At 42.1% G+C, this 72,089-nt stretch overlaps 1 long non-coding RNA gene across 1 annotated transcript; it reads right to left on the bottom strand.

Moving 5' to 3' along the window:
• Nucleotides 1-27,236: 27,236 nt before the first annotated feature.
• On the bottom strand, nucleotides 27,237-38,745 carry LOC107130580 (uncharacterized). Its single transcript, XR_001492870.3, has 3 exons — nucleotides 38,577-38,745; nucleotides 28,791-28,915; nucleotides 27,237-28,572 (listed from the first exon to the last, which is right to left on the bottom strand). It is a non-coding gene; the product is annotated as an uncharacterized lncRNA (long non-coding RNA).
• Between the last annotated feature and the right edge of the window lie 33,344 nt (nucleotides 38,746-72,089).

Raw genomic sequence — 72,089 nt, 5'->3', positions numbered from 1 at the left:
TTGTAGGGACATGGATGCAGCTGGAAACCATCATTCTTAGCAAACTATCACAAGAACAGAAAACCAAACACTGCATGTTCTCACTCATAGGTGGGAACTGAACAATGAGATCACTTGGACTCAGGAAGGGGAACATCACACACCATGGCCTATCATGGGGAGGGGGGAGGGGGGAGGGATTGCACTGGCATTTATACCTGATGTAAATGACGAGGTGATGGGTGCAGCACACCAACATGGCACAAGTATACATATGTAACAAACCTGCACGTTATGCACATGTACCCTACAACTTAAAGTATAATAATAATAAATAAATTAAAAAAAAATAAAGATACATCTCTTATTCAAAACCAGGAATTGACAAACTTCAGCCTGTGCCCGCCATGGGCCAAGTATGGCCATCCCATTCGTTCACGTATTTTCTGTGGCAGCTTTCTGTGGTATAATAACAGAATTGAGTGGTGATGACAGAGACTATATGATTTGCAAGTCTGGAAAAAAAATGTTTATTATCTAGCCCTTACAGAAAAAGTATGCTGACCTCTGTTCTAAATCTTCATCCATAAATCACTACAGCTTACATGGATCCATAGATTATTTTTTTAACTTCTTCTTTTGAAACAACTTCAAACACAATGTGTGTGTGTGTGTGTGTGTGTGTGTGTGTTTGTGCGTATGTGTATGTATAGTACTAACAATTCCCATATATTCTGCACCCGGAAACCCCTTTCGTGTTTTTTCAATTGACCCAATAACGTCCTTTATAGCAAAGGATCCAGTCTCCGGTAATGAGGTCTGCCATGTCTCTCTAGAATCCTTCAATCTGGAACAATCTATCAGTCCCTCCTTGACTTTCAAGACCCTGACTTTTATTTTTAACTTTTTATTTTTATGGCTTGACAGGGAGTTGCAAGAAGAGTCCAGAGAGGTCCCATGCACCCTTTACCCAGTTACCCTAATAATCCTGTATTAGGATTTTCCAGAGAAACTGAACCAATAGGGTATATGTGTGTGTGTGTGTGTGTGTGTGTGTGTGTGTGTGTGTGTGTGTGTATGTGTGTGTATGTATATATATAGAGAGAGATTTATTATAAGGAATTGGCTCACACGATTATGGAGACTGGCGAGTTCAAAATCTACAATGTAAGCTGGAGACCCAGGAGAGCCAATGTTGCAGATGAAATCCGAAGGCAGTGTACTGGAGAATTCCATCTTACTTGGGGAGGCTGGTCTTTTGGTTCTGTTCAGGCTTTCAACTGATTGGATGAGAACCACCCACATTATGGAGAGCAATCTGTTTACTGGAAATTTACCCATTTAAATGTTAATCTTATCCCTAAACCCTCTCCAAGCTGACACATAAATCCACTATCACACCCTTTATGATAACCACTTACATCAGTACAGTATAATATCAACCAGGAAATTGATGTTGGATCCGTGGTTTTTATCGCCCATTTTAAAATTAAGATTTCTTTATATAGATAGGACTCTACCAAAAAACATTTGCCCAGGGTAGCCCTGCTTGTGGTTTCCAACCTTTGATCCAGGGAATTGTAGAGGTTTGATAAAAGCAATTCCCAGCTGCTCCTGAAGTATAGGAGAAGTCAGGGGGTGGTTTCCGGGCCCCCTCCCTCCTCTTGACAGAGCTGTTGCTCTTTTGTCTTTGTGGCTGATTGAGTTTCACTTGGAGGAAAGGTCTCATTGCTAAAACAGTTTGGATTTCTGTGGCTCCTGGCCATTTTTAGGGCACCCCTGATATATGCTTCTTGCCAAAATTTTGTCTAGACCTGCTTCTTGTCCTCCCCACTGTCTCCAAGCATGTCCTTCAGCCTCTTGACTTCGATGCCTGCCCCTGACCTCCCACCAGGTTTGATCTTTCTCACACATGCTTTTGACATCTCAGGCCTTGGCTACCTTCACATTCCCCCATCTCCTTCCTCCTCTGACCTCCAGGTTCCCTAATATCTCAGGTAAGATCTTGCTTTCCTTCCCTCGCCATAGAGAGCCCCATTTCCTACTTTTGCTACTGGTCACCCTACTTGAGAAATGGGCAGTAGGTGAAATGCCCTTTCTCCTTCTTCTTCTTTTTTTTTTTTTTTCTTTTAGACAAAGTCTCCCTCTTTTGCCCAGCCTGGAGTGCAGTGGAGCTATCTCGGCTCACTGCAACTTCCGCCTCCTGATTCTCCTGCCTCAGCCTCCAGAGTAGCTGGGATTATAGGCATGCGCCACCACACCTGGTTAGTTTTGGTATTTTTAATAGAGACGGGGTTTTGTCATGTTGACCAGGCTGGTCTCCAACTCCTAACCTCAGGTGATCCACCCATCCCGGCCTCCTAAAGTGCTGGATTATAGGCATGAACCACCATGCCCGGCCTGCCCTTTCTTCTTTATCAAAATTTACTTCTTCATAAAAATTTACTTCTTCATAAAAATTATCTCTAAAACACATCAGATATGATTATATGTCATAAGACCACAACCATAGTGGGATATTTGAATAAACTGTTTTCAGTCTTTGATCAAGTAGATTAAATGACAAATAAGATTATAGCAGATTTCAGTGATTTATAAATAATTTTGATTTTTTGATAGAGATTAAATTTTTAAAATCATACTCTTGCTAAATATATTGTTTTATTTGTTTTTATCATCTACAATGCCAAAATTTGCTAACTTCTAGCTTTTACAGCTGACATTCAGTTTTTAATTAGAATATTGGGTACCTTAAAACTTGAAAATAACTTTACATTTCTAATTATTTAAGGTTAACACCAAAATAAAAACCGTTACCTCCCTAAACAACTTGAGGCTTATTGTTTCCTTTTCCTTTCTCTCTTTCTGCTTTTTGTTTCTTTATTTGTTTTATTTCATCAAGTTTATAACCACACCTAAAGCAAATTATTTGGACCATTCTACTTAGTTTCAATGTTTATCACCAGGCTTTTCGAGGTCCCCCATCTTCCCACAACTCTTCTATTCTTGATTCCAGTGTTCTAGAGAATGTTTTAAGAAGTTTTTCAGAAAGAGAACTCAAGTATACTTTCTAAACTTAGAATGTTTAAAAACTGATTTTCTGTTGTCATTATGTATAAAATAATTGGGTCACATCCTTTTCCCATAATGCCGGGCTATTTTTTCCTTTCTATTTAGAGATTGTTATCTAGTCTATCATTTAAAACACTGATTGATTTTCTACACTGTTGAATCCAATGTGGAACATAATTTAGCTGTTATGTTTCTTCATGAAATTTCTACTTATTTTGCCTAAAATTGGCAAAGTCCTCTCACATTTTTATTGCACACATGAAACATATTTTCTATACATTCTTCTGTTCCCTACAGTGAATAAGACAGATTCTTTTCTGAGAACTGAGCACTTTGCTCTCCTAAGCTGCAGAATATTCTTGAAGGTTTTATATTTACTCAATGATTCTAACAAATGTATTGAACAGTACATGTCAGGCACTGTTCTAGGCACTTAGGGACATAGTGGTTAATAAAAAAAAAGACAAAAATCTTTGCCTTTCATAGAATGTACACCCCAATCTCCCAATGAAGATTGACATTAAACAAAATTAAATAAAGTACACAGAATGATAAATAGTGATGAATGCTAAGGAGAAACATAAGGCAGAAAGAGCAGTAGGTTAAGTGTTGGGGGGGTTAACATTTTAGGTAGAGTGGCCAGAGAAGCAGATGAGATTGAATAAAGATATGAAAGAAGTGAGGGAAGAATTCATCAGCTATTTGGGGAAGGAGATCTGAAAGAGAGGCAGCAGTTGATAGTGCAAAACCCCTGAGGCAGGAACCCGCCCGGCGTGTTCTAAGAACAGCAAGGATACAGTGGGCTAGAGAAGAGCAAGCAAAGGAGAGAGTAGTCGGAAATGAGGTGAGTGACACACCAGGGGCAGATCCTGTAAGATCTTGAATTCCATGTGAAGACGTCAGGTAGAGTAGTGCGAAAGTTGGAGGAGAGATATGACATCGTATTTTGATAATTCACTTTGGCTAGTGTGTTGAGTTGAGTGGGGAAGGGCAGAAGCTGAGAAACCCGTTGGGATGCTATCGTAATAATCTGGGAGACATTTGGTGGCTTGGACAGAGGATTAGCAGTAGGGGCTGTGAGAAATGGTCAGACTTTAGCTATATTTTGAAGACAAAAAAGGATTCTGAGAGATTGAATTGGTGTGTGACATAAAGAGTGAGTTAATGCTGAATCCAGGGTTTTTGGACTGAGCATCTGAAAGGGTGGAGTTCCATTAACTGGGATGGAGGACAGGTGCCGCAGGCTTGGTGGGCAGGAATCTGGAACTCCAGTTTGGTCATGTTGAGTTTGAGATTCCCATTGGACCCCTAGGTGGGATGATGAGTAGGCAATTTGATATATGAACCTGGAATTTGAGTGAAAGGCTTGGGCTGAGATGACATTTGGGAATCATCAGCTGATGGATGGTAGCTAAAGCCAAGGGAGCAAATGAGATCAGCAAGTGAGAGTGGGGCATCCCCGTGTAGATGGGCCATGGAGAAGAGAGTGACAAGCAAAGGAGACTGAGAAGGAGTGGCAGAGAGACAGGCAGAAAACCAGGCAACTGTGGTATCGCAGAGGCCAAGGAAGAAAGAATTTACATGAGGAGGGTGATCAGCTGTACTAGTGCTGCAGATTGGGTCAAATAATGAACAACCAAGAACTCACCACTGGATTTAGCAACTTGGAGGTCACTGAGGTCTCAGAGGAGAGCAACTCTGAGGAGTGATGGGAGCAGAAGTCTGATTGGTGTGAGTTTGGGAGAGGACTGGAGGGAACTGGAGACACAGATGGGCCTACTCTCTGAAGGTCTTTCGCTATAAAAGGAAAAAGATAAAAGGGTGGCACTGAGAGTAGAAGCTAGTGCAAGAGAGGGTTTTCTTAGTGGAAGAAATAACTTGTGTTTGTATCCTCTATTAGTTTTCGATGGCTGGGTAACAAATCACTCAAACTTACTGGCTTAGAACAATATGAGCGTACCATTATTATTATTATTTAACTTTTATTTTTATTTTTTATTATACTTTAAGTTCTAGGGTACATGTGTACAACATGCAGGTTTGCTACATAGGTATACATGTGCCATGTTGGTTTGCTGCACCCATTAACTTGTCTTTTACATTAGGTATTTCTCTTAATGCTATCTCTCCCCCAGACCCCACCCCCTGACAGACCCTGGTGTGTGATGTTCCCCACCCTGTGTCCATGTGTTCTTATTGTTCAACTCCCACCTATAAGTGAGAACATGCTTTGTTTGGTTTTCCGTCCTTGTGATAGTCTGCTTAGAATGATAGTTTCCAGCTTCATCCATGTTCCTGCAAAGGACATTAACTCATCCTTTTTTATGGCTGTGTAGTATTCCATGGAGTATATTATTTTATGGCTTCTTTGGGTCAGTGGTCCAGGGATGGCGAAACTGGATGCCTCTGGTCGAAGGTTTCTCATGAGGCTGCAATCAAGGTGTTGACTGGGCTGAGTCCCTTTCTGGAGCAGGGGGTCTTCTTCCAGGCTCACATGGTTGTTGGCTGAGCTCAGTTCCTTGCAGCTGTAGGAATGAAGTCCCTGTTTCCTTGATGACTGTCAACGTGGGGCCACTCTCAGCTCTGAGCTGCCACTCATAATTTTCAGGCCCTGATAGCACCTGGCAGCTCATGCCAAGGTCCCCTGGAGACTTCTTGGCTCAGTCAAGGCCTTAGCCCTCTTCTGAAGGGCTTTCTTTTGATTAGACCAGACCCACCACCCAGGGTAATCTCCCGTTTGAGGAACTTGAAGACAACTGAAGAGGGAACTTGAAGACAACTGAATCACATCTGTGAGATGCTCTCACCTTTGCCATATAAGAAAATATAGTCCAGGGAATTTCACTACAGCCCTTTTGTCATATTTTCTGGGCTAGAATCAAGTCATAGATTCTGCCTGCACTCAAGGGGCAGGAGCTGCACAAGTAGGTGACTCACTGGGGGTCACCCTTGGGGGTGTCCAACAAATGTGCCTGTAGTAAGAGATCAGTAGAGAGGAAAAAATGTGATGATACAGGGCAGAAGAGGGCAGAATGCTGGGGCATGTCCTTCAGTGGGTGAGAGGGGACAGAAGTGAGTGCACACACAGGTGGAGACATGGAGCTGTGTTCGAAGGACAGCCGGGCAGTGCACAACAATGGGAATCAAAGCAGGGAGATTGAATGTCTACAGCTGTGTGTGTGATAGTGGAGCTTGGGGAATGCCTCTCTTCTTGCTATTTCAGTGTCCTCTGTGAGATAAGGTGGGAGGGTGATAAGGGGCTGAGAGTGAGGATGGAAAGAAGGCTACAGGTTTACTTTAACATATTCTAGTATTTCTTTCTTTCTTTCTTTTTTTTTAATTTGAGATGGAGTCTCGCTCTGTTGCTCAGGCTGGAGTGCAATGGTAAGATCTCGGCTCACTGCAACCTCTGCCTTCCGGGTTCAAGTGATTCTCCTGTCTCAGCCTCCTGAGTAGCTGGGATTACAGGCACCTGCCATCATGCCCGGCTAATTTTTGCATTTTTGTGGAGACAGGGTTTCACTATATTGGCCAGCCTGGTTTTGAACTCCTGATCTCAGGTGATCCACCCACCTCGGCCTCCCAAAGTGCTGGGATTCAGGCATGAGTAACCATGTCTGGCCTAATATATGCTCATATTTCTTATCATATAGCTGATCTGTCTATATTTATTATAATGTGTTTTGGCATCCTTTTTATTTGTTGTCTAATCTTTATGGAGAGAGAAAAGGGAATGTAAAGACTTGGTGTCAGGGATACATTTGAGATGAATGGACAGACTGGAGCTGTCACAGGGTGCTTAGATGCCAGGCTGAATCACTTCACATAAGGACTAGATGAGCCATTCAGGTCTTGACCCAAGGGAAAATCAAAATCTCAACCAAAATGCACATAGAGACGGAAGCTACTGGCTCAGGATTGAGGAGGGGTGGGGCTGGCCGTCTAATCACCACGGCTGGTGGCACTCATGCGTTGAGGACACACTTAACAAGTGATTCAGAATCTGGAGCTGCAAGGCTAATAGATATTGCATATTCAATATTTTCATTTATGGCTCATAAATGCAGGGCTTGTCCTGACTTAAAAACTACACAGAATACCTGTATCACAATGCATTTTCCCTACAAAATTTCCCAGGTACTTAGTTTTATGGAGTATTGCCATTTGGCATATCTTTACCCCCTTTCCAAGCACTCCTGGGGATAGCTAAACTGCTGGAAGAGAAATCTCACCACATAGCTATATTTAGAATTTAAATGAACATAAAACAGTCTGTAGTAGGAATATCAAGCATTCCATGTAGAGTCTGTACAGAGAAACAGAATATGCAGACAGTTCCAAGTTTAGAAATCCATTCATCTCACCTAAAGTCATTGATAATCTCTCTACAGCATCCCCAGGGTGGCACATGAAACCTTGGGAGAGGCTTGTTTCTCTGGCTAGGCTGCTCACCTTCCTGGTTTTTCTAGAATTCCTTGCTTCCATTGACTTTCATCCCTTCTGTTTCTAGATTTATTCTAGGCACATCCTCACTGCACCTTCCCCAGCCCCAATCATGGAGGTAGCAGGAGCACCCTCTCCGAACTACATCTCTTCCCTCTGCAGGGGCCCTGGCCTGGCCTACCCCTGCTGAGCAGTGTTCACTTTCCATCATTAGTAAATCCACAGGTTATGCAGCCCATGGGTCTACAGTCAGTGTGTTCTGTACTGGAGCCTGAGACATTGCTGCGCTCATTTTGTGATGGGAAAGAAGGGTATAACTTGTTTTTCTGGTAGCTGCTGTTCTGTTCCTCTCTTTCTCTATAGCTTTCTGCTGCTTAATAGCTGGAAAGGAGGATATTGAATATTCCCAGTACCGATAAATGATGAGTGTTTGAGATGATGGAAATGCTAAACTACCCTCATCTGATCACTATACATTATATGTATAGAAATATTACTGTGTACTCCATAAATATGTACAATTTTTATGTATCAATTCGAAAATAAAACTTAATAAACGTGATTTTTGGATCCTATTATAGGCTAGGAAGGCCCATTGCTAGGGAGGTTTTGTGTTACCCCATGTAAGTAGAGTGTCCCTCTGGGCTGGCCAAGCTGGAGGACACCCTGTGTGACACTGTACACACAGCTGGCAGGTCACAAAGTTCTGACAGCAGTTTCCAATAAGGATCTGCTCCCCTAACTCTAAATCCATGGGGCTGGGACTGAAACCACCCCCGAAGGATTGACAAGAATTGCATGCCAGGTTCTGGACAGAAACACAGTTATAATTAAGCATTCATCAGGTTGCATTTTGATCCACTTCCTTGTTGCTAAAAGTCACTAGATATTGACCATGTGCATCCCCATTGTTCCTACAGACAGGATCTCTGGCATTAGAATCATAAGCTTTTTGTTTAAAGATACCTTACAATGTTTCTTATACCTGAATTTCAGCAACCAGTTTGGAGACCCCCACAGAGGAATGGGACATGCATGATAATGCAGCTTCTTCACCATCCCATGACTTCACTCTGTACTTAGACCAATCAACAATCTCCAAACCTTGGCTCACTCCAAAACCCTGAGAGGGCCTAACTCCAAGTTCCTCCAGTCTGCTTGTTTGGTGATGCTATAGTTAAACCTCCTTCTCTGCTGAAACTCATGGCCTCGGCCTATTGACTTGTTATGTGCATTGGGCAATGAACCTACTACGGTTACAGGGACTGCTCTAAAGGTATCACGGTAGAATTTCCCCAAAGCAAACTGACCTTCTTTAGTCAGCTGAGGGTTATGTGAGTGGCCCTATTGGTTTTGCAGAGGCTGGTAGGCCTCTATCACCCTCTGAGTTGTAGGGTCTTTGGTAATTTGATCTATTCCTTGCCTGGCAAAGGAGGTTTGATTTACATAAGGAGCTCCAGGGTCCAGGGGGAGGAAAAATATTGGTCTCTGCTAATCCCTTCTCCCTGGGATTTGGATGAATAGAGCACTTCAGGGTGTGTTAAAGGGTGCAGGAAGGGCCACAAATGCCTTGAAAATGAAACAAATTTAAGGCAAAGGGGTGCGGAGTCTGGTGACCTAGGACCACCATGGGAAGGAAGGATGTTTTGAGGCAGCAGGTGGCCGATGGCAGGAGTCTCTCTTGGACACAACTTACCCACATAATGATTGATTTATTCAATAAATATTTATGGGCTATACCATACACTGGTCTGGGCTTTGGGTATACATTGATGGATAAAACCCGTATGGTCTCTATCTTTGTAGCGTTGACAACATGGTTGTGTTCAGAGAACAGTTGCTGAGCGTAAATGCTGGGTCTGGGATGCCCACTGTGAAAGGAGAATAAATCTTGGGATCCCTAAATCACTAAGCCAAAGGGAACAGTCAAGTTGGGAACAGCATCAGGCAAATGTGCCTCCCATTTTATTCCTAAACGAGATAGCTACAAAGATTAAAAAAGGCTACATACCTCCCTCACAATTTGCCCACTAGGAAATTCCTCGTGAGCCTCCAAATCTTTACCCTAAAAATGTTCTGTTGAATTTTACCCTGACAATGTAAATTGATAGCTTATCCTCACAGGTGTGGGATAAAGGACAGAACCCTAAGTCATCCCTCTGCTCACCTGAGACAAATGCATATCTGATTGCTTCCTCCGATGCAAAAACGCAGATTCACTGAGCCAGACTAAGTCATAAGTAACTATTCCTCTGCCCCCGCAACATGTAAATTGTGTATCCAGTGAAAAGCAGATCAGTGACTCAGAAGAATGCAACTGTTTGTCTCTTATCTACCCATACTTTAAAAAAAATTTCATCCTGTATGCCCAATACCACTCTTTCCCCTTTAAATATTGAAGTTCTCAAAATCACCTTTGGAGAAAAACAGAGACCTGCCTCCTGGGCATGTATACTTAACCTGGGCTAAAGAAACTTTCTAAGTTGATTGAGACCCATCTCAGATACTTTTGATTTATACTGCCTAGGGCTCCCCTGCCACCCTAGAGGGGTCGAGATTCTCACATCAATGGTCACACATTTTGTATGCTGTGCTGTACTAGTCTTGAAGGAACTGGAAGGGGATAACCATAAGCAATCAAGGAGGATAAGGCATGAGATGTGGGTCGTTGTTCTGAGGGTAGTAAGATAAGCAGAGTGTGAGTAAGATAAGATAACAGGTTGCTGGGCTGGGGGATGGAGACTGGCTTGAAGAGGTGGCAGGGTGGATGTGGGGAGCCCCTAGGAGACTATGCAGCGGCCCAGGCCACTGGTCTTTATGTTGTGTGATTATGAACTCCAACAATGGAAGGACATTGAGCTGGTGCTTCCAAAGTGTATATTTTACAACTGATTTCCAAAAAGTATACTAATCTATTATAAGCCTTATTTTATATATATGTAAAAAATATACAATAGAAGTGTATATTTAGCCTGGGTAGAGTGTCTCATGCCTATAATTCCAATGCTTTGGGAGGCTCTAGTAGGAGGATTACTTGAGGCCAGGAGTTCAAGAACAGTCTGGGAAAGATAGTAACAGCCCTTCTCTACAAGAAATGAAAAAAATAGCTGGGAGTAGTGGCACATACCTGTAGTCCTAGCTACTTGGGAGACTAAACTGTCAGGATTGCTCGAGCCCAGGAGTTTAAGGCTTAAAGCTGCAGTGTGCTATGATCACACCATTGCATTCAAGCCTGGGGAAAGAAAAGTTATCTATATATCTATTACACATATAAAATATACATAAAGAATATAAAATCAACAATATTGATTTAAGATAAAATATTACTTAAAATATTTTTGTTTTATCTTATTTGTTAATGCCTCAAAAATGTGATTGAATATGCTTCACAATGTTTATTGTATCTAGGTATATGACTTTGTGACTAAACAATTCAAGCATCAATTTTTAAGTACAGTTTATTTCAAGATTTAGTTTTCTTAGCTGTCCATTGCTGGAAATTGCAAAGATATGCAGATACAAAGGCAAGAAACACTTCATTGGTTACATTTACTAAACCATGTTGAAAAGAAAGCCTTGTTTCTCTTCTTTTTTTTTTTTTTTTAGACAAAGTCTTGCTTTGTCGCCTAGGCTGGAGTGCCGTGGTGCAATCTTGGCTCACTGCAACCTCCGCCTCCTGGTTTCAAGCAATTCTCCTGCCTCAGCCTCCCGAGTAGCTGGGATTATAGGCATGTACCACCATGCCTGGCTAATTTTTGTATTTTTAGTGGAGACAGGGTTTCACCATGTTGGTCAGGCTGGTCTCAAACTCCTGACTTCGTGATCCGCCCACTTCAGCCTCCCAAAGTGTTGGGACTGCAGGCATGATCCACTGTGCCTGGCCTGTCTAGTACTTTTCTCTTCTCCTTTCTGTTGGTCAGTTGTTCTTTAAGGGTCAGAAGATGCTGCATTTTTTGTAATTTTAACAAACTGGTTAAAAAATTAAACACTTAATTTGAACGATTTTAGACAGGGTAGAATAGTCTATTTTCAACTTTTAAAATTGTGTCTCCATGAGAAATTTTAGAAGTAAATGACTTGTATCATTTTTGGCAACAGAATGTAACAATTTTTAACATTTTCAGATACCCATTTCAAGATGCTCTCTCCTTAGCGCAAGATTCCTTGAAAGGGATTCTTCACATTCATTCGTAACACACTAAACTTTTTTTCGTTTTATATTTTGGAGACAGGGTCTCACTGTCTCCCGGGCTGGAGTGCAGTGGCGCCATCATAGCTCACTGCAGCCTTGAAATCCTGGCCTCAAGCAACCCTCCTGCCTCAGTCTCCCAAGTAGCTGGGACTACAGGTGGGTGCTACCATGCCTGACTAATTTTTTAAAACTTTTTGTAAAGATTGGGTTCTGTTAAATTGCCCAGGCTGGTCTCAAACTCCTAGCCTCAAGTCATCCTCCTTCCTCAGCCTCCCAAAGTGCTGAGATTACAGGTGTGAACCACCATACCTGGCCCTAAAATGTTAAACTTTGAAGGAGGTTGATTCAATATGTTTGCGTTTTGAAACAATCTGTTAGGAAGCCTGTTATCGATAGCCGCATGCTAGACCAGAACACCAGCAAATTGGGAGCACTTGGCTCTTTTTTTTTTGTAAAGGAAATGAACAATTTTACGTTACAGCACACTACGCATTTGATCATGCGCAGGTGATCATCTCTGGGGGGTAAAAAGAGTTCAAAACGTTTTTATAGTCACTTCCTATCTTGTTAGAAGGGTTAGGAAGATTCTAGTACCATCTGAAAAACAGCATTGTAAGCTGAGCATAGAAAACCAACAGCTTGGTGAGAAGGTAAATTGTACCCATTGTGGAAAAGAGTATGGAGGTTTCTCAAAAGATTAAAATGAGAACTATCACATGATCCAGCAATTCCTCTACTGGGCATATATATCCAAAGGAAAATCCAAAATCTGTATCTCGAAGAGAGGTCTTCCCTCCCTTAGTCATTGCAGCATTATTTATAAGCCAAGCATTATTCATATGGCTAAGATAAGAAAATAGTTCAAATGTCCCTTGATAGATGAGTAGATAAAGAAATTGTTGTATATATGTGCAATTGAGTATTATTCAGCCTCAAAAAAGGAGGTCCTGACATTTTCAACAACATGGATGAACCCCTGGCCTATCATGAATACCAACCCAGAAATACTCTTTCTGCTGGGAAGGTGTCGGAAACCTGACAGCTGACTGGGAAATCAAAAGGTGATTGGAACTATGTGGTCATTCTTTGGGAGCAAGAGAGGGGACAGAGAAGGGCAGGTGGCACAGATACATCCTGTGTCCTGCCTTCCCTTGATAGAAGAATCTCTCTATGCTAGATATGGACACAGTGCCTGCTCGCCTCTTTTCTGTTGGTTGAAATTGAGTTTTTGTCAACTGGACACTGCCCACCTCTCCAGCCTGAGATTTTATCAGGTCCAACACCCCTTTTGTCCTTCCAGTGGGGATTTACCCACAATTCTCAAATGTTTTGAGTCTCATTTGTTTGCTTGCATCATTCTCTCTCCTACACTGCCGAGCAGCCTCTCCCTCAAAGAGGCAACTCCCATCTGTATTTCTCGCCTGCACATCCCACTGGCCTGGTGCTTCTCTGGTCTCCTGTGGCACCAAGAACAGGTCTTTATTACAACACTTATCAGCCTGTGTTGAAAAGTTGATTTTCCTGTCTGTCTGCCTGAAGAGACGCTGAGCTTCTTGAGGAAATGGAATCTGTCTTATTCTGGATGTAGGTTCTGAATGAACGTTAGAATGAATGAAGGAACTGTGCTGGGTGCCAGACAGGCACTGAGGTATATAGTTAGTGCTGAGCAGGGCAGTGTGGCCGTCAACAAGGAGTAGAGTGGCATCTCTGTGGGGCATCCCCAGAGCTTACTGGCCAACCCCCTTTAAAGCAGGACTTGTGCTGGGACATTTCTCCGGGAGAGGGACCCTTCTCTCATCCCTCAAGCCCCTCTTTCTGACAGCCAACATAGGTACTGTTTGCTCCCAGACATACAACCTCCTTTTAACCTTTCCCAAATGTCCGCACTTGACTCTCTATCATAGCTGCCTTAAGTGGTCTCCCTGCATTCAGTGCGACTCGATTGACAGAAGCTTTCCAAGCAATTGCATTTCTCTAAAATCTGAAGAACCCACTTTGGTAACAATTTTTATTCTAGCTGTACATTTTCAAAGCTATTAACTGTACTTTGTCCTCGAAATGGGGCTGAGCTCTTGCTTGGGGGTCAGATGCTTCTTGTCGGTAAGTCCAGCTCTGGAATGGCAGTGGGTCTCTCCCACTGCTGTCCGAGCTTGGGTGCGCGTTTCCACCTCCAAGCTGGCCTGCCCATGCCTTGGCCTCCCTGGGGTGGGTGGTGGCACTGTCTCACAGGGGAATGCTCTCTGTAGGAGGCAGGGCTCCTCGGGAGCTGGACTTCGGTCAAGCGCACAGTGTGCTCTGGTTCTGGGAGATACACACATTTCACAGAAAAGATCTAGTCTCCATCCCAGATGGCTCAAAAATCTGCTGTGTGGATAGGTAGCTGATGTGTCAGGGGAGGATTGAGAAAAATCAAATCCTTGGAGGAGGATAGAGGGAATGAGACAGGTGGACCCATCTGTAGAAGGCTTAATTATTGGTCCTGATTCTGTTTCTACACTCTTGGCCCTATGACTTTGATGCCTCCCCACTCCCACTAGTTGTGTAGTGAATTTCCCCCTTGACTTGGGGTAGCATTGTGATTTGCTTCAGCTAGATCTGCAGTCTAAAGCAGAGATGCCCCCTTCCCATTGACCAATCTATGGATTTGTGAGAAGAAAAATAATTGTTGCACTGGGTTTTGGGGTGGTTTGTTATGCAGCTATAACTAACTTACACAATGCCTCAGTGCAAGATTTTAAAAGGGGTGAGTTGTGTCCTTTCTACTCTTTCAGGAACTTTCTCCAAATTTTCTTTTACCCATAGGTAAGGACGTACCTTTTTTGTAACAACAACAAAAACTGAATTAATTGCAGCACTATTTGTGGGACACTGGCAGTGTGCCAAGTTCTGTTATAGATAGTTACGTGTTTTAATTTAATCTTCACAACAAGCCCTATGAGCCAGGTATGACTATCATCTCCATCTTACAGATGAGAAGCAAGAGGCCCAGAGAGTCATTTGCCCCAATTCACAATTCACTAGGGCATGGTGCAGCAAGTATATGAACCCGGGCAGACTGGCTCCAGAGCCAATATTCTTGGCTGCAACTAACTGCATCCTTCCTGCCTCTTCTCACGTTTTCTTATCAGAAATCCAGAAAGGTGACCTCAATCCTAAGGTAGCATCTGAGACAAATTTGGGAGAGCTTGTCTTTTAGCCCTGAGCTTTAGGAGTAGTTTAGGAGGTTTCCATTTGTTAAGCATTACTGAGCAAGCTGGAGAGTATGGGTTGCAAATGACACTGCTGAGGCCAAGGCCAACACAGCATTCCAGTGTACTGCAGTCCTGACCACAACCGTTTTTGGGCTGGTAAGCTCTTTGGGCCACCCTGAAAGCACGGGACAGAACGTGGCTGTACCCTTCTCTGTCTGTGGCTATGTAGTGCAGGGGAACAGGCCTCTGAGTCCAAAGAGCTGCTTTCTAGCTCCAGGCCACAACAGCTATTTAGTCTTAGGGGAGCCAGATTTGTGTTAACAAGTGCTAGTACAGTGGTTGAAAACTGTGAAAATATATAGATGTTAACAGTTAGAATTATGGTTGCTAAGATTCATAACTTGAAGACAGAGTTGCCACTCTAACCCCGGCTAGTCATTGTTTGGTTGATGTCTTAGGTAGCTAATGAAGTGTTAGAAGCTTGTTCTAAGCATCCTATAAAGCTTCCTTCCATCCCTTCTACCTTCCTTCTTTTGTTTCTTCCTCCTTTCATCCTTTTCTTTCTTCCACCTCTCTTCCTCTCCACTTCTTTTCCTTTCCCATCCGTCATTTATTCAACAGCATCTCTTAGTCTGGAGTTGCCAATTTTATAAGATAGGAATTGTAGAGTAGATGCAAAAACCAGTGCATTGCTGCTAAAACCATCTCAAGGTTGCTCCCCCTACCCCAACTCACGTACTGGTAGCTGGTGACGATAGCTTGCATTTCTTTTCCTTTGTGGAGGCCAATTCAATAATGTACCCAGTACCCAGTTTCCAAGTCAGAAGCACAAGAAGTCCCTTTCCTCCCATCCCACCAAACTTGAGTAATAGGGGATGACGGTGGCAATATCCATCTCAAACTCAAATCCCAGCCTGGGAAAAGAAAGAATGCAGGAGAAGGACAGAAAGCATGTGACATGTGGAAGAAGAGGAAGAGTAAATTGCCCTGGACATGAAAGGAAGGAAATTGCATATATCGTAACCGAATCTCATATAAATAAGGCAGACATGGCTGTTTTAATAGGCTCTGGAAAACTGAAAGGACCCACAGGGAGAAGGTACTGGTAACAAATGAGATGCAGATTTTGGAAGAGAAGCAGACAGTAGCTATTCCTAGTGGAAGTGGGAAGATGGGGTGGTTTTTAATTAGGCATATCCTGTAGAAGCCTGGCACGGGCTGAGCACAGGGCATCAGAGGGGCCATTCAAGCTCAGGGCACCTGAGTGAGAGTAATAAGATTCCAAGTGTAAATGGACCAGAGTCAGACCCTACCAGGGTCCGGCTAAGCCCCTTAAGCCTCACGTGTAAGGACAGAAGCCAAGGTCAGATACTGATATTATCTACCCACCTTTGGCTACCTACTTTTGGCTGCCTTTGGCTGAGGAGTTGCTAGAAGCAGAGAAGGGTGACAGGATTGGGGTGGAGATTTGAATTATAGGCAATGGGACATTATGCAAACACAAGTTGAGTGAATTAAGAGGTGTGTGCCTGTTGGGTTTGGACAGATTCATAGGGATGGACTCTGCTGGCAAGGGATTTTGGGGGTGGGCATTTCAGAAGGCCTTGACTTTTGACCCTAGGTATGGCCAGCAATGGCCCTGCAGGTTTAAAGCCCTCTGCTTTTGAGCACATCTGGGCATCGCTGTTGTAGTTCGTCACAAGGGGGATATGGGAAGTAAAAAGTAAGGCTTGGATGTGTGCGAGCTGATGGCTTCTGTTGTTCATTTTGGAGCCAGCAATTATAGGGAAGATGGTCAGGAGAATGGAGGGGAAACAGCCCTTGACAGAACATTTCTGAAGCAAATATGGCATAAGTGGGGGTGGAGCAACAGGAGGCAAGGAGGATGGTGAGAAGGCACCTGTTTCCTGGGACGGGCAGGCTCTGGCCACAGCAGCAGGAGAGAAGCATGATAGCGCTATGGTTGAGAGCATGAACTAAGGCAGTTAGCCTGGGTGAGAATCCTGGCTCTGCCACTGTGGCTGTGTGACCATGGGCAAGTCACCAAAATGTTCCCTGCCTTGGTTTCTCGACTTGTAAAATGAGGACTGTCATGAGAATTAAATGAGTCAATATTTACAAAATGCTTAGGAAACTGTCTGGTACATAACTGAACCTTGCATAGGGTCTGTTAAGTAAGACACAATAATATAATTTAAAAAGAAAACACAAAGAGCTCATCCCTTGTAAGATGGTACAGGGGAAATGGAAAGACAAGCAAAGTCCTAGATGCCATGTGCAGAAAAGGCTGAACGGGGGAGTTGCTGATTCATTGAATGTGACTTACAGGGATGAGTGGTGAATATTCATAGCCTGGGAGCCCCTGGTGCTGGGATCACTGGGAGGATGGGAAAATGTTGCGGAAGCTGGCAGGAGCATCCTCTTCTGGGGGAGAGTGATGTAGGTGTGCGGGACCTGAGGAATTGGATGAGGCAGAGGGATACCCCAAAAAAGCTGTTACACAAGCTGCTGCATCCCAGGCAGGACAGTGGAAAACTACCAGATGTCACAATAAAGTCCCTGATGCAGTGAGTAAGTTGCAATGTTTTGAAGTTGTTTCTGTCATTTATGCCAAATTTTGAGCCAAAAGAAGAGAATAGAAGTGCTGAGGTTGGGAAGGCAAGAGGTGTGGTGGTCCCTCAGTGATCTTGTAGGTTCACAGATAAACATTGACCTAAAACCAACAACCAACCAGCCAGCCAGCCAATCAACCAACCAGGTATTTATTTTAACAGCAACCAACCAACCAGCCAGCCAATCAACCAACCAGGTATCTATTTTAACAGCAACCAACCAACCAACAAACCCACCCACCAGGTGTTTTAATAGCAGGCCACTGGAGATGCAAGCTTGGGTTAAATTAGACATGAAGGTTTTCTCAGTGGTCACAGCTGTTTTCTCTGGAAATGAAAATCCAGACCTTGGAGCTTCCGCTTCCCCGAGCGCACACTAGTCCCCTGGAAAAAAATCTCTCCTTCTCTCTCTCTCTGGCTCTTCCACCTCTGCCTCCCCGTGCTTGTGAGGGCTCTGCAGCACAGCAAAGAACACAAGCACCCTGAAGCCATGAAGGAGCGGTGGAGGAGAGCCACCCCTCCCTCCTAATGACTTTCTCTGCTTAGAAGCAGTTGTAAGGCAGCAGGGAATCGGCCTTTGAAAGCAAAGGCTCCCAACAGTGGATTTTGTTTTCTGTAAGTAAATTAATTGGACAGCCCTGTGTAAAGGGTGAGAAGAAGAGAAAGAAAATGAGCAGGAGAGAACTAGAGAGCCAGGTAGTGGAGGGGAGGTGGGGGAGGGCTGGTTGAAAGTAGGGTGAGCCATTCCAAGAATTATAATACGTTGATAGAAATAATCAAGTTAGCAATCATCCAAAGACTTTATCTATATTATCTGCTCATCGCCTTCTGGGCATCAGCCAGCTGTTACGAAGCTGTTGGAACCTCCTGCTCAGCCAGGGAACATGAGAATGAAGATGGAGAGCTTCCCCTTGGGGAACTCATCCCCACTGGGCCCTGTTAGGCTGTGAACTCATCTCCTGATGACAGCACCTGGCATTTCCCCTTTTCTGCCCCCAGGAGTGCTGACACAGCAATTCACACACAATCAGGAACCTTTCTGCCTTAGCCTCAAGAAGTAGGGGTGGGAGGCTCTTAGATATCCTCTGGATAAAAGGCTAGCCACCCCCTTTCTTTCTGATGGGCTCGAGGAATACGGAAAACTTCTGTTTTGCGAGCCGGGACAAAGATGAGGTGTTTTTTTGCTGTCTGGAAAGTGGGTTTAGAATCATGGCCAGTGTCATTTATGGAATTTGTTTTGGCCATATGTTCCTATCTATTCTGATTGGGAATGGCTTGGGGAATCTCTTTAAGCTTCAGGGAAGGTAGCTCAGCTTTCCCTGAATCCCAATCCATCTTCATGGTGAGGTATCACACCAGAAACACACCCAGGTTGGTGGGCTCATCAGTGGACCTTCTGATGTGGACAGCAAGACTGAAGATAGTTTTAGGATGTTTACAGGGGTCCAATAGCCTTTGACTCTGGCATTGAAGACAGGAGTTTCTTCCAGCTTCCTTCCAAGGGAATAGTTCTGGTCTAGAGACAGGAAACCTGTGAGGCCCTTTTGAGTCCATAATCCACCAACTTGCTGGCCTTGAGGAAGCCACCCTGTGTTTATGGGTCTTAAGTTTCTTTCTCGTGAAAATAGGGGTTTGGTGATGATTCAAGGTCCCGGGGCTGGACTTTGGATCTGTGAACCCTCTGAAGCCAGATGTAACATTCTCTGCGTGCAATTGTATGTTCGTATATTTTCCTGGGGTAAAGGTCTATAACTTTCATTAAGACCTCAAGAGGAGGTCCTGGGAATAGGAATTTCCTTTCCGCTTGACATCTAAAAATCCTCTTAGAGTCTACAGCTCAGGCACAGAACCATCCAAGACAATATTTAGTCTCCTCTGCTGGGCTTTTGACTTACCTCTTCTAGTCCTGTTAATTACTTTGATACTTGTTGTTGTTTTCTTTTCTTTTACTTGTTATCTGGACCAATGCTTGCCTAGTCTTTCAATGACCAAAGAGTCCAATCTCTGTGTTCAGAGACGATCTAACATGGATTTTCATAACATTTGAGATGTGAAAACAGCTTGGGAAACACAGTTTAAGTGTCCAAATCTGTATTTCCAGTAAATTCTTGTGCTTATGGAAGTAGACTCTTAGAAATGGATTGTTGGGTTCCCCGGCTCTTGCTTTCTCTTTAATTCTTACATAAATATTTTTCTCTTTCTGAAGGAACTTCCAGTCTCTTTAGACACATGGAAGAAGTTTGGATAGCTTCATTCAGAGGGGAAGCATTTTCTGAAACCTCCACATTCTAGTTACCCAAGCTGCACGATACGCCTCTCCTTTCTCCAAGCATTATTAATAACAATTCTTTTGATTAAAATTTTTTTAAAAGTATTCAAGGCTCTTACTTGATTTCCTGACCACCATGTCAGGTAGTTATTGGATGAGATGATGCCTATGAAAGTGCTTTGTCATGGGACAGGTGTAAGGCAGGCAGGTGAGAGAGGATTGTTTTACAACTGATGTCAGGAAAGCAGGGTAACTGCCTAAACAGTAACCTGCAGTTACCTGCTGGTTGGTTTAACACAGCAACTAACCCCAGGGCTTTGGAAACAGACAGGTCAGAGGCTAAATATTAGTTCTTTGCATAGCTGTCTTGTGTTGGGCACAGTGCTCAAACTCTCTGAGCCTCTCTTTCCTCATACATAAATGAAATGGTGATGCTGATGCTTATATCCCAGGGACGACGTGAAGATGAAAGGGTATTTTGACCCTAGAACCCGGAGTACAGTGCCTGGCACATGGTGGTGGCCCACAGCACTGTAGCCATTCTTACTTTGGCAAGGTTACCACACCCACCTCCATCATGGAATGTTTGCATCGGCCTCTTGACTGTAACTTATTGGAATATCCTGGAAAAGCAACAACAATAAAGAGAATCAGATATAAAAGGAAAAGTAGAGTTCCTCTATCCTACTCCCAAATCAACTTACAGATGAGTTTTCTAGCCCAGAGAAAGGAAGTCATTTTTCTCAAACACACAGCTATTTAGGCAGCAACAGGGTGATCAATTGCCCTGGCACTGAAGGGTTTCACAGGGTGCAAGACTTTAAAAGCTAAAACCTGGACAATCCTGGGCAAACCAACATAGGCTACTCACCCGAGGCAGTGACAAGGTAAGATTTTGGTCCCCCAATTTCTAGCCAGACCAGTAGCCTTTTCAACCTATGAAACAAATGTTCTATATAAAGTCCATCTTCTCTCAGTGTTTACCATTTTCCACAGAAACTCTCCCACTGATATGCCTGGCCTCCACACTGTTCCAGAGCCCAGAGAAGATGAAAGCATTGTCCGCTACTCTCCATAGGGCTAACCTCCACCCACCCCCTGATGCTTATTAGGGTCGAAGTCCTAGGTGAGTCTTGGGGCTATTTTAGGGCTGCTGCATGGACCAGGGCTAGAGTACAGGGGCTAGGTGAACTTGCATCTGTCTGCCATTAGCCGCATTGCCTCTGGGTGTGATGCTTAGGCCACATGGAGAAGAGGAAGAATAAGACATATTTGTGGGAGCCTGGGTTGATCATAGAGAGAATGGGACAAGTGACATCAGATCAAAAGCAAAGTTGGGAGATGGGTGAGAAAAAGAGTAAAGGATTGAGATTGGTGGCATGAAGTTCTGTAAGTGACATGCCACAACTTCTGTTGGGATACATGTAAGCAACAAAGGACTCATCTCCAGAATATATAAAGAACTATAAGTCAGTGAGAAAAAGACAAATAATACATTAGAAAAATACACACCTTAGAAAAATAGACAGAAGGCTTACAAAAGATATCCAAGTGGTCAGTAACACATGGAAAGGTACAAAACTTTAGTTGACAGTGAACTGCAAATTAAAACCACACACACTTACCAAAGCTATAAAATTGAAACATCAAGTGCTGGTAAGAATGTAGAGCCACTGGGCCTCTCATACTCTGCTGGGAATAGAATGAACTGGTACAACCACTTTGGAAAATTGCTTGGCAGGACCTACTAAAGCTGACTGCACACATGTATCCCATGAACTAGCAATGCTTCTCTACATGTGTACCCAAACAGAAGTGAATGCTTATGTGCACCAAGCCAGAGATAATGTTCACAGTCTTATTATTCACAAGTGCTAGAAAGAACACAAAGATCTGTCAATAGTATGATGAATAAATAGTTGTGATATAATTACATGGAATATGATATAACAATGAAAATGCATGACATTGCCATATCTACAAATGTGAATTAGACACAGAAAGGTACATATTATATATGTGATTGCATTTATATTAAATTCAAAAATAGGTTCAACTGATCACTGGTTTTAGAAATGAGGATGATAATACCTTTCAGGGAGTGAGTGACCAAGTGAGAGCAGGAGCAGAGCTTCTTGAAATGTTCTTTGCCTGGATCTGGGTGGTGGTGCAAGTTTGCTTTATGAAAACTGATTGAGATGAGCCCTTCTGATTTGAATACTTTTCTGTATGCACATAGTTCTTCAATGAACACATTTATTTTAACAATGAATGCATTGTTGCATCGAATGTGTTTCCTTCATGTTCTTAGTCACTGTGCAGCTCTGGGCAAAAAGTCTGGGCCTTTGTTTCTCCAGCACACTATCCTGCTATTCAGAGTTGTTGTGCAAAAGAGAGGTATCCATTCATCCCTTCCCCTTGGGTTCTACAGTAAGGTGGGTACCCTGTGCCAGCCACATTCCCTCTCTAGGATGAAGACTCCCATGGGCAATGGTGTTATTTTCTCATTCCAGACATAGAACACTTTTTTTGTTTGTTTTGAGATGGAGTCTTGCTCTGTCACCCAGGCTGGAGTATAATGGTGCAATCTTGACTCATTGTAATCTCTGCCTCCTGGGTTCAAGTGATTCTCCCATCTCAGCCTCCCAAGTAGCTGGGACTATAGGTGCACACCAATACGCTGGCTAATTTTTATATTTTTAGTAGAGATGGGGTTTCACCATGCTGGCAAGGCTGGTCTCAAACTCCTGGCCTCCAGTGATCCACCTGCCTTGGCCTCCCTAATTGCTGGGATTATAGGCATGAGCCACTGCACCTGGCCAGATATAACACCCTCTCATTCCTCTCTAGAGAAATAACATCTTTTGGCTGGGTGCGGTAGCTCACTCCTGTAATCCCAGCACTTTGGGAGGCCGAGGCAGGCAGATCACCTAAGGTCAGGAGTTTGAGACCAGCCTGGCCAACATATGAAGCCCCATCTCTACCGAAAATACAAAAATTAGCCGGGCATGGTGGCAGGTGCCTGTAATCCCAGCTACTCAGGAGGCTGAGGCAGAAGGATCGCTTGAACCCGGGAGGCAGAGGTTGCAGTGAGCCAAGATCGTGCCATTGCACTCTAGCCTGGGAGACAAGAGTGAGACTTCACCTCAAAAAAAAAAAAAAAAAAAAAAAAAAAAGAAATGACATATTTTCTGTTTATTCTGGGCCCCACACAGCACCAAGCCACCTGTTCTAGAACTTTAACAAATTGACTCCTGCCAATCTCCTCTTTTTCTGCAGCCTTTCACTTCATTTTCAGGCCACTTAGTCCATTTTCCCCCACTTTTGTCCTTGGTTCTCAAGACAGCCCATTTGGGCTGAGCCCTATTTGGTGGCAGCTCAGGCCTTAGTTCTGTTGTGTGATTTGAGCAAAGAAAAAAAAGAAAAAATTTAACTGGGGAAATTAGATGGAGGTGATTGCAGCTAAAGTGCCTTTTATTGAAGCTTTTGGAAAACGTAAATGTCATCAGTCTTGTCAAAGCCAGACATAGGAGAAAATAACAGGACTCAAGGCAGGCCAGCGTACATGCTGGGGCTCACAAACTTAGAATTAGCCTTCCTATTTGTTATTACTTTTTCCTTGTAGGTAGTGGGAGGGAAGGGGGAGGAGAGGAGAAGATGAATAGAAGGGGAGAGCAGGGTGCGGTGGGAACCTGGGTGCAAAATGTTGAACCTGAACCGTGGTGGTGATTTTTTTATTCCTCTAGAGCATGGACAACATCCTTGTGATTTCTGAGCAACTGAGATGAGAGCAGCCAAGAGTTGAAAGCATCAGCCTTGGCCTGGAATTGGAGTTGTGGACATTGGACTATAGGCTGGAATGGGAAGGGGGATGTGGTGCTGGGGCCCCTGTGTTGTCATCAGAGCAGCTGCAGATTGACCAAGTGTCCCAGCGATGCTGGAGATGACCATCCAGGAAGGATCTGCCCATCATTCAAAGACCACTGCAAACCTACGACACCTGAGACCTGGGTGGACTATAAAGACCAGAGTGTGGCATGTTGCCAAGAATCTAGAACTAGGACTTTGAGGAAGGGCGGGTGTTAGCCGTGGATCTGTAACAGGAGGGAAATCTATACATGGAAATTGGTTAAAGTTGAGTCTGAAACCAACAGATTAATGAATGAGAAGAAAGGACAGATGACATGTGAGTTAACCAGGAATCTATGCAAAGATTGAGGTTGGGGCATATCAGATGTGACTCAGAGAGCAGACTCTTGGTGCAAAGGTCCCGACTGGTGATAGTCAGCTCTGACAAGGGCGGGCAGGAGGCAGCAGGTGCCATACATTAGGAGGTGGAAGTTTGGGGAAGGGAAATATCGCCCCTTGGTTCTGGGCCACGACAGAGTAAGGGAGATCAGATAGAACCCAGTCCAGGTTATAGCGAACAAAGTATGACTTTAAAGAGCAAAATCTGGAATCCAGTCTTGGAGGAGTAGAATGTTCAAGGTTAGAGTGGAGGTCCAGTGGTAATATTGCCTTAAAGAAGATCTCTGAGACTATAATCAAAGTGTCCTCACCTCTCTGAGGATAATATTAACTCTGTTCCACAGAGGGTGAGATGCTGTTTGGGAGCTGAGTAACTCTAGCTCCTAAGCTTGGTAGCATGTGGGGAGCCAAACAGTTCATTATGTAAGAGCTGCGTCTGGTCAGTGCACTCTATCCAGAGCATGCTGTGTTAAATCTGAGCAAGCCAGACAACACAGAGCTTTGAGTTCAGAAAAAGGAGGGATTATTTAAGGCTGATGTCATTTGTGAAGGTTTTCTGGAAGAGCTTGAACTCAGAACCCAAGGTTTCCATCTCTTCACTAGTTCCTAAGAATTAACACCAGCCAGATGAGAATACCTGGAAGCACCTGTAACACTTCCCATCAGCACTAAATTATTCTAAGTAAATTCCCCTTTCAGCCCGGCACTGTGGCTCACACCTGTAACCCCAACACTTTGGGAGACTGAGGTAGGAGGCTTGAGTGAGGCCAGGAGCTTAAGACCAGGCTGGGCAACATAGACCCGTCTCTACACAATTCTTTAAAGAAATCAACAAATATTCCTCTTTCAAGGATTTGCTTCCCTTACTTGTGAAATGAGAGTTTGAACTAAAGAATGTGTAGGATCACTTCCTCTCCCTACCTCTCGTCATCATTGCTTGGCGTTAGTTGGCCCGAGCATGTCACATACCACCTTTTGTTATTCTTTGCTTAATTTCTGCTTCCCCAGACCTCTGAAGGCAGGAAATCTGTCGTTTTCATAGCATATGCATAGCAGAGAAACTGTTACGAAGGAGGCACTCAGTAACTGTTTATTGAATGAATGAATGAAGTGCAGCCAATATTTTTTGATACCTGCCCATAGGTTTGAGACTGGAGGCCCTCAAGAGAGTCAAAATGCCCTCCCCACCCCCAACCTCCTACCATTTCTTCCTCTTTGATGCCCGGTGGTATCTGAACTATCTTCTTTGGGGCAGATGATTTTTTAAGAAATTGATTCCTCATTTCAAGCATGATAAATCCAGAGGCAGATAACTGGCAGCCTGAGTTAGGTGTCCATAGAGGGCAATTGGCTTCAGAAAGATAGCCTGGGTGACTTATATCCCGTTCCAGCAGCAGGGAGGAGCTGGAACCTGCAGTACCTGGACAGTACCCGCGTTCCAGCATCAGGGATAATGTCTCTGGCAGTAAAGGCAACACCACCCGTGGTCACTGTGTGCCTCCCTGGCCTGACCGACCGGCAGTCTCCCAGGAAGAATCCTACACTTGGGAATCCACTGACTGCCAGCGCCCTGGACAGGGTCCCGGTGTGGTCTTTTCCTACTGACTCTCAGCCCCGGACTGGATCCCGGTGTGTCCTTTCCCACTGACTCCCAGCCCGGACTGGATCCCGGTGTGTCCTTTCCCACTGACTCCCAGCCTCGGACTAGATCCCAGTGTATCCTTTCTCACTGACCCCCAGCCCCGGACTGGATCCCGGTGTGTCCTTTCTCACTGACCCCAGCCCCGGACTGGATCCCGGTGTGTCCTTTCTCACTGACCCTCAGCCCCGGACTGGATCCCGGTGTGTCCTTTCCCACTGACTCCCAGCCCCGGACTGGATCCCGGTGTGTCCTTTCCCACTGACTCCCAGCCCTGGACTGGATCCCTGTGTGTCCTTTCTCACTGACTCCCAGGCCGGACTGGGTCCCGGTGTGTCCTTTCCCACTGACTCCCAGCCCCGGACTGGATCCCGGTGTGTCCTTTCTCACTGACTCTCAGCCCCGGACTGGATCCCAGTGTGTCCTTTCTCACTGACTCCCAGCCCCGGACTGGATCCCGGTGTGTCCTTTCCCACTGACTCCCAGCCCGGACTGGATCCCGCTGTGTCCTTTCCCACTGACTCCCAGCCCCGGACTGGATCCCGGTGTGTCCTTTCTCACTGACTCCCAGCCCCGGACTGGATCCCGGTGTGTCCTTTCTCACTGACTCTCAGCCCCGGACTGGATCCCGGTGTGTCCTTTCTCACTGACTCTCAGCCCCGGACTGGATCCCGGTGTGTCCTTTCTCACTGACTCTCAGCTCCCCGACTAGTTTCTGGTGTTGTTGCAAATTCCCAGAAGCTTCCCTTTGGTGGCTCATAGTTCTGACTTGGGGAAACCCCAGTGTCTGAGGTTACTTCCCAGCTGTTCTAAGTCCCTGCTCTCCCCTGGAGAAAGGCACTGGGGCCTTTTTTTCTTTCTTTTTGTTTTAAAACCGTCAGCTTCGAGGGCAGTGCTATGATCAGGGGATGGACTGGGCTTCGGCCTCCAGAGTTGGTTCCCAGGTGATGGTGGCAGTGACTCCCCTGGGTCTAGCTGATTCCCTTTCTCTGCATCTGCACAGACAAAGGAATCCTGGCCAGGCGGCGGGTTTTGTCAGGCCCTTGTTGCCAAAAAAAAAAAAAAAAAAAAAAAAGGACAAAAGAAACCTGAAGGCTGTACATGGCTTTTGGAGAGTCCTCTACCCCATCTCCACAGGCGGCGCCTGCAAAAGTCATCGTCCTTTGTAAGGCTGCCATCGCAGAGGGTGAGAGGCAGGAACAGAAAGGGAGGCTGAGCCCCCAGCTTACCACTGTCTTTCTGCTTTGTTCTGTTCTTCCTTCCTTCTTATTCTCCACTCCTGCCTAGAGTCTCATTTTCCTGTCTTGTCTATTTATTCCTTCAATGAGCCTCTCAACTCCTCAGCCACCCACCTCCTCCACCACCATCTCTTCCAGCCCATCTCCTGCCAGTAGACGCCTTACTCCCAGCTCCCCCTGACCCACCCTCACCCCCATTCTTTGTACTCTGTACATTTACCACCCACTGGTAAACTCAAGCTTCCCTTAGGGTACCATCTCCCCATGCCAAACTGGCCATGCCCCTCAGTATAGAAGAAGTAACTGAGATGTTGATTGCATTCACGGACACTTCACCATGACTCCAAGGTCAGTCCATTAGTTTCATTTTCCAGATGAGCAAACCGAGAGGAAGGCAGTCACTTTCCAAAGTCAATCCAGTTATAAACAAGAGTCTGGGTTCTGTATCAAGAATTTCCTGGCCTGAGTTTAATGCCCTTGCCATTACATAACAGCTTCGAAGGGCCAGGGAGATAATATGGCTGGGATGGTCATGAGCTTTCACTTAGAAAAAAAACATGAAAGACTGTGCCTGGAGGAGCAATATCTGTCTGTGACTTAGTAATATATTATGAACATTCTCTCCCGGGCAGGGCCTTTTCTTGCCCACTGGGCATTCCCCTCAGGTGCAGCAGGGGATGAGGGGAGCAGAGGCCTCTACTACCCTACTTTACCTTGGCACAGTAGGGAGAACCAGCTGTCAGACAAGGGAGCGGGAATGACCTGGTCAGCAAGCACCTCAATCAGCAAATGCATTTTGGTTGTTGAATTCGTTAGTGCAGATTAATTGAAAATGAGTGGTAGGGCTGGGTAGAATAGCTTAATCGCACCATTGGAAAAGCCAGCCTCCTGGCCTGAGAGGTGCAGGCAGCTCCTGAGGCTGCAGTCTAAAACCCTGTTTTCTCCTCCTCAGTCTCCTCCTGAATTCATGAACCTAAAGTTTTGCCAGCCCAGCAGAAAGGCTCGTCCTTTAATGCCTTTCTTCTTGAGAGTTTGGCCACTTAAACCAGTCCCCTTTGAAAGTGAGCTCTGTCTCAGCCCAGCTTTCATTTCAGAAAGCCCATTTGAAGTGGCCTCTGCGCTTGCATGGCACTTAACACTTGCATTAATGACTTGTGTCATCACAGGCGCCCTGTCTTACGAGCAGCATGGCTTGGCCTATCTTGAGCATTGAATCAGAGATGTGGAAAGGTTACATGCTTACATCAGAAAGAACAAGGACATTAACACCCACCAAAACAGGTTTCAATCCCAGGTCTGTTGCCTATACACTGTGAGATCTTTCTTCTTGGAGCATCAATTCTTAATTGTGAATGGAGACAATAATGTGTACCTTTAGAACTATCTTTGGGATTATGAGAAAGAAATAAGACAACAGATGTGAATTGTGAATTCTGTAGTCCTCCAATTGCCATATAATAGATCTCAGCAAATGATTCTTCTCTTTCTCCTACCCCTTTTGGCCCAAACCAGGTTTGCAAATACATTTAAATATTACACCTTCCAACTCAGGTTACATTCTCCCCCTCTTCTGTCTCCACTCCTTCCTGCTTTTTCCTGTCAATACATACAATTCAAATGCCTTAGGAACGTGGTGGTCAATTGTGACAGCTTGACTCCATGACTTTGTTATTTACGGTTAACTTTACCCTGCAATTTAAGAAATAGATTGATAGGAAATGGCAGCATTGTTCCAGGGTCCCATGGCCTCACCTTGACAGAAATCCACATTCCGTGACATTAGATGCTAATTACTTTATGTAAGTTATCTCATTCTTGACCATGCTTTTTTTTGGGGGGTGGTATATGTTAATTTAAGCACTGCTTAATCTTCTGTAATAGAAGAACATGGTGGCTTAATACAATACATCCTTATTTCTTGCAAAGGAAAAGTCTAGTCTGTGGGGACTGGGGTCAGGAGGTTCTTTTCCATGCATTAGGGACTTGGCTGATGAGGATCACTAAGTGTTAACACGTGGCTTCCAAGGTGGCCCTAGGTGTGGAAAAAAGATTGTCGAAAAGGGAAGAGAGAGAAAGAGGAATAACTTCGGCGTATCTTAAAATTTTTGTTTTATGTCCCAGCCTGCATGAGTCATCCTTTCTTCTTCCTGTGACTTTGGTCAAAACTCAGGAACACGGCCACGCCCAACTGCAGGGGAAGCTGGGAAATGTAGTCTACTCCCAGAAAGAGGGAAGGAGTTTGGTGAACAGTTAACCAAGTCTCTGTCAAAGGTAGATATTCATATGCACATTTCACGGGTGTGAAAATGAGTGGGTACCAAAAGCAAACGGAAGGGCCTGTTTCTGAATTTGGGCACTTACTTCATTTCTTTTCAACCTGCTGAGAATTATGTTTCTAAATTTCCAAGTACACATCTGAAATAACATATTTTTACTAAATAATAAATCACATTCAGGCAAAAGTTAAATCAGAAAAAGTTAATTATAGTGATTCTTCTCAAGATAGAATATGTGTTGATAAACCAGTGGATGTAAGACCATAGACTTAGCGTGGTATACCTGAACTATTCGTTTTTGCTTATTAGTAAGTCATTTAAAATGTTTTGCTATTGAAAAAAAACCTGAATATATACCTAGAGGAATCCAAAATTGGTCTGAAATTTTAAGATTAAAAATGAGACTTCAAGTAAAAAACATGCTTGCAGTAGGCACTTGCCAGACCCTTGGATACCTAGGGGTTCAAGATCACTCCTTTTAGTTTTAGTGATGGGAAGGTTTGATATAGTTTAGATTTTTTTTTAATGAAAAACATTACGTGATATATTTATGTGTAATTTCTGACTAATCTTTACTGTAATTATTCTAAATATCAACTTATGTTTTGGAACTCACACCAAACTATATTTTGGTTGTTTGCGTTCTACCCATTTCTGAACCTCAGCTTTGTGAGTTTGGGCTTCTAAAGACTCAAAGCGTATCTCAGCTGACAGTTTACCTCCTCCTTCAGGGATAGTCTATTCCTTCCCCAAATCGAGGAATATCCTGTTTATTTCTTTCTCTCTCTCTCTCTTTTTTTTTTTTTTTGAGATGGAGTCTTGCTTTGTCGCCCAGGCTGGAGTGCAATGGCATGATCTCGGGTCACTGCAACTTCCGCCTCCTGGGTTCAAGTGATTCTCCTGCCTCAGCCTCTTGAGTAGCTGGGATTACAGGCATGCACCACCACACCCGGCTAATTTTGTATATTTTAGTAGAGATGGGGTTTCTCCATGTTGGTCAGGCTGGTCTTGAACTTCTGACCTCAGGTGATCCGCCCACCTCGGCCTTCCAAAGTTCTGGGATTACAGGTGTGAACCACCGCGCCCAGCCTATCCTGTCTTATTTCTTTAGTTTGGAGCTACGTTCAGCTTTTTCTGAGTGAAAATCCTCTTTCTGCTCCACTGGGAATAATAAAACCTTGTATGCTTTTCTTACCGTATCCAAAGAACATCACCCCAACTCCTCGTATCTGCTTTCTATATTGAGTTAGCCAATTTAATCTGCATATAATGACTGAGGCTAATTAATAGTTTTCCCACAGCTGGTTCCCTCTAGAAACATTTAGCAACTGCCTTCTAGTAGAAGCTGCCCTAGAAAGAAGAGTTCAACCTAGCAATATCTCTTTATAATAGAACATCGCGTTTTCACACTAACTGCCTTTATCACCAAAGGCGAGAATGGCTCAATGGTATTGTGGATCAGCAAACATCTGGACGTGCGACTCAAAAGATGGTGGTGAAAGTCCCTTCCCATCTATTATTTATTTCTTTACTTCCTGCTTATTTATTTCATTCCATTTTACTTTTTCTTTTGCAACTTTTCCCTTACTCCTAAGTGACTTCACATCTGATAATATCTCCACCAAATTGCATTTTAATGTTTTTCCTATTTTTAAACTCTCTGTGGACCTTAGGTCTGCAGAATTGGATCAATCCTATCCTCAGTACATCACTCAGTTTCATCATGGGGATTTATTTAGTTATTTTTAATAATATAACGAGCACTCACAAAACCATCAATGCAAATAAAAGCAAATAAAAGCTCAGCCATTGGTAATAACCCCAATCTAACCATATGGGTACCTCCACCCCTTCACTTTTCCTGGTTTCTTCCATCTGAGGCAAGTCTTATCCTGAATTTTGTATGCATCATGTTTTTGCTTTATTTTAAAAATGGCTTTATTTCACCTCTGTAGTCCTAGAAAGTGTATTTTGATTTTAGTTATTTTAGACTATAAAAATGATATGTAGATTTATGTAATCTTTTGGGGGCTAACTTTCCCATTTAACATTAAATTGCTAAGATTTATCTCTATTTTCACAAATTATAGCTTATTCACTTCCTCTGTTTATAATATGTGATTTCACCCTTTTATACTTGGTTCATTCTTTCTCCCATTGATGAGCATTTGGGTAGTTTCAGCTTTTTTTGCTAAGATGAATAGTGACAATTTGAACATTTTTGTATCAATTTCCTATTGTATATGCTCATAAATTTCTTTTTTCTTTTCTTTTTTTTTTTGAGACAGGCTTTCACTCTTGTTCCCCAGGCTGGAGTGCAATGGTGCGATCTCAGCTCACCGCAACCTCCGCTTCCCAGGTTCAAGGGATTGTCCTGCCTCAGCCTCCCTAGTAGTTGGGATTACAGGCATGCGCCACCACGCCCAGCTAATTTTGTATTTTTAGTAGAGACAGGGTTTCTCCATGTTGGTCAGGCTGGTCTTGAACTGCTGACCTCAGGTGATCCGCCCACCTCAGCCTCCCAAAGTGCTGGCATTACAGGGATGAGCCACCGTGCCTGGCCCATAAATTTCTTTTGGGTATTTAATTAGGAGTGGAATTGCTGGGTTATAGGTTGTATAAATGATCAAATTTAGGAAATATTACCAAACTGTTGTTTAAAGTAGTTGCACTTTGAAAAACAACTGATGGACAACCATTTATGCAATTTATTGCATCAGTCTCAGTTGCAATGTGGTCCTATGAATTCATGTCTTTTTTAATCTTGATTTTGCTAAACTTGTACATATTTTGCTAATTAACTATAAAATGGTATCTCATAGTGGTCTTAGTATTCATTTCTATAATTAAATACATCTTGTGATTTTTAGCCATGCATTTCTTCTGTGAAATACCCATTTGTACATTTGTCTATTTTTCTAACTGATAATTTGTACTTTTTCTATTGATTTGAAAGAGACTTATTTTCTATATGTAATTGTTTGTTGGAGCTGAATAATAGAAATATCTTCTCCCAATCTGTAAATTTTTTTCACCTTCCTTAAATAATATTTTGAAGAATATATATATTTTAAGATGGAGTCTTGCTCTGTCACTCAGGCTGGAGTGGAGTGGTGTGATCTTGGCTCACTGCAACCTCTGCCTCCTGGGCTCAGGTGATTCTCCTGCCTCAGCCTCCCAAGTAACTGGGATTACAGGCACCCACCACCATGCCGGGTTAATTTTTGTATTTTTAGTAGAGATGAGGTTTCACCATGTTGGCCAGGTTGATCTCAAACTCCTGACCTCAGGTAATCCACCCGCCTTGGCTTCGCAAAGTGCTGGAATTATAGGCTTGAGCCACTGCGCCTGGCCTATTTTATTTTCTGTTCTAATCTATCAATTTCTCCATTTCTTTACTTCTATTAAAATATCTAATACAATTTAAAAATTATCCTTATGGAATCTTGCATGTCTTTTGTTAAATACAGTCTTAGCTGTTCTCTGATACCGTTGTCAATGGTGTTCTGTGTTTATATTTTCCAGTTGTTTCTTGACGCATTATCGATTGATGTTATTACATATCCAGACACTTTGCTAAATACTCCCATTCTTGTCATTTATCTGTAGATTCTTCCAGGTTGTCCACTTAAAAAATTACATCCTCTACAAATCCTTATAAGTCTAATTTCTTTCTTGATTTATTTTGCTGTCTACGATTTCCAGTACAAGCTGGAATATGAGTGGGAATTGTAATTATTCTACAATCTACAAATATAGGATCATATTTTACCTAGATTTTAAAACACATATTCTTCATAAGATAAGAAAGTTTTTGTTTACTACTAATTTAATGATAATTTATTATGAGTGGATGTTGAGTTTTGTCAAATTATTTTCCTGTATTAACTAAAAAATTATATATGTATTCCTAGTAATCTCTCAATGTGGTGAATTATATTTCTTAATTTTCAAAGTATTAAATCATTATTGCATACCTGGGATAAAATCGGTTTGGTCAAAGTGTATTTTCTTTTAAATATGTTTTTAGATTACGTGGACTTTTTAAATATTTTAAAAACTATTTGCATTCATATTAAAAATGGAATGACATGAAAGTTTTGCTTTCTGTGGTTTTAGTATTTGGGCTATTCTGAACTCATAAATAAGCTGGGGAACATGCCCCCTTTTCTATTTTTTGCAAGTATTTGAAAAACTCAAAATTGTTTATTTCTTAAAAGTTTAGAAAAATATTAATAGTCAAATATTTTAATTGTGGGAAGATTTTAAGGCACAGTTTTAATTTATTTAATAGTTGTAAGGCTGTTTAATGTTTTAATGTCTTTTTGAGTTGTTCTAGTTTGTTACTTTTTTTATAAGAGTTTATTCACTTCATCTAAGTTTTCAAAATTACTGGCAAGCAGTTGTTGGTAGTTTGATTTTATTATGACTTACAATTTTTCCTAATTTTTTTATTGTGGCAAAATACACATAACATAAAATTTACCATCTTAATCATTTTAAGTGTACAGCTTAGCAGTAGTAAATACATTTATAATGCTGTGCAAACATTACCACCATCCATCTCCATAATTCTTTTCATCTTGTAAAACAGAAACTCTATACCCATGAAACAATAAGTTCCTATTCTCCTCTCCCTCAGCCACTGGCAACCACCATTATACTTTCTGTCTCTGTGATTTTGACTTTTTATAAGTATGTCATATAAGTGGAATCATATAATATTGGTCTTTTTGTGACTGGCTTACTTCATTTAGCATAATGTCCTTGAGGTTCATCAGTGTTGGAGCATATGTCAGAACTTCTTTCCTTTTTAAGGCTGAATAATTTATTGTATGTATATCCCACATTTTGTTTATGCTTTCATCTGTTGATGGGCCTTGGGTTACTTCTGTGTTTTAGCTATTTTGGGTAGTGCTGCTAGGAACATGGGCATGTCATTTAATCTCTTTATCTCAAGTACTTTTTTGCAGATTCTCCCCTTTTTCAGTCACAGTATTTTTCACTTGTGGTTTCTTTCATTTTCTTGTTAGTTTTCAGAGGCTTCTCAAGTTTTCTGTTTTTGACAAATCAACTTTGGCTTTGCCGACATCCTGTGTTATATGTTTGTTTCCTATATTGTTAACTTCCATTAGTATTTTTATTATCTCTTCCATTTTATTTATTATTTTTGGCTTATTGTTTTGTTCATTGAAATAACAAACAATTAGCTCATTAATTTGAGGTGTCATTATTTTCCAACACAGGTGTTTACATCTTGAATTACTATTTTGACTGTACCCTAAGGTTTTGATTATCATTATCATATGTTATCAATTGTTAATACATTATCAATTATTTTCATTGTCATTCAATTCTGAATCATTAAACATTTTATTATGAAACAGATGCAAAAATCCTCAACAAAATACTAGCAAATCAAATTCAACAACACATTGAAATGATCATTCACCATGATCAAAGGAGATTTATCCCTGGGATGTAAGCATAGTTCAACATAGGCAAATCAGTAAATGTGATGCATCATATTAACAGAACGAAGGACAAATACCATATGGTCATCTCATTAGATGCAGAAAAGCATTTGAAAAAATCCAATGCCGTTTTATGACAAAAACTCTCAATAAATAATGTATAGAAGGAATGCAACTTAACACAATAAAAACCATGTGGGGGAGGTTCACAGCGAACATTGTACCCAATGGTGAAAAATTGAAATCTTTTCTTCTAAGATCTGGAACAAGACAAACATTCCCACTCCTTCTTGCCACTTCTACTCAACAAAGTATTGGAAGTCCTTGCCAGAGCAGTTAGTTAAGAGATAAAGGTAAAATGCATCTAAATAGGAAAGAAAGATGTGAAAGTGTCACTGTTCGTTGATATGGTCTTATGTATAGAAAACCCTAAAGATTCTACCCAAAAACCCCCCAAAAAACTGATAGAACTAATAAACAAAGACAGTAAAATTGCAGGATTCAAAATCAACAGTAAAACAAATAGCATTTCTATACACTAATGATGAACTTTCTGAAAAAGAAATCAAGAGAACAATTCCATTTACAATAGCTTTAAAAAATACTTAGAAAAATAAATTTAACCAAGGAGGTGAATGTTTACAAAATGTTAATGTAAGAAATTCATGAAGATGGGGATATATTCTGAGAAATGCATGGTTAGGCAATTATATCGTATGAATATCATAAAGTGCACTTACACAAATCTAGGAGGTATAGTCCACTACATACCCAGGCTATATGATACAGCCTATTGTTCCCAGGCAACACACCTGTGCATCATGCTACTGTACTGACTACTGAAGGCAACTGTAACACAATGGTAAGTATTTGTGTATCTAAGCATATCTTAACATAGAAAAGGTACAGAAAAAATACAGTATTATAATCTTATGGGACCATCATCATATATTTGGTCCTTTATTGACCTAAACATAACTATGTGGTGCATGACTCTACTTCAGGTGATAGATACATGTTAATTAGATTGATTTAATTATTGCACATGGTATTCATAAATAATAACATCATTTTGTACCCCATAGATACACACAGCTATAATTTGTCAATTTACAATTAAAAAGTAAAAATATAAAACTTGCAGAAGACGTATATTTTATTATCATTTCTTCTTTAACTTATTAACTAAGCACAATGCATTTCTGAATTTTCAAATTGTGGGAATTTTTTTTGTTTATATTTAACATAAATGAGCTATGATCAGAAACCAAGGTATGTATGATACAGTTTGAAATTTGTTGAGGGTTTTCATGTGTGCCTAGGAAATGTACAAATTTCCTTTGTAAATTTTTATAATTTCCACATATATAATTAGGGAGTGTCATGCCCTCATATTCAAAAGACTCTTTGGCTAAATATAATACTCTAAATTTTATAGTTATTTTTCTGAATGCTTTGAAATTATTACTCTATTACTCATAATTTTGTAAATATTTTATATAAGCTTGGAAATGTACATTATAAAGTTAGTGAAGACACTACATATGTCCATTAAGTCAAATTCTTTGTGTTGTACATATTATCTTTATTTTGGATAATCTTCCTTTATTTGACCTATCAAGTAGAGAGATATGTTGAAATTTCCTATTATAATGGTGATTTAATCAAAAATTTTTAGCAGTTTTATCACTTTTTCTTTGTATATTTTGAGAATATTAGAGCAATAAAGTTTTAAAAATTGCTAAATGGTTTTGGTGTATCAAAACTTTTAATCACATGAAATAGCTCTTATCACTAATAATTTTTTTCTAGTAATCTTGTTTAAACCGTATTAAAATATCTGTATAACCTTTGTTTAGATTTTGCCTGATACATTTTTCCATTCTTTTTCAACTTTTTTTTCTTTAGAATTTCTGTTTTAGGCAACAGATGCCAGTATTGAAAAAATTCAACCTGCCAATTTTTGTTTAATAATTGTCTAAAATACATTTTAATTATTTACATATTTGGGCCTATTTATAAAATTTTGATATTTTAATTTGTCCTGTATTTTCTGCTTACAAAAGATTTCATCACCTTACTTCATTCCTCTTTTGCAACATTTGGACTTTTCTCTTCTTTATTTAGGTAGTTTATTCAGGTAGTTTATTTAGGTAGTTTAACTGTTTTAAGTGTGGGTCTTTCTAGAGCCATTTATTTGAGCCTTGGTCTACCTAGATTATTTGTCATGCCCTCATATTCAAAGGACTCTTTGGCTAAATATAATACTCTACATTTTATGGTTATTTTTCTGAATACTTTGAAATTATTACTCTATTGTCATCTTGCATTCAGTGTTGCTTTTTATAAAATCTGTTTCTTGCTTTTAGATTTTTGTTTTTTGAACGTTATATGCTCTTTTCCTTTGTAAATTTTTATAATTTCCACATATATAATTAGGGATATATCCTTAAATTTTTTAATAGTCTCTCTGAATGTGGGCTTTTCCTTATCTCTTCCTTTATGGATTTTTTTTCTATCTGAGATCTTTATTTAAAAGAAAATTTTAGAAAATACAGCTCACTATTCTAATATTTTCTCTTTTCTATTTGTTTCTTTCTCTGGTACTTCTTTTTAATTGACATTTCAGCACTTTAACTTCTATTCTCCATTTCTCTTAACTTCTTTTATGGTTTTTATTAATTAGCCTTTTCATTCTTCATTCATTCAATCTCTTATCTCTTATCTTCTTTTATCTCTCTCTCTCTTTTTTTTTTTTTGAGACCGAGTCTTGTACTGTGGTCTGGGCTGGAGTGTGGTGGTGCAATCTTGGCTCACTGCAACCTCCACCTCCCGGGTTCACATGATTCTCCTGCCTCAGCCTCCTGAATAGCTGGGATTGCAGGCACATATTACCACATCCAGCTAATTTTTTGTACTTTTAGTAGAGATGGGATTTCACCCTCTTAGCCAGGATGGTCTCGAACTCCTGGCCTCAGGTGATCTGCCCACCTCAGTTGCCCAAAGTGCTGGCATTACAGGTGTGAGCCACTGGGCCAGGCCTCTTTTATCTCTGTTAAGAAAGATTGTCTGAAACTTGGAACTAAGGCAAAGGAAAAGTGCACGTCCTTTTAGTGTCATGCTGGAGCATTGTTTAGTTCCATTCAAAGATTATCTAACTCTTAGGAGAATTGCTTTTGACTTATTCTTTGTATAACTGCTTAGGCTTCATATTGTGTGAAGCTACAGGTTAATCTGTCAATAATCGATAAATAAAAATGAATTTCTGTCTAGTAGAAAAGAATACCTTAAAGGTTATATTTTTGTTTTCTTTTGCTCTGTAAGACATTAACTGATTTGGTGTCTGATTTAGCACCAAATTAAAAAGCAAGTACTCTTTCTTCCATTGACTATACATACATACCCCATCTTTCAAATTCTCATTTGAACCAACTTTAGCATTCTTTCGGAGTTAAATCTGAGTTAAAATACATGTTCACCATGATTTGTATGACAGTCATCTTTAACTGTTTGAAAATTATTCTTTGCAACCTCTCTTTAAGTTTTCTTGGCTAATTTAAAATGATTGGCTTTCTAATTATTTTGCTTCTAATTATTTTACTTCCGGTGCACACAATAACCTAACATGTTTTGAAATGATTGGGCCTTACAATGTCTCTTTATTTTGGCACATGTGCCTTCCCTTCACCACCAGAGATAGTGGATATTTTGTAAGGAAATGAGTATTCAGGGAAACAGACCCTGTAGCTGTGAGTCCCTGTGAGCTTAGTGTGGATGTAATGGAGAAGATATGCCCGGGAAGGACTGTCCAGCACAAGAGAACTGGAGTGACACCTCTACCCCGGCCCCTAAATAACTCAAGCCACCCTGTCACCTTCTGTCCTCACCCTGGGGAGAAGCAGCATCAGAAGGGAACCCTGCTTACATTTGCATCCTGACTCACCTGCGCTGAGGGTTTAGATGAGGAGGGGAGCAGTGACTGATTTTACCTAGATCCACCTATTTTCCTCAGTCTCTCTGAAACATAGGGCCTCTGGGGTGACCTCACTTGATTCCTGAAGGTGCTGGATTCAGAGCCTGAGTCCTTCCAGGTATGGGGGCCATTGCTATATGTCCCAGGGTCATGTTGGGGGAGAGGGAGCAACAGAACTTTAACAGTTTGTTTTTTTCTTCCCTGCTCTCCACAGCCCTGTCTGGCCCTCTTGTGCCCTGTTTCTCCTCTGCAGCTCCTCCAGGGTTGATCTTAGGGAGGGATTCAGTTGTCCTACTGGCTTACCATCTTGGAAGGAACCAGAATCAGCAGTTGCACCTCAAAGTGGGATCCTGCTGCCCATTGCCTTCATGGGCAGATATTCCTAAGATATAACTCATCCCGGGTCCTGGGATTTGGTCTCCTGTCATAGCTTTACTTTGACTATTGCTTTACTCCTGGTGCTCTGTGAGACCTCCACTGTGCCCAGCTGTTCCCCCAGCTCTGGCTGTAGGGGAGCTGCTCTGCAGTTGTCCAGTTTGTCTCCAAGGTGGTGCAGTTTCTGTCTTGAATTTCCCACACCACAATGATAGCACATTGAATGGACCCCCCTCAAAAAGAATTATGTCCTACTGCAATCTGTGAGTGTGACCTTCTTTGGAAATAGGATCTTTGCAAAGTAATGAAGTTAAGCATCTCAAGATGAGATCATCCTAGATTACCAGGGTGCACTCTAATTCCAATGACATGTTCACATAGGAGAAGAGGGAAAACACAGGCACGGAGGCAAGGACACGTGGAGACAGAGACAGAGTAGAGTGATGCAGTCACAAGTAAAGGAACACAGGGGCCTGGAGCTGGAAGACAGAACGAAGGATTCTGCCCAAGCCCTTGTAAGAAGCACAGTCCTGCCGACACCTTGATTTTGGCTTTTGGCCTGCAGCGTTGCGAGAGAACAAACTTATGTTGTGTTAAGACAAGTTTGTGAATCTGTTCATAGTTTCCTATGACTTAGTCATAGGAAACTAACTCAGATAAGAAAGACCAGGCTGTAACCTTTAAGTGTCTTTAGTAAAAGCCTGTGGATAGGCCCAGCATGGGGGCTCACGGCTGTAGTCTCAGCAGTTTGGGAGGCCGAGGAGTTGGGCAGATCACCTGAGGTCTAGAGTTTGAGACAAGCCTGGCCAACATGGTGAAACCCTGCCTCTACTAAAAATACAAAAATTAGCTGGGCGTGGTTGTGCACACCTGTAATTCCAGCTATTTGAGAGGCTGAAGCATGAGAATCCCTTGAACCTGCAAGGCGGAGGTTTCAGTGAGCCAAGACCACGCCACTGCACTCCAGCCTGGGCAACAGAGTGAGACTCCGTTTCGGGGTGGGGGTAGGAAGTCTGTAGATAATGGAAGGAAGAAGAAGAGTATGGAAAATAATTTATAAGCACAAAATAGGCCTGGAGCTATCCTGGCACCCTCCCAGGACTGTCCCTCACCGGGGATACTTCCTGTCTCCCTGTGGCCAGAGCAGCATTTTGAAGTTGTCAGAAAAAGTGTGAAGATGCTGGCCCAATTTCTACCCCTCAGCCTAGAGAGAGGAGGAAGTTCTTTTGCTCACAGCTGTCCAAGTCTGGCTGTTCAACCCCTCCCAGTCCCAGGATTGACCTTTCCCTCGTTTCAAGAGAAGCTTACTCCCACCTGGAGGCTCTGAGCTCCAATACAACCCATCATTAAATTACCCAAAGTAGGGTTTTCTAGCCTAAATAGGGGCAGGTGAGGCAGCTCCGATTCAGCCCTCTGCATTTTGAATTTCTAGGTTTCAAAAAAACAATCTCAAAATTGGTGTCACTTGGGTTCATCTTGTTATACTGAGTTCATCTTAAAATGTTTTAAGCCCGAGTTTGTAGGAATAGAAGCTCTTCATGAAATAAGTTTTGTTAACAATTACAGCTGTGTGAAATCAGTGCATATGAGTGAAGATTTGGAGGGAATCCAAGAATTGCTAATAATTTTGTTAGGTTGGGAAGAGTATGTTAGGGTCGCAGGTGAGATTATGGGTGAGATTTTTGCTCTTTATAATGTCTTGACATTTCTTTTAGGGTGTACAATGTTGTTTTTATGGTAAATAAGGATAGAGATAAAGTTTGGTGCCAGAAGAAAATTTAGGGGGAAACTGTCAGTTTCTAGGGACCAGTTCCTCTGCTAAGAGAAACAGTTTGTGTGCATTTCAAATAATTGCAGATCTGTTTGGGAAGAGAAATCCTTTTCTCTCTTATTCATAAAAATGAAACATTTTTTCCTATGGAGTTAAAAAAATCAGTCATGAAGGATCCAGACTGGGGAGATGAGGGAGGGAGAAGGAGAGGGAAAGAGGGGAACAGGGAGAGGGAGACAGAGAGAAGGGAGAGGGAGGGAGAGGAACAGGAGAGAAAAAGAGGGGGGGAGATAGAGGAGACAGAGAGGGAAAGAGGGGAGAGAAAGGAGAAAGAAGGAGAGAAAGGAGAGAGAAAAAAAAGGAGAGTGGGAGAGATACAAAGGAGGGAGAGAGGAGGGGGGGAAAGAAAGAGGATGGGGAGAGGATAGAGAGAGGGAAATAGAGAGTAGGGAGAAAGGGAGAGAAGGAGAGAAAAGAGACTGGGGAGAGAGACAGGAGAGAAATGGGATTGAAAGGGAGGGGGAGAGGGAAAGGAAAGAAGGGGGGACAAGAGGGAGAAAAGGGGAAAGAGAAGGGATGGGGAAAAGAAAGAGGAGAGAAAGAGGTGGGGGAGAGGGAGATAGAGAGAAAAAGCTAGGGGGAAAGAGATACAGGAGAGAGAGGAGGGAAATAAGAGAAAAAAGGGGAAGAGAGGGAGGGAGAGTAGGGGAGAAGGAGAAAAAGATGAAGTGTGGGAAGGAAAAGGTGAGAAAAAAAAGAGAGAGAGAGAAAGGGCAGGTGGGCACCAGGCCAGGGAACAGGGCGACACGAAGACAGCAGAGGGACTGGGGATCCCCCAGGTGGCCCCCTTTAATTGGTGGCCCCCCGGCTGGGCCAGGGAAGAAGAGGGTGGCAGCAGGAAGCTGCGCAGAGCCCAGCAGGAGGAACCTGGATGTCCGCAGGCACTGGGGCACCTGCTGTCCCCACCTGGAATGTACTTCTCCATCTCCACCTGTTGGCATCCCAAGGGTCCGGTAAGGCTTACCCCAAATGGTAGCTTTTCTATAAAATCTTTATTGCTCACCACCCCACCCACACACACATAGGGGGTTTGCAAGTTTCTTAAATATTTCTTCTATTCTGGCCTGTATGTACCTCCCTCTTAGCCTCTCCTTTCAGACCCTCTGCAGGCCTCTAGCGTTGCCTTAATACGACTCTTCAGGGCAACAAATGTGTGTATTTTCAGTGCCTACATTGCGTCTTCCATGTTGTCAAGAGGAATATGTTTATAACTAATTTGAAGCCCAGTGATGAAATGATAGTTAGATTATGCTGTGATAATAACAGAAATCAGTGAAAAGAACATCAAATTATACTTCTCTATTCATTTGTTAAGCACTAAGTTTAGTGTATATTTTTAAAAAATCAGTTACAATTTAGACAAGGCTGTATTTTATAGTAAAAAAACAAAAACAAAAACAAAAAACTACTGACTGGGAATCAGTTGCTCATGCCAGTAATCTCAGCACTTTGGGAGGCTGAGGTGGGTGGATCACTTGAGGTCAGGAGTTCGAGACCAGTGTGGCCAACATGGCAAAAATCTGTCTCTGTCTCTACTAAAAATTCAAAAATTAGCCGAGCATGGTGGCGTGCACCTGTAATCCCAGCTATCCAGGAGGTTGAGGTGGGAGAATTGCTTGAACCCGGGAGATGGAGGTTGCAGTGAGTCAAGATTGTGCCACCGCACTCCAGCCTGGGCAACAGAGCAAGACTCCATCTCAAAACAAAACAAAACAGAACAAAAAAAACAAACAAAAAAAACTACCAACAGAAGATTGAAAAGCCATGCCACTCCTTATTATCTGTGCCTATCATCAGAATCTGTTTAGGCCACATGCCTGTAATGTAGTCGCCTCTATGTGTGGATTGTGTTTTAATAACAGGCAATATGAGGGTGTGTTAAATGATCATAGAAAGCCTTAACGTTCTCATGTTCTGTTGAAAACGGTTGTTGTCTAAGGTTCATTAAAACTGGAAGGGCTCATGATTCTGTATTATTGTTATTTAGATAACAGTCATAACATTTGTTGTTGTTCCCTTGGTGTCAGGCACTGTTCTGAATGCTTTGCGTGTGTTTGTTGGTTCCATTTTAATAACCGCAGGAGGAAACTCAGTCCTTAGGGAGGGGCCACAACGGTTGCAGCCCTGATCCAAACCCATGCAATTTCCCTCCATGTCTTCAACGCGATGCTCTCCTGACTCGTCATACCTTGTTTTGTTCCAGACATGTTTTGAGGTGAATGACTTTTTACTATGAGGTTGGTGCAAACATAATTGCAGTTGTTGACATTACTTTTAATGGCAAAATGCGCAATTATGTTTGTGCCAACCTGGCAATGACTAGCCAGGTGCAATGGTGTGTGCCTGTAGTCCCAGTTACTCAGGCGGCTGAGATGAGGGGATGGCTTGAGCCCAGGAGTTTGAGATGACCAGCCTGGATAACATAGCCAGACACCATAAAAAAAAAAAAAAAAAAAGGCAGTGACAAAAAATTGAAAGCAATGAGCTATATGAAAACTTGGAAACATGGTTCTTTTTCTCTAATCTGTCTTCTTGAGAAGCGAGGAGGAGTTGTATGAAGGTAGCACAGTAGGGGCACAATGTGCAGAGGGCCTGCTTGAAGCAGCTCCATACTTGGCCGGCTGTGTGACCTTGAGCGAGTCACTGAACCTCTCTGAGCTTTGTTTTCTCAATCTGTAAATGAATGGTTGTAAAGACTGAATAAATAAATATGTGTCAAGTATCCAGCACAGTGCTGAACACAAAGAGTACTATAGCAAGGTTTGTTGATGTTCAGTGAGTGCATTGAACTTCACTGTGCCCCAGAAATTGAACTGGGCTCTGGGGATGGAGCCCCTAATACAGTGCTTGACCTAGTGTAGTTGATGAAATCATTCCAACAAAATGTAATAGACAGCAGTTTGGGAGAATTGAAGAAAGTGTACCTATCTTGATCTGGATGGAAAGAACAGTACGGTCATGTGTCACTTAACAACATGGAAACGTTTTGAGAAATGTGCTGTTAGGTGATTTAGTCATTGTGCTAACACCGTAGAGTGCGCTTACGCAAAGCTAGATGGAATGCCTACCACACATCTAGGCTATGGCGTAGGTGATGTAACCTGTGTTATAGATGGTAAAACCTATTGCTCCTAGGCTGTAAGCCCATACAGTATGCTACCATACTGAATACTGTAGGCAATTATAACACAATGATAATTATTTGAGTATTTAAATGTATCAAAACAGAAAAGGTAGAGTAAAAATACAGTATAAAAATAAGAGGGCTGGCACGATGGCTCATGCCTGTAATCCCAGCACTTTGGGAGGGCTAGGTGGGTGAATCACGAGGTCAAGAGATCAAGACCATCCTGGCCAACATGGTGAAACCCTGTCTCTACTAAAAATACAAAATTAGTTGGGCGTGGTGGTGGGTGCCTATAATCCAAGCTACTTGGGAGGCTGAGGCAGGAGAATCGCTTGAACCCTGGAGGCAGAGGTTGCAATGAGCGGAGATTGCGCCACTGCACTCCAGCCTGGGTGACACAGTGAGACTCCGTTTCAAAAATATAAAAATAAATATAATGGTACACCTGTAGAGGGCAATTACCAGAGTTTGCAAGACTGGAAGTTTCTCTCAATGAGTCTGGGAGTGAGCAGTGAGTGAATGTGAAAGCCTAGAGCATTACTGTGCACTACTGTAGACTTTATAAACACTGTACACTCAAGCTACACTAAATTAAAAACTTTTTTTCAATAATAAATTGACCTTAGCTTACTATAACTTTTTTACTCTATAAACTTTAAAAAAATTTAAACTTCCTAATTATTTCACAATAATACTTAACATAAAACACAAATACATTGTATAGTTGCACAAAAATATTTTCTTTCTTTATATATTCTATAAGCTTTTTTTCTATTCTAAAAAGTTTTTTTTTTAAACTTTTAATTTATTTGTTTATCTTTTTGAGATGGAGTTTTACTCTGTCACCCAGGCTGGAGTGCAGTGGCATGATCTCAGCTCACTGCAACCTCTGCCTCCTGGGTTCAAGCGATTCTCCTACCTCAGCCTCCCAAGTAGCTGGGATTACAGGTGCCTGCCACCACGCCTGGCTAATATTTTTGTATTTTTAGTAGAGATAAGGTTTCCCCATGTTGACCAAGCTGGTCTTGAACTCCTGACCTCAGGTGATCCACCCGCCTTGGCCTCCTAAAGTGCTGGGATTACAGGCGTGGGCCACCGTGCCTGGCCTTTCAAAAAACTTTCAAAACATTTTTGTTAAAAACTAAGACACAAACAAACACATTAGCATAGGCCTATGCAGGGTCAGGATCATCAATATCACTGTCTTCCACCTCCATATCTTGTCCCAGTAGAAGATCATTAGGGTCAATAACACACATGGAGCTGTCATCTCTTATGACAATACCTTCTTCTGGATACCCCTAGAAGGGCCTGCCTGAGGACATTATGCAGGTAAATATTTTTTATAAGTAGGAGTATACTACTCTTAAACGATGAAAAGTATAGTATAGTAAATCCATAAACCAGTAAATGATAATAGTCATTTATTAAGTATTATGTACTGTACATAATCATATAAGCTAGACTTTTATATGTCTGGCAGCACAGTAGATGTGTTTATATGAGTATTACCACAAACATGTAAGTAATGTGTTGTACTTTATAAGAACAATGTTACTAGGTGATAGGAATTCTCCAGTTTCATTATAATCTTATGGGATCAGTGTCGTTTATATGGTCCATCATTAACCAGAAGGTCAATATGTGGGGCATGACTATTGTTGGTTGTACTTAAACTTAGGTGGAAGCAGATTTTATCTGTATGGTATAACTACCCAACTCATATCTGGTCTACTGTTACCAAGCCAATGCAGATTTCAAAATTAGAGATTTATTAATTTGGGTCAATCGTTGAATTTTTTCCCCCATGGGCTTCTGTAAAATGAGAAATTAACTTGGTGTTTGCATCAGTTTCCTAATGATATTTTGGTGGCATCTTGCATAGCAGAGCTTAGGGACTCACACCCAGAGATGCAATTAAGTAAGTCTGAATGGAGCCCAGAAACAGTTCAGCTGATTCTGAGGCTAGGGGCACCCAGGCAGTATACCCTAGGAGGCAATCAGCTGAAGGTTATGGGAAAAATTGGTGACCCTTTTCACCTGGGGAAAAGAAGCTTATAAGGGAAGTAGGTTTAAGAGCAGGGGCTATAGGAAAATGTCCATTTACCTTCTATCTGTGGGCCATTTTTTTTCCTTGGGTGGCTCCTGTATTCCTGTTGGGATGAAGTTCCTTTGGAGGATCCAGGACCCAGGGCCCCCCGGGTCCCCATCTGCCTTCCAACCTGTTCTTTTCCGTGTTCTTTCTGAGCTCTGCCACCTCATGCCAGTCCCCAGCCATGTGGCTAATGAGAGGCCTGTTCAGACCTCATTAGGAGATCAACTTGGCTTCTTCCTCTCTCAGAAGCTAATTATGTCTCTTTCATTAGTTCAATTTTGGCAATTAATGTACTTCCACATACATAAATGGCTGTTTGTTTTCAGGCTAAGTGACATGTGTGCGGCTGTCCTTTCCTCTCCCGACACATGTTAACCTCTCTGTCTTGTTTCCCTTTCCTTACAAACAGTACCTGAGCCAGGGTTCTAGATTTAAGCAACTGAAATTAACATGGCACATTTAATAGCTAAAAGGGACTTTGGTAGAGAAACTGGCCAGTTCATGGGATCAGCTGAAGTGCCACACAACTGATCCCCAGAAATGAGAGGAAACTCTGGAACCCAAAAGTCCTCTGAAAGAATAAGGGCATTTTAATCTCCCATTTAAAAGCATTGCCCAGGTAGGGCAGCTGCAGAGTTCGTATCATCAGAAATCATGTTGTCATCTTAATATTGTGGCTCATTTTCTTACCTGCCGTCCTCACTGCCCCTTCCCCATGGTTCTCAGATGGGTCAGGCAGGCTGGGGGTGATGTTCCAGCAACCACTTCCTGAAGCTGCAAAGAAGGTGTTAAATTTAGTCTAAAGCTGCCTCCTGACATATTTTAAGTTTGGCCTCAAGGTTTCTCTCGCCATAGTGAGCCATGGTAATTTCCTCCAACATGTAGCTGGATGTGTAACTGAACCTAACTGGATGTGTAAACAGACTGTAACCTCCTCTCCTACTCTCTCTCTGATTGCACAGAGTTTCAGTCAATCACAGGTGGCCAGTTGTTCAAACTAAGTTCAAATAACGTGATTCCTGAGTTGCAACCGATCTGGCTGTTTCCATACCTCACTTCTGTTTTCTGTATATCACGTTCCCTTTTCTGTTCATATATTCCTCACTACGCAGCTGCACTGGAGCCTCTCTGAACCTATTCTGGTTTGGGGTCTGCCCAATTCATAAACCAGTCTTTACTCAATTAAACTCTTTAATTTGTCCAAGGTTTTTCTTTTAACAGAAGGATTTTCTCTCACACCTTTCTCTCTCTCCATTTTCTCCTCGTTTTTGTTTTTTTTTTTTTAAGATTACCTGGTAGAAGTCTTTTTAGAGGTCTCTGAGCAGACACTCTCATGTTTCCTTGGTCAGGATTGCACCATTGGCCCACTTTGTACTCAGTCTTTGTGGATGGTTGTGATAGGGCAATAGTGTTTCAGTCCTAGGGGCTGGGGAAGGGCTTGGATCCCTCTATAGCGCAGAGCCATGTGCCATGTGATAAACGTCAGGTCTCTAGAGAGAGAAAATTGAGGAAAAGCTAGTAAGGGGGGAAAGCTAGTAGGTGTTTGCCACAGCAACCTCTCAAGAGTCACAAAGACTGAGAGAAGGACTTTCTGAAAGTGGAAAGGATGCTGGGGAGATATCAGTTGCAGATATCCACTGTCAGTCACTGAAAATTCAGGTTCCAAAGTTTTGCTAATTTTCATGCTCAAAAAATCAATTACATATGTATAGAATAGGGGGAACCTGCCAGGGCTGCAGCTTCTAGGGACAGATCAAGGGTTTTCAGATTAATTACATAATCAAAGTACTGATTCTGTGATGCAGACCTTAGCTGCGATACAGGTGAGGATCCACCAGCTCCCCAGAGGGGCCAGGTTCTCTGTTTTCTGCACCTGTTGGTTCATGTCAGGAGTGCAGGGAGCCATTATGGGTGCCATGTTTCAAAAGGACACTGATGACTGCAGCAAACAGAAAGCTGATCAACTTAACAGCAGGAGGAAGAGCTTGAAGAAACATTGTAAGCTTAAGACTGGGGCGTGGTCTGGTGGCTAACGAGCAATGCTAATTTCAGGTGCAATAAGTCCTCAGTTAATGGCATCCATAGGTTCTTGGAAATGACTTTAAGCAAAATGATGCCCAGCAGGACCCAGCTTATTTTCCTTATCCAATGTTATGGTGAAGCATTGAATGAAAAAACATTATTTGAGGACCTGTGATATAATATGTTGTTTCACTTAAATTAGCAGTTCCTAAGAACCTATAGAAAACATTAAGTGAGGACTTGCTTTATCTGAAGGGTGACTACAAGAGAGGGGTTAGAGTTGTTCTATTTGGAGCTGGAAGATGGAACAAAGGCCAATGGGTGGAAGTTAGCAAGAGGAGATTTCAAAATCCAGCACAAAAATTACCATAAACTTTACATAGCCTTCACATTTCACATAACCTTCCCTGTGAACACCACTCCCATTTCAGGAAAGGAAACTAAAACTTTGAGTAAATCTGTCACTTACAGATTATGTAGCACAACATTTGGCTAAAATCCTTGTGTCAGGCCCATGGGAAGCGTGGTTTAAGAAGAAGTTTAGTGAGACAAACTAGAGCCCCATTACTGTGGTCGACCTCAAGGCTGCAACTGGTGTTCCCTCTTCTTCTTCTGCTGTCCATTCTAAATTATTCTAAACCTCAGCAGTAACTTCAAAAGATATTGGGGGGCTTACCTGGTGGTGTGACCCACACCTTCATTCCTGAGGTGTCTGAGTTTCTAGAACAGGTGGTTGTACAAGGAGTTTCACCATTACAAGGGAGCAAGGAAGTACCAGGAGGTACCCAACTGATTCAGCTGGGTTCTACGTCATATTCCTCAATGCTGCCATTGTATGAAAGCAGCACTACTAATCAGGGCCACTGCCCCCAGCACTATATTGACTACTCTCTTCCTGGTGCATGGACACAGGAAAACCAAAGGGCCCTGGCAGCAGCCATAACTTGAATTTCAATGGCATCTGTTTTGTGTGCTCTGGAAAGTGTGTGTCCCCTTTGGATACCAGGACCTGCAACTTTTTTAAAAGTTTCAGGGTTTCAGGGACAAGAAGCATCAAAGAGCCCCAGGAGGTCATTGGGACTACTCCTGCTGTCTTGGTTCCTGAATCCATGTGACCTTCCTGTTGGGGTACAATAACCTAGAGAGGTCTCTGATTTAATGTAGATTCTGTACCCTGAAGGATGGTGCCCCATTCCTTGTGTGTTGCCTCTGAGCTGGCACATCAGCTGAGCCTCTAGAAGGCCATTCCAGCATTTTATGAGGTCAGCTGATTTTGGGTGGTTGCAGGTTGTCATAGTCCATTTTGTGCTGCTTAACGGAATACCTGAGACTAGATAATTGATAATGAATAGAAATTTATTGGCTTACAGTTCTAGGGGCTGGGAGGCCCAATATAAGCTACCAGCATCTTGCAAGGGACTTCTTGTTGCATCATCACATGACAAAAGGTGAGAGGGTAAAAGAGAGGAAGACGAGGCCAGACTTGCCCCGTTACAACAGCACCAATCCCACCCACGAGGGTGAAGCCTTTGTGCCCTAATCATCTCTTAAAGGTCCCACTCCTTAATACTGTTGCAATGGCAATTAAATTTCAACATGAGTTTTCAGGGGGACAAACATGTAAACCGTAGCATAGATCTGCTTCCACACCTCTCTCAGAAGTGGGTCTCCTACTTGGATGTTAATGCTGCATGAGATTCCATGCCTGTGGATCAGACATCCATACAGCTTTGGGTAGTGGCACCAACTAAGGCTGTAAGAGCAGAAAAGGCAGACTCATACCCAGAATAAGTTTCTGTCCTCATGGGTATGAACTGCTGGCTTTTGTTTTAGGATATGTAGGGCCAACTATAGTCAATGTACTACCAAGTGGCTGTTGGTCTTCTTTGGAAATAATGACATATCAGGGGTTCAGCATTGGTCTCTGTTGATGACAGGCTGGATGTTCCAAGGCCACAAGACCTAAATTCATCTTGGTAAGTGGGAGTCCATGCTTCTGGAACCCCGTGTGGCCTCTGTTTCTGCCACTGTACTCCATTTATGTGCTCATCATGCTAGTTTCAACGTGGTCAGTGATGAAGGCTGCCTAATGCAAGATGACAATGTCATTTTTACTGTTCACTTGGTCAGTGTCTCTTTTGTGGTGGATGTTTTCTAATGTGTGTTGATTTGTGATACAAAAATATTCACACTTTGTGCCCACTCCTAATGTGTTCATTCACATGCCTTTACCCTAAACTTCCTTGACACTGATTTTTCGGTAGCCACTGCCCAGTAATCTGTACATATCTTCACCTTGAATTGCTTACCCTTCCACGCAAAGTACATGAAAAGGTACACTACCTATCCATACACTGGGACAATTTTTCTTCTTCAGTGTTTTTAAGGATAACCATGAATAAAGCTATAATGTAGCCATCATTGAGTTTGGCGTGCACACATATACCAGATCAACTGGTCTATAAGCCAAGCTTGGGGTTTTTTGCTCCTTCTTCAGCTGGTCATACTGGACCACCACATGGCTGGTATGACTGTGGTTGCTAACATGGTGTTCTGGGCCATCTGCTCATACAGCTCATGTGTGACCTCAGAACTTGTTTAGGCTTGATCCAGGCTTGATGCTGTGGTAATGGCTGCTGGGTATGTCTGACTTTGACTGGCAGGTCCAACAGAACCAGGTTGTAGTCAGCAGTGCTGGAGGACACAGTATCACTTTGTGCCTCATGGTCAATGAAGCCCAGCATTATGCTAAGAGCTATTTCTCAGAAAGTATATAATTCTCTGTTGTAGACAGCATGGCCTTGTTACAGATCCCAGAAACCTATGGTATAGGTTTCTTCTGGGGCCTTTCTAAAAGCTTCATTGGGTGTATTTTTCCACTACTGAAACCTCTAGTATCTTCGGATCTGCCACAGTGTATGGCCCAAGTGCAGGGCTGCATGCACAGCAGCCGGAAACTTCCACAGAGCCCTTTCCTGCTCTTTGTCCTACTTGAAGCTGGTAGCCGTTGTATTACCCTGTATACTGGTTGGAACAGTATTCCTAGGTATGGAATGCATTGCCTCCAGAACCTAAAAAGCCTAGCCAGGCACCGTGGTTCCTTCTTGTGGTTGAGATTCAGGATTCGGTCATTTTGTCTTTGCTTTGGAAAGGATATCTTGCCACACCCCTGATCACTGGGTACCCTAAAAACATCACTATAATGGTAGATCCCTGAATCTTCATCAGCCTTATCACCCTCAGGAACACATGAGCCTTACCAAGACCTGCAGGAGAGCAGCTCTTGCTTATCCCATTCAGTCAGCATGATCCCATCAATGTAATGGGTGAGTGTGATATTCTGTGGGTGTCCAGGCAGGCCAGGTCTCTTCAGATGATAATATGGCAGAGGGTAGGAGAGGTAACACAAGCCCTGAGGCTAACCCTAGATAATTATCATTGTCCATTCTATGTGGATACAAACTTTCTGATGCTCTTTTCAGATCAGAGTGGAAAAGAACACATCTGCCAAATTAATGGCCACACACCATGTACCCAAAACCATATTAATCTGCTCTAATAAAAACCCTGTGCCTGGGACAGCAGCTGTGATTGAGGCGATGATTGGGATGTTAGTTTGCATCCTGTCTCCAGGGTCCATCTAATTTCTGCAGAGGCCACAGTGTCACACTGGAGGTAGTAGGGGCCACTATTCTTGCGTTTTTTGCTTTTAAGGATGGCACCAACCTCTGTCATCAGCTCCAGGATGCAGTGTTGTTTTCGATTTACTGTTGTGACCAGTGCCAGAGCTGTTTCAGAAGTTCCCAGTTGACCTCCCCCACTATGATAATGTTTTCCCCACAGGCAAGGACCCAATATGGTGGTTACTCCAAATGTCAAGTATATTAATTCCAATTACATACTAGTGGCCAGAGGAAATGACTGGTGGGTGGGGGTCAGAGACCTTCCTGGGGTCAGACTTCAACCAGGACTCTGTATATTACCTGGCCACTCTAAGTACTCACTCTAACAGGAAAACCAGGTTAATGCTTTGCATATTTGAATATCAGTGCTAAGGTCAGACCCTGTGTCTAATAATTCTCAAAATATTTCAGTTTTCCCATTTCTCCAGTGTACAGTCGCCCAATTAAATGGCCACCCATCCCTTTGGGAAAGAACTGAGGGAATCATCACAGTACAGTTGGTCCTTGAACAACATGGATTTGAACTGTGTGTGTCCAGTTATATGTGGGTTTTTGTCAATAAAAGTTACATGGGACATACCTGCCTATTCTGCCTTCCCTTCTATCTCCTCTACCTCTTCCACCTTTGCCACCCCTGAGAAAGCAAGACCAACCCCTGCTCTTCCTCTTCCTCCTCAGGGAACTCAACATGAAGACAGTGAGGATGAAGACCTTTACGATGAACCGCTTCCACTTAATGAATAGTGAATACATTTTCTCTTTGTTACTATTTTCTTAACATTTTCTTCTTCACAGCTTACTTTATTGTAATAATACAGAGTTCACACCTGTAATCCCAACACATTGGGAAGCCGAGATGTGAGGGTCCTTTGAGTCTAGGAGTTTGAGACCAGCCTAGGCAACAATGGGGAGATCTTTCTGCAAAAATTTTAAAAAATTAGCCAGGTGTGGTGGTGTACACCTGTGGTTCTAGCTACTTGGGAGACTGAGGTGGGAGAATCACCTGAGCCCAGGAGGTCGATGCTGCAGTGAGATGATATTGTGCCACTGTACTCCAGACTGGGTGACAGCATGAGACCCTCTCTCAAAAAATAAAAACAAACCCCAACAGAATATAATACATATAAAATACAAAAATGTGTTAATCTATGTTTATGCTATCAGAAAAGCCTCCAGGCAACAGTAGGCAAATTAGTAGTTACATTTTAGGGGAGTCAAAAGTTATACATAGATTTTCAATTGCACAGGGTGGGAGGTTGGTACCTGATATGGTGTGGCTGTGTCCCCACCCAAAATCTCATCTTGAATTCTAATCCCCATAATCCCCACAGGTCAAGGCCGAGGCCAGGTGGAGGTAATTGGATCTTGCGGGTGGCTTCCTCCACGCTGTTCTCGTGATAATGACTGAGTCTCACGAGAGTGTCAATTGCAGATAACCACTGAGTCTCACGAGAGCTGATGGTTTTATAAGTGTCTGGCATTTCCCCTTGCATGCACTCCGTCCTGCTGCCTGTGAAGAAGGTGCTTGCTTCTCCTTTGCCTTCCACCATGAGGCCTCCCCAGCAATGCTGAACTGTGAGTCAGTTGAACCTCTTTCCTTTGTAAGTTACCCAGTCTCAGGTGTTTCTTCATAGCAGTGTGAGAACGGACTAACCGAGTACCTATAGCCCCCGTGTTCAAGTGTTAACTATACATGTTCGCCGTAGTACTGCAGGGTCCTTCCTTCTCATTCAGTGGGTTTGGGGCCTGCATATTGGCTTGGGTTTGAGAATTGACTATGAGGTTGTGACTTCTTAGGGTGACCACGGTCAGCCACCTCCTCTGTGGTTGCCTTTTTTGGGGTTTCGATGATAAGCAGCATCCTGTTGGCTGCATGTCTTTTTTCCCCTATGGACACCATGCTCTATAAACTGTCTGCATAATGCCCTATGCGTTGAGTCTCCTAGTCTGCCTCTGAGGTCCTTCCGTGGGCCACAGTCTCTGGGTGGTGGGTCACTGACCTTCCATAATGTATCCCTGCCAGTATGCCTACTTTCCTCAACCTCCTTACTCCCTCCTCTATCTTCTTCCAGAACAACTCACTTGCACTTTACCAGCCTCTTTCTCCAGGCTTCTAAGAGATACCCTCCCCCACCTCCTGGCAGTAAGTTGTTAGGATGTCTCCCAAGAAAGAATCCCCAAGGCAATGAATCCCATCTTATTCAGTCTTACATTCTGACCCTCTTGATCAGGCACCCCTAAAATCCAAACCTAGTAGTACTTATTTGGCTCCTGCCTGCAACTGCTAGCTGATTCTTGGAACATCTTTGGTGCAGTCTTTTTGCTCCCTTATTAGGCTCAGTATATCTGTAATCAATTAATCCTAGTTATCAGCCTTGCAGCCAGTACTTGCATTGCTGGGGAGCAGGTTGAGGAAGCTCCTGAGGAAGGCACCTGCTGCTTTTCAGGAAGGAGTCCACAGTGAAAGTGCTATCTCTTGTTAGGGAAGAGTGAGAACCTTCCCTAGGTTCTGCAACTCTGAGGATTTAAGGTGGCCTGGAGGACAAACATCTTCCTTTCTCAGTGCCACAGGTTTTCCTCACTAGGGTTCTGATCTTAGCATAACATACCTTGCCTGTCTGAGCCCTCAAATGTTGCTCAGCTGTGTCTGCTCTTCCATAGCAGAGTATAAGAGCACATCCACCCCTAGCCATTAACTGCTTGTTTTTCATCATTCCTTTGCGGGACATCAGTACAATTTAGCAGTAACCAACCAATTCTAGCTTCTTTGTAGACACTGTTTCCACATATTTTGAAATGCATGAATCATAGCATGTGCAATGGTGCTTCTGTCTACCAGAACATTTTTTCACCTGCAATAGTGTTCTCATCTACTGAGGTGTTTTCCTAGCTCAGCCTCAGTGGAGTTTTGAGCAGTTGGGCCATCTTTTTTTTTTTTTTTTTTTTTTTTTTTTTGCTATGGCCTCTCCTTGTACCACTTCCCACTTGGGATCAGGAGTGTGGTGAGTGGGCCAGTCCAAAGTCCCACACTCACTGCCTGTTTGCTAAAAGCTCGCTCTCTGTACCACTTGTGTTTGGATCCTCTTAAAAGCAGATGTCAAGACATTAGACATACAATATATGATTGAGGAGAAACACCTGTGAGGGGAAAAAGGGGAGGAAAATGAAGCAGGAAGAGCAATCACACTATGCTGTAGGTCCCTATGAGCTTCCTGTTGCTGCTCTAAGTATCACAAACTTAGTGATGTAAAACCACACGAATTGACGATGTTACAGTTCTGCAGGTGAGAAGTCTCACTGGCTAAAGTCAAGATATTTATAGGGCAATGTTTTTTCTGGTAGCTCTAGGAGAGAATCCCTCACCTTTTCCAGTTTCTAGAAGCCATATGCATTTCTTAGCTTGTGGCCACTTCCATCTTCAAAACCAACGGTCACATCACTCTGACCCCTGCTGTCATTGTCACATCTTCTCTGACACTCCTGCCACCTCTTCTAAAGGTGATTAAATGAGGCCCGTCAGAATAATCCAGGATAATTCCCATCAGAAGATCCTTAACTTAATCACATCTGCACAGTTCCTTTTACCATACGAGGCACATAGTCACAGGTTCTGGGAATTAGGATGTGGAAATTTTGGGGGGCTGTTATTGAGCATGCAACAAGATTTTCCTCTGTAAAGTCGAGAGGGAAGGAAGAGGTGGATAGTAAATGTCTCAGACTGCAGCACACTTTTTAAAAAGTTTTGCCTAAGACGAGCGGTGTGGGTCCTTGAGCTAAAGTTGCCCATCAGAGGAGATGTGTGATTCCCAGGAATGGACCTAGCTGGAGGTCACTGCCTCTCCCAGTCACTGTCTGGGTGATGGATCGCTGGGTCTCCTGTCCATTATGTTCCCCACTGCAGGAGATTTCAGGGCATGTGTTTACAGCTGCATCATCATCGACTCCTACATCAGAACTGCTTGGGTTTTCATTTTAGCTCTATCACATAGCTAACTACGAGCACTTGAGAAAATCACTTTTACTTTTCTGTGCCTTGGTTTCCCTGTCTGTAAAATGTGGATGATATTGGTACCGAGTTAATTAACCTGATTGATTGCAATAGGGTTGTTGGGAGGAGGAAATCAGAACAGTGCTCTGAGTGAATGTTATCTAAACATATCCATTGCTCATGGCAGAATTGTGACTCAAACTCTATGCCTGTGATTATAATTTTCTGTACCCTTTTTGGTACACCACATCGCTAAGTTGAAAAGACTTCATAAGGGGACAGTTATAGGTCCCTGTCTCTGTTTCTTTCTAAGTAAAGGCTTGCAGACCACCTGGCAAAAATAGGGGAGATGCTTACATTGGGTATGAAGAGGACAAGATGGTCCTTTAGTCTCTTATGCTTAGATTCTGTGATGTCATGACTCCTGCCAAGAGAGAAGCCTGCCTGATACAGGTGGGTGGGTTGTCCTGTGGGAGGGTCCAATACCTGGTTAATAAGGCTGCTCATGTTGAACTTGTCACTTACCTTGTCTGAACATTGGTTCTAGTCAACTTAGATAATCATACTTTCCCACTTATTTCCTTGTTGGGCTGTGGTAATGAGTAAGGAAATAATACCTGTCCCTCCCCACCCCACCTAAAATTAGCAATATATGAAATCCTTTTAGAAAAAGAACACCTTTGCACTCCCTCCTCTCTAATTGTTGACTTATTTTTAATTATATCTTATATATTTACAAACATGAAACTAGGCATAAACTCCTTATGCTTATATTGTGATATTCTATAAAAACAAATCAACTTTATAAATTAAATACAAACAAACCCACAAAACCAATAAAGTTCAAACAAACAAAATTAACAACATGTAATGGGTTTTTGAAAATGAGAATGAATTATTACTTGCAATCATACTGGCTGCCTTAGTGTCAGTTGTTTTCAATGACAGTATTTAGCCTCTGTTTGGTAACTAAGCATAATTTATTCTTTTCTCACTAGTTCAACATAATTAGCAATGGTAATTCTTATTTGTGATTACTGTATTAAGACAAATTTAAGCTTGGGCATGAAAATGATGTGCCAGACTACTTTGTAGGTAGTTATCTGGTTATATGAAATATGCTTTTTATTTGTTTTAGATTATGAAGATAAAACATTAAAAATGAATCTTTTGAGAAATGATTGGAGAAATATTCAAAATGAAATTATTGGAGAAAACCTGGGACTCTCTGGGAATATCCATGATCAATCACAGAGATAATGAGTGTGAATATGCTCTCCCACCATTAAAAAGAGTTAACAGTTGCCAGGAGCCATTACTGAGACAAGATTGAAAGCTAAAAGCAGCTACCTTAAACCACATGACATACTGCTCCTTGTCACCCCATCTCCTGCCAACATCCCAACAGGTTAAAAAGTTTTCTCTTAGATTGCTTTGAATTCCTGGTCAGACTGCTGAAGACCCATAGGAGGCTGCAAGGGTAAAGTAAAGTAAGCCGGAAGAGCAGCATTTCTGTAAGGGGAAGAGCGGACTGGGAGGGGGAATGGCAGGTACTGAGTCAGCCAGTTTTCTGGATATAACCCCACCTTTCCCATTACTTTGCAGGCAGACCATGGTTTTTCCTCTTTCAGCCACGTACTAACTCTGGCTTCTCAGGGGAGTCTTATTTATAGAACTAGAATAAGTTGATTACAGGGCTCTATGGGATCTTTAAAACTTTTACTACAAGGTTAACAAGACTAATAATGACTTTTGTGCTCTGTTTCTGGAGAGATAAAAGGGAAGAAGCTTAAAGGCTGTTCTTTCCCCCTTTCTTTCTTCTCCCCCTCTCTTTTCCTAATTTGCTTTCCTTTTCTTCCTATTTTTTTCTTTTTTCTTTTTCTGTCTCTTCCTGTGATTTTTCTCTTTAAGTACATAGATTTCCTAGGTACTTGTTTCTCTCTCTCTCTCCTTTTTTTCGCTATTACTCTTTTCCCAGTCATCATACTTGTGGTTGGTTAATTATCCGACTGCTGAATAAAGAAAATAACAGACTGGGCATGGTAGCTCAACCTGTAATCTCAGCACTTTGGGAGGCCTACGTGGGTGGATCATGAGATCAGGAGTTAGAGACCAGCCTGACCAATATGGTGAAACACCGTGTCTACTAAAAATACAAAAATTGGGTGTAGTGGTACATGCCTGCAATCTCAGCTACTTGGGAGGCTGAGGCATGAGAATCACTTGAACCCAGGAGGCGGAGGTTACAGTGAGCTGAGATCGTGCCACTGTACTCCAACCTGGGTGACAGAGCAAGACTCTGTTTCAAAGAAAAAAAAATACTATTATAAATATTCATGTTTGTATAATGTTTTTGAATTTACAAAATGCTTACCTATGTGTGCATATGCATATAAAATATATATATATATATATATATAATTTTGTATGTGTGTACATCTCTTATATATAAAATCTTGTTTGATCTTTGCATTGACCTGTGACATAGTTGTTACTTTCCTGTTTTACAAATGGGAAATGGAGACTCAAAGAAGTAAAGGGCTCTTCTTCTTCCCCTTTCCTATCCCCTTTCACACCTTCCCCTCTCCAACAATTCAGTCTTCAAAACATAGGCAGGACAAAGTCTGGTAAGGATATGTGCCAGGGTAGGGAAGCTGCAGTGGCTCAGTGTGGAGCATCAGAGCTTGACCAAGTTGCTCAAATATAATGAGTAAATATATGCAATACTCAACAGAAAGTGCGACTTATGTCCAGGCAAACAAAACAACACATTTGACAGAAACTAAGTCTAAGTGGGCTCAGATAGGGTATTTAACAGAAAAAGACTTCACAACAACTTTTATAAATGTTTTAAAAATTAAAGAAGTGATGACAATAATTCACCAAATAAGGAATCTCAAGATAAAACTTTTTAAAAAGAACAAATGGAAATTCTGGAGTTGAAAAATAAAATTGAAATGAAAAATTTGTTACGTGGGCTTAATAGCAGATTTGAGATGGTAGAAGAAAGTATCAGTGGTCTTGAAGACAGGTCAATAGAAACCATCCATTATAAAGATTTAAAAATAAATAGAAAAATGAGCAGAGCCTTAGAGACCCAAGAGACAGCTTCAAGCATACCAAGATATAAAACATTTCAAAGAAACATGGCCCCCATACTTCCCAAATTTTGTATAAGACATTTAATAATATGAAATGAAGAAATTCAGTGAGCCCCAAGTAGGATAAGTACAAAGAGATTAAACACTAAAGCACATCATATTTAAAAAGCTGAAAGCCAAAGACAAGGAGAAAATCTTGAAAGCTACAGGAGAAAAATGACTCATATACAGAGGAACAACAATATTTTGAACTGCTGACTTCTCAAAGGAAACAATAGAGGCCGGGAGCCAGTGGAATGACATTCTAAACATTGGGACAAGTATTGTTAAGAAACAGTTTTATATCCACTAGAAGCATACTTCAAAACTGAAGTTAAAACATTCCTGGGAAAGAGAGACTAAGAGTAGCAGACAGGAAACACTGAAGAAGCCCTTCAGACTATTAAGAAAATGACAGATAACTAAAATCCACAGGATGAAATGAAGAGCACCAGAAATAAATATGTGGCTAAATATAAAAGATGGTGTAGAGATTTTTTTTTTACTTTGTTTATTTAAAAGGACATTTAATAAAACAACACTTATCATACTATGTTTTGGGATTATAACATGGATGTAACATACATGAAAATGACAGCACAGGGGAGGAGGGGAAAATGGAGCTATCCTGGAGCAAAGTTGTGTTTTATTCTAAATCAGAATTAACCTGAAGTATGTTGTAATTAAGATGCATATTATAATCCACAGAGCAAGAAAATAACTGAAGAATACCTTGGTAAATCTACAACGTAACAATGAGAAACATTAATTCCTCAAGAGAGGAATTGAAACAGAGATTAAAAGGAAAAGAATTGAACTCAAAAAAGTGCTTAAAAGAAGCATTAGAAGGGGGAATAGAAGGGGAAAAAGATGTGAAAATTTAGAAAACAAACATCAAGATGGCAGATGTAAATCCAAACATAATTACATTAAATTTGAATGAATTATATGATCCAATCAAAAGGCAAAGATTGTCATATTGGATTTAAAAAAGCAAAGTACAGGTATATGCTACCCATGAAAGATAAATTTCAGATTCAAAAACAACTAATTTGAAAGTTTGAAAAAAAGATATAGTATGCAAATAGCAACCATATGAAAGCTGGAATGGCTCTATCATTATTGGACAAAATAGATTTTAAATATTAGAGAAAATGACATTTCATAATAAAAGGTCCAATGTATCAGGAAGATATAACAGTTAAAATAGACATGCACCTAACAAAAAAGGCCCCAAGTATATTAATCTAAAACAGAATTGAAATGAGTAGACAATTCAACAATTAGAGATGGAGAGTTCAAAACCACATTTACAATATTCGAAAAAACAGATGAAAAGTCAGCCACAAAATAGAAGACTTGAATAGCCCTACTTATCAATGTTACTTAACTGATATTTATAGAACATACTAACCCAAAAGAGATTATGTATTCTTTTCAAGAGCACTTAAAACATTTTCTAGGCTGGGCACGGTGGCTTACACCTGCAATCCCAGCACTTTGGGAGGCCGAGGCAGGTGGATCACTGAAGGTCAGAAGTTCGAGACCAGCCTGGCCAACATGATGAAACCTTGTTTGTAGTAAAAATACAAAAATTAACCTGGTGTGGCAGCAGAGGCCTGTAATCCCAGCTACTCAGGAGGCTGAGGCGGGAAAATCACTTAAACCCTGGAGGTGGAGGTTGTCGTGAGCCGAGATCATGCCACTGCACTCCAGCCTAGGCAACAGGGCAAGACTCCATATCAAAAAAAAAAAAAAAAAAAAAAAAAAAAAATTTCCAAAAAAGGGCTATATGCTGGCTTTTAGTACACATTTCAGTAAACTTTAAAAGATTGAAATTATTCAAAATATGCTCCTTGTTTATAACAGAATTTTAAAAATTCAATACATCAGCAAATGTTTTGAAATTAAAATGACTTCTAAATAACTTATGGGTTAAGAATGCACAAGGAAAATTAGAAAATACTTGAACTGATGGAAAAGAAAATGTAACATATCAAAATTTACCAGATGCAACTAAAGCAGAGCTTAGAGGAAAATTTATTGGCTTAATTGCCCATATTAGAAAAAATGAAAGGTCTCAACTCAGTCATCTAAATACCTACCTTAAGAAACCAAAAAAACAAACCAAACTTCTGACTTTTACGTTTTTGGAGAAATTGACAACACAGAACCTGTATTCCTGCACGGAAACACTTGTCTGGAGTTGAGCATTAGCTACCTCCTTTACAGGCATGATTTTCCTATGTCTAAAGCCCCTCCAGTTCCTGACTACCAATAATACGGCTCTTCTAAGCGCCTGAATTCAGGATCCCTGATGTGTATGCAATTCTGGGAGATATTCCCAGGATTATGTAGCTCAGCCTCTGTGGCTTGTCTTTTCTAAAGTAGGGACAACTAAAAAATGATAATACAGCCTTGTGGTTTTATTTTTGCTTTTATCTATAAAAGTAAGTTATACATATTATATATGAATCAGTAAGCTTTCCTCTAAGATAAATACGCATCATGATAATCTAATTTTAAAATAGAAAAAAATTAGGAACAATGCCTCTGCATACAACTTGATAATTTCCCCTAAATCAATCTCTTAAGTTGTCTTAGAGTGAATGTCTCAGTCGGATGTTGTCAGAAACAGATCATGGCAGGAGAGGAGGCTCGAGGGAGCATATGGTTGGTTGAGACAGTGGCTAACAGGTGACACAAATCAGAGAAGCCAGTGGTCAAATCCAGATAAGAGTGAAAGGAAGATTGTTAGTAACTAGCCGTACACCCAGTCTCCTGGCAAATTAGGAATAAGATAATTCTAAAAGAGGTCCTGTAAATATAAAATTGCCTAGTGTGTTTGGGGAATATAGTCATTCAGGAAATATAATGGGGAGGGGGATGGCCCAGATTAAAAAAGTCTGACATGCCAAGACAGGGCATCGGCATTTATCTTACAGGCAAGGAAAGTCAGTGATGGACTTTTCAGCATGGTAACAGACATGATTAAATATACAAAAGTCAATGACTTTTGTGGCAGTGAGGCGGATGGATTGGAGGAATGGGCGACAGTGTGTGGCCAGTTAGGAGACTATTGGCATATCCAGGTGAGAGATTGGCTTGAACCAAGACAGTGACAGTGGACATGGATTGGGAAGAGGGCTGACAAATGAGATATTTCGGAGGTAAAGTAGGTAGGGTTTGGAGACTGTTGAGGATAAGGTTGATGGAGCCGTTGTGAGTTATACCCAGCTCTTGGGCTTGGGAGATAGTGTGGATGCTGGGGTAATCTGTGAACACAGGGAGTGGAGGGGGAAGGGAAAGTTAAATGTGGGAATAGGGGATGATAATGAGTACCCAGTTGTTTTTTTTTTTAATAGATATATTGAATTTGAGATGTCTATGGGAAATTCATACAAATACATGGAGTATGTGGGTTTATAACTTTTATCCTTTGCGAGCTTTATATCTTAGGAGAGTGGTTTTGGAGGGAAATAAGGATATGGAAACCATAAGCATCTGGGTTCCCATTAAAATTATGGGAATGATGTGTTGTAAGAAAAGGGTGTAAACAAGAGAGAGTGGATGAGTGCAGCATCCTAGATAGTACAGACACCTAAGGTGTGGAGTGTGAGAGGAGGATCCAGCATGCTCATCAGAGAGAAACACCCGGAGAAAAGCCAGGAGAGACCTGCACTGTGCAAACCAAAGGAGGTGAGTTCTAAAAAAGATGCAAGTGGTCAGCAGCGTGTTGAGATGAGTAATGGAAAGGGCTTCTCAGAGTTGGCAATAGGGATGTTGATGACAGATGTGGTTGGAATGGGTTCCATGGAGTGGTAGTGATTGAAGTCTCCGTGATGGCCCTAGAAGTGATTAGAAAATGAGGAATGGGGACAGCTAGTGCCAACTATTTCTCCAGATGCTTGTCTGCCAGAAACAGAGAGAGAAAGAGATCAGGTGGAAGTCAAGGGTAAGGAAGCAAAACCAAGCAGTGTTTTCCTGTTTGTCTTAGGATAAGGCAGACTTGAGTATGCCAATGGGCTGAAGTAAAGGAGCCAGTAAGGGCACGTGAAGAAACAGAAGAAAGAAGTTGAAATTAATGAGGAAAAGTTTCAGACCACCTGGGCTCCTGGATGGAGCCTGGGGAAGGTAGGACTTGGAAATGTGACTTATTCTCTAGGGCTTTCTGAGAAGGGCAGGTTAGGAGTAGGGTGGAGCATAGTCTACCCAGGTGGTGTGGCTGCCCTACATCAAGGAGTCTGGCTGCTCCGTTTCAGGTGGGAGGATGTAGGAATCATTGATGTGCAGCCTAGTTCCTTGGTCTAGTCCTCCAAATTTACCCAATCTGTGTTTTCCCTTTTTAACCATAGACTTAAAAAAGCATTAAAAAACAGGTTAGGCTAGTGGGACCAACCCTTAGAAACTATCTGATGAGTTATCTTTTAGATGAGACAATGTTTGTCTAAACAGTCATGAGGCCAAGGTCACATAGCTCGCAAAATAGGGGTAGGACGAGAACTCAGGGTTCTTGGATCCCTGTCCAGTGTTCTTTCAGTTTCACCAGTTCAGCCTTCCACTGCTTGCTGGCTACTGGAATAGGCATGGAAGTAACTCTGTTCCCCTAATTTATTATTTATTGTCATTGGATCCCTTTGTATGCCAAAGGGAACACATCATTTCTGCTGTGCTCTTGTGTCACTAGACAAAAGCAGCTGGTTGGGCAGACAGCTTCACAAAGGGTTCCTGCAGAAATCCTCATTGCACCCCATGTTCCCAGCATCATTATTGTTGATACACAGATGAAACTTGACAATGATAATACAAAACTTCTATTTAGCATCTACTATGTGCTAGGCATTATGCTAAAGAACTTAATCCTATGAGTAGGTACAATTGTCACGGTCTGTTTTCAAGTGAGCAAACGGAGAAACGGAGACATCCAGCAACTTGACCAAGGTCATGCAGCAAAAGGGAGGAGCAGGAAACTGAACTCAGGCAATCTGGCTTCATAGCCTATGCATGCAACCTCATGCCAGGTGGGGTGCTTAGGGCTGGCAAGAATACACTTGCTTCCTCCACAGTGTCCCAGCCCATCAGTGTGACTTCTCTAGGTCAACCTCTTCCCCTCCCAGTGCCTTGTCCTTGGGACCTTTGGGATCCCATCATCATGCTTCCTCCTCTTCACCTCCTACTCTCCCTGAACCCTCCTCTAGCTGAAAACCCATCCTGGTGTCAAGCCTGACATCTAGTGAATTATGTTTATCCAAATTGCAACATTAATAAGGGCTGTGTGTTCCTAGAGGATCATTAATTACAGACACATTTTCATTTCCCACTGAAATACAGCCTGTGTTTCTGCTCCGCACGGCTGTGGCACAATCTTGCCAAACCTGCCTGTGTGTTGCTTTTGACATCTGTCTCTGACTTTCTGACAAACAGTCCTTGCAGTTACCTGTTCTCTGCATCTTTCTTCCTCCTTGGTGTGCATCTCTTTCCCCCAGTGCTAAGAATTCCTCCATGCAAGCCTGGATAGGGGTGGAGGTCCCCATTTCTCAACCATCTCCAATCAAAACCCATTGCCATTGCTGCTAGGGACAGTGCAGAGTGGCTGAGTTGAAAGAACCAAGCAAATGATGCCTTGCTGATGTTCCCCATCAAAGACCTTTCTGGATTCAGGGTGGTTCCAATAATTGGGATGCCTGGGTAAGACAAGGAGGCACTGGGCCCCTGCCTCAGCCCATGTAGCTTTCCTAAGTTGAATGTACTGATGGGCTCCGCTTTGAGCCAAGTAGGACTGAGGCAAAGAACCTGGCAGAGCTCCCTGCTCTTACTATCTGCTGAGGCTTGGAGGCAGCAATTCTACCACCATACTCACTCTCTGAGATGTCAGGGCTGAGCCACAGATACCTCCTGCTAGTACAGTCCATGAGTCAAAGCAGTTTCTACCCTCTCTGCAGTGTTGATCCCCAGAGACATGGGCTCCCCTGATGTTACACTCCTTAATCTACCTGGACTCCTGCTTAGAACTTCTGTCCCCCTCTACATCATTAGATGGGAATATTGATCCCCATCTAATACCATGCTACCTGTTAGAAGCACCTAGGAAGAATTGGGAAAATTTACAAAACACTCATGTCTAGGCCACCCTACAGACCAATTCAGAATCTCCGTGAGACTCCAGCATATTTAAGAACCATTCTAATCCTTGCCACTAAAAGCAGAATTCTTGCAACAGCAACATGAAGCATTGCATAGGAGCTTATTAGGAATGCAGAATCTTAGGCCCAACCCTAGGCTGCCTGAATCAGCATCATCTGCATGTTAATAAGATCTCCAGGTGATTTGTATGCACTTTAAAGTTTGAAAGGCACTCTAGCTCAAAATGTTTTTCAAACTTTAGTGTATGAAAGAATTACCCAGAGAGCTTGTTAAAAATAAAAATCCAATTCAGTAGGTGTGGGAGGGGGCTGGGAATCTGCTCTTTTAACAAGGTCCCCAGTTAGTTCTGACGCAGATGGTCCTGGGATTGTACCTTGAGATGCGCTGGATCTAGGATTTGGGCTCTAGCCTCCTGGGCTGTGGGCCTGCCAACCTTGATGAGGTTCTCCAACTCAGGAAGCAGCTTTGCTTGGACAAGAGGGGTCTCCTGGGTTAGGAAAGCCTGTCTGGCTGCCCTCTCCTGTGCAGCCAGGAAGATTAGACCCTCTCGCCTCTTGCCTAAGCTGATAGAGCTCTTTGGTCCCCACTGAGGCAGGTCCTATGTTCACTTGTCCTCAGCTTGCCAAGGTCTGTAGTTTTTTTAGGAGCTGTATGTATTTTTAATTGAAATATAATTCATATAACATAAAATTTATTTTAAAGTGGTTTTTAGCATGCTCACTATGTTTTGCAGCCAGCATCACTATCTAATACCAAAACATTTCTATCACCCTCAAAAGCAACCCTGTCATCCTCAGCCACGAGTCCCAAGATCTTCTGTGCCATCCACTGCCAACCACTAATCTACTTTCTGCCTCTTTGAATTTGGCAAGTCAGGAAATTTCATATGAATGGAATCCTGCAATGCGTGGCCTTTGTGGCTATCTCCTTTCACTTGCCATGATGTTCCCAGGTTCATCCTTGCAGCAGCACACACCGAGGTCTGTGTATTTGCTTTCTCCACTGACCACCTGAGGGCATGTTTGGCCTTGAGTGGTCACAGAAAAGCCCCTTCCTCATGTCTTCATCCTACCTTTACCTCTTTAGCCTCCCATCCAACAAGCCTCCAAAGACGGCAGTACTGGCTACAGGCTGGGTCCCGTCAGGGACTGGAACAAGAAGGGGTCTTTCAGGTCACGTGGCCCAACCTCTTCATTTCCAAGATGAGGAAACTAGGGGCAAGAGAGGCTTTCTGTGTCCCTCTAGAACACTCTGGGGGTCCCCAAGATGGGGAGATAAGCTATGGGAAAGAGGAGGAGGGGATGGGAGATGAATGAGGAGAGCGACTGGGAACGAGAGGGGATACCAGTAACAAACCATGTGCAAGTCTGGAACTCCATTTCCCTAAGGAGAGAAAAATGAAACCCAAAGCTGAGATTTATATCTCTGATTTTCAAGTTTTCAGAAGACACTGCAGAAAAGACACATTTATTGAAAGATGATAAATTCCCTCTTTGCAGATTTATTAGAACTTGTATAGAGCTGGATCATAGATTTTTTTTGGCAAAAGCCCTTAAACTTTTATGTCATCATAATGGTAAATGAAGTCCAGTAAGAAGTTTAATTCTTGATTAAATGATCCTCTCCTGCTGCACATTCCAAGTTCCTGCCCCTCTAAGGCTGGGCCTGGCCAGTAAGAGGAGGCATCTGCAGGCACCCAGGGAGGCACAAAATCAGGGAACGAAATCTCTAGCATGGTGAAGAGTTGCTTCTAAGCTAGAATCCAGGGTTTAAGCTCAAAAAGGGTGTAGAGTGGGTATAGTCTAGTGAGTAAATAATTGGATTAACTTGATTTTTAAAACAATTTCTACTATGTGTTAGGTCTTTTAAGATCTGGTGTCCCATTTAATGCACTGTGAAATCGAATTTTTATACAAATTCTTCCTTATCTTCTCCCCCTCTCCCTTTGTTTACTCTGTTCCAGTCTTACTGGCCTTTTTGCTAATCCTCAAGCACACCGTGCTCTCAGCTGCCTCAGGGCCTTTGCATCTCACCCTGTTGGCAAAGCTCTTCTTCCAGACATGCTTATAGCTTGCTCCTTTACTTCTTTTAGTTTTTCTGTTTAAATGTCACTTCTCTGGCTATCAAAAATAGCTCTATTCTTTTTCTCCTTATGCTTTACTACTCAATGATAACTCAAAGAAGTCAATGAATATAATGAACAAAAGGATTTAAAATACTTCACAAAAGAAGATATATGGAGGGAAAGCAAGCACATGGAAAGATGTTCAACATCATTAGTTAATAAAACGCCAATTCAAAACATGTGAGATGTCACTACACTTCTACTAGACTGGCTTAAATTAGAAAGACTGATTATACCAAGGGTTGGGGAAGAAGTGGGTTAACCAGAACCCTTATACACTGCTAGTGGAAGTGTAATTGATAACCACTTTACGAAATGGGTTAAATAGCTAATGAGACATCTACTATTTGGTTCAGTCATTCCACTCTTTAGTTTATACCCAAGAGAAATAAAAGCTTATGTCATTTCACAGACTTGCAGGCAGATGCATAGCAACTTTGTTACAGCCCCAACTTCGAAAAGACCCAAATATTCATCAACAGGTGAACTGATAAATTGTTATAAACATACAATGTAATATTACCAAGCAATAAAAGGAAATATCAAGACACAAAACAATAGGATGCCTCTCAAAAATTATGCTGAGTTAAAGAAGCTGATGGAAAAGAGAATATACTATAAGATTCTATTTACATAAAATTCTAGAAAATGCAACTAATTTGTAGTACTGAAAACAGATTACTGATTGCCTGTAGTTGGGACTGGGGTCAGGATAGGTGGGAGGAAGTGATTATGAAGGGAGATGAGTAGTCTTTTGAAAGTGATGAATATATTCATTATTTTCAGTGTGGTGGTGGTGATAGTTTGACAGGCATAAATTTTAGACTATTTATTTATGAGATGGAGTCTTGCTCTGTTGCCCAGGCCAGAGTGCAGTGGCATGGCTCAGCTTACTGCAACCTCTGCCTCCCAGGTTCAAGCAATTCTCCTGCCTCAGCCTTCTGGGATTATAGGCATGTGCCACCATGCTGGCCTAATTTTTGTATTTTTAGTAGAGATGGGGTTTCACCCTGTTGGCCAGGCTAGTCTATTACTCCTGGCCTCAAGTGATCCACCCACCTCGGCCTCCCAAAGTGCTAGGATTACAGGTGTGAGCCACTGTGCCCAGCCAGTTTTAGACTTTAAATATGGGCTATTTATGATATGGAAATTATACCTCAGGAAATCTTTGAGTAATAACTTTCCACTCCTGGCTCAAGAACTGAATCTGTAGGGGATAGGGTAGGAGGTCCTGACAATGGGGAAGCAGAGCTTGTCCTTGGAATGATAGCATCCTGTGGGCAATGCCCACTCTGAAAGACTTCTTGAAGTCAAAGCCATCGTGGCTTTGAGAGTAGGTTAAAGATGGCTTGTGCTCTCTGGCTTATTCTCCTTCAACAATCAAACCTGGGCTACCCTCTGCCCTTTAGACCAGAAAACTCTTGTTGATTTTAGCTCTTTTCTCCATTCACCCCAGAAATCCTGATCTCATGGCTGGGATATGATGGGCCCAACATGTGCCTCCACTTCTACTCAGCTCATTGCATTGAAGTCTCTGTTATTGTGGATATATCAATTTCTTCCTGCAGTTCCTTCAGTTTTTGCTTCATGTATTTTGAAGCTCTGTTTTTAGTTGCACAAACATTATAATAAGAGTCTCTTCATGAGTTGACTCTTATCAATGTAAACTGACACCGTGTTTGCCTGGTATTATTATTTGCTTTGAAATCTACTTTGTCTGGTATTGATAAAGCCATTCCACTTCAGCTTTCTTTTGATAAATACTAACGTCTTGGATTTCCCCCTTAAGCTTTCAGATTTAAACTATTGGTGCTTTTATATTTAAAATGAATTTTTTTGTAGGTAGAAGGATATAGTTGGTCTTGCTTGTTAATTTGGGAATCCACCTCTTAATTGGGATATATTTTATCATTTACATTTAATATAATTATTGATATGGTTGCACTTAAATCTGTCTTGAAATTTATTTTCTATTTTTCCCATCTTTTATTCCTTTCTTTTTCTGCCTTCTTTTAGATTAATGTTTATTCCATTTTATCTACTTTATTGGCAGCTTAGTTGTGTTGGCAGCTTAGTTATACTCTCCCTTTTCTAATGGTTAAATTACTGTTGTAGTTTTTTCTTTCTTTTTTTTTTTTACATTTTATAATCTAATTTCAAGTAATATTGCTCCAATTCACATATAGTATATGGACTATATAGCAGTACATTATAATTTTTCCTCTCTTTGCCTTTGTACAAATTACTGACCTATATTTGCATTTCTATTTAAAACTCATAATGTTACTGTTTTCTTTAAGCAATCAGTTACCTTAAATATCTATAGAATAAAGATGAAAATATTTTATATTTACCCACATATCCTATTTTTGATGCCCATGTTGCATTTATATAGATTCTAATGATGTCACTAAAACAACAGATATTATCTCATGCATCTTCTGTGGATTTTATACATTAGTTTCAACTGGGAGCCGCTTAGCTGGGTAGTTCTAAGGGCTGTCATGAGGTTGTAGTCAAGTTGTTGGCCAAGGCTGTGTTCCTCTGTAGGTGCTGGAAAATCTGCTTACAAGCCCATTTCTGTGGTTGTTGTCAGGACTTCCTGTGGTGAAGGCCTCAGTTCTTCACCATGTGGGCCTTCCATAGGACTTCTCACATGTCATGGCATCTAACTTCTGCCAAAGTAAGTGATCAGAAAGAAAGACAGCTCGAGACTGAGATCCTCCAAGATGAAAGCCACAGTCTTCCAGTCTTTTTAGAACCTGGCATCCTCATATACCATGGCTTGCGCCCATGATATTGGTCACCCAGGCTAGTCTTGAAACAATGAGGGAGGAGGCGACACATGGTGTGAATACTGGACGAGATCACTGGGAGTCATCTTAAAGCTTTCAAGGCTGCCCACCACACCTTGATCTCCCCAGGACTCCCAGCATGTCTTTTCAACTCAGGGAGACAATTGGGCTCCTTCTGGATCCCTCTTCCCTGCTTCTGTCTCATCACTTGCCCTGGAGGCTTTCCCCAGGTTATAAGGCAGAACAAGAATGATGATAGGGCTCATCTTGTTTGCTCCCTCTCTTTCAGGGATCATTGTACAGTGGTACCAGGTGTCCTGTGTCGGAGAACCATTGTTTTATATGTTTTGTCTGTTTTTGTTTGTTTCGGGGGGAAAGTAAATTTGATCCTTTTTATGCCATCTTGGCTGGAAGTAAAAGTCTTCATGTATTTTGTTATAAAATCCAGTTGTTGACTAAGCCTTTAATCTGAGAGCGCGCAAACACACACACACACACACACACACACACACACATATATATATATATACATATTTTGTTGTTGTTGTTGTTGTCAGGGACAGTGAAATGGATGGAGGGGGAATGTGAAGGCTCCGGTAATCTGGCGCCTGAGGTGGACAGTGGTTGTTTGAGGCTGTGGGATGGACGGGTCTGGGTGAAGAGCACAGTGAAGAATCAGACTATGAAACAAATCTTCCTAATTTTATCAAGGGCTCATCTTAGTGATTTTCATCTGTATCCCTTTTGATAGTATCTCTTCGCCCAAGATATCTCTTTGGTAGGTTTTCATTTCAGCTTTCACAAATTTCATGTATTATCTTGTGGTTTCTCATTTTGCATTGAGATAATGCAAGACTTAGGGTGAGAAGACTCAGGTGAGCCTTGCACCGAGGTGGGGGGTGGGCAAAAGGGAGGGTGGGGCAGGACTGGAATGGGGGCACCTGAGCTCTGTTGGGGAGGACAGGAGCCCCCCCAAATGGGTAGGAAAGTGTGATGACTGTCTTTGGCATCTAGCTGCCTTCATTGACCCCAGCATCATCTGACAAATTGTTAATTCACTTCTAATTTTTTATTTTGATCGAATGTGCTAGACCCTTGGAGTACAGCAGTGAGCAAAACATGCACATTCCATGCTCCCTTGGAGTTTGTTATATTCTAGCAGGGAAGAGACAGTCAAGCACTCATCAACCCTTATTTACTTCATTGTCATTTTGGTGATGGCCAAGGAGAGCCCTAGGTGCTAGGCAGGCACGTGTCAGGGGGACAAGATGGGAAGAAAGAAGTCTGAAGAGGTCAGGTGCCCAGTTTGTTGCAAGGCTATCCTCCAGACCCCAACCCTGCATCTTTCCCTCTCCCTGGTGGTCTCAGGCCTTCTGGGAGGGGCTTTTACAGTGGAGCTATTAGCATAAGTCAACACTACACTGGCTCCTGGGAGCTCAGGTGCTGCCTAGGTGGATTCAGCTGCTCTGCAGAGTCAGTTTTCTTGGCAGAGTCAATATGTATAGGATTAAAACACACGGATTTTGTTTTACAGTCTCCTGGGAGCCTCAGAGACCTGTGGTTTTCTGTGCAAATATAAAGTCAGTTGATTCTTTCTGAACCCTGATTTTATCAACAGAACTTAGATTTCTTCCCCTATATTTAGACAGCCATGCCTGAGGAAACCATGCAGGCCAGATGGGCTGAAAACATTATGTTGGAGCTGTGTGTGTGTGTGTGTGTGTGTGTGTGGTTGTGTGTGGAGGCATGCATGTGTCTTTGTGTGTCTGCATGTGTGCTTATGTATTTGTGTCTGTGTCATTTCTATGCGTGTCTCTATGTGCATGGCTACATGTATGTATGTCTGTTTCTCTTTATGTCAGTACTGTGTGTGTCTGTATAAGTGTGCATTGTGTGTCTGTGCCTGTTTGTATATTTATGTATGTTTCTGTGCATTTCCGTATGTGTGTATCTGTGTCAGTGCATATATGTCTGTGTCTAATATCTGCATATGTCTGTGTGTGTATATGCATGTGTGTGTGTCTGAGTGTCTAACTCCATGTCTGTGTGTGTGTGTGCAGTCTGTGTCTGTGCCTGGGTGCATGTATTTAGAGTGCTTGCTCTGATGTCATTTGTGCAGTTGTTGGGCTGAGGTGATGGCTCATTTTCAGTCCTCACT

Source organism: Macaca fascicularis, chromosome 8 (genome assembly GCF_037993035.2).
Source record: "Macaca fascicularis isolate 582-1 chromosome 8, T2T-MFA8v1.1".
Taxonomy (NCBI): Eukaryota; Metazoa; Chordata; class Mammalia; order Primates; family Cercopithecidae; genus Macaca; species Macaca fascicularis.
This window is presented reverse-complemented; position numbering and strand designations above follow the sequence as displayed.